This window comes from Ipomoea nil, unplaced genomic scaffold (assembly GCF_001879475.1).
Source record: "Ipomoea nil cultivar Tokyo-kokei standard unplaced genomic scaffold, Asagao_1.1 scaffold1612, whole genome shotgun sequence".
In the NCBI taxonomy this organism is placed as follows: domain Eukaryota; kingdom Viridiplantae; phylum Streptophyta; class Magnoliopsida; order Solanales; family Convolvulaceae; genus Ipomoea; species Ipomoea nil.
The window spans coordinates 220280-292368 of NW_017618040.1; the positions used below are offsets into that span (position 1 = coordinate 220280).

At 39.1% G+C, this 72089-nt stretch overlaps 2 protein-coding genes and 2 long non-coding RNA genes across 4 annotated transcripts; all 4 read left to right on the forward strand.

The window, feature by feature from the left end:
• Window positions 1-23875: 23875 nt before the first annotated feature.
• Window positions 23876-24818, forward strand: LOC109191046. Its single transcript, XR_002055857.1, has 3 exons — window positions 23876-23886; window positions 23989-24087; window positions 24725-24818. It is a non-coding gene; the product is annotated as an uncharacterized LOC109191046 (long non-coding RNA).
• Window positions 24819-29932: 5114 nt separating this feature from the next.
• On the forward strand, window positions 29933-30427 carry LOC109191021. Its single transcript, XM_019341609.1, has one exon. It carries the CDS (start codon window positions 29933-29935, stop codon window positions 30425-30427), a length of 495 nt encoding a protein of 164 aa, XP_019197154.1.
• A 2274-nt stretch (window positions 30428-32701) lies between these two features.
• Window positions 32702-45353, forward strand: LOC109191045 (phosphoacetylglucosamine mutase). Its single transcript, XM_019341626.1, has 10 exons — window positions 32702-32935; window positions 36907-37023; window positions 37115-37377; window positions 37822-37941; window positions 38441-38583; window positions 38680-38922; window positions 43496-43914; window positions 43998-44173; window positions 44624-44720; window positions 44869-45353. The coding sequence occupies exons 2-10, from the start codon at window positions 36963-36965 to the stop codon at window positions 45015-45017; spliced, it is 1671 nt and encodes a 556-aa protein (XP_019197171.1). The 5' UTR covers window positions 32702-32935; window positions 36907-36962; the 3' UTR covers window positions 45018-45353.
• Window positions 45354-49726: 4373 nt separating this feature from the next.
• On the forward strand, window positions 49727-53380 carry LOC109191039. The gene is made up of 3 exons (XR_002055852.1): window positions 49727-49737; window positions 52827-52829; window positions 53296-53380. It is a non-coding gene; the product is annotated as an uncharacterized LOC109191039 (long non-coding RNA).
• Window positions 53381-72089: the final 18709 nt, after the last annotated feature.

A 72089-nucleotide genomic window follows, 5' to 3' on the forward strand; every position in this document is an offset into this window, starting at 1 on the left:
TGGACGAGTACAGAATCATATGTATAATGGTAAGTCTAGACATGTGCGTCGTAGACATAATACCATTAGACAACTTCTCACAACTGGTGTTGTCTCGATTGACTACGTAAAGTCAATGGACAACATAGCGGATCCGCTAACCAAAGGGTTATGTAGAGTAGCTGTGGAGAAGTTGAGACGAGGAATGGGTCTAAAGCCCTTGGTATAAGTTCTATAGTGGACACCCAACCTAGCTGGCACCTAGGTTCAATGGGACAACTAAATTATGGAACGGAGCATGTCACTGTGGGGGTCTCGGATTCCCTACCACTCCTCGTTAGAAACAGTGGCTCCCGCACAAGGTTAGCATGTTAAATGCTTTAGTGATTCGAATGTCGGTTGACATATGTGAGTATGCGGGATACTCGGGAAAGAATCACCTACGTGAGAGAGAAGTGAGGGTCGCTTCAAAGGAGAATTGACGGGCACAATTCTTCACAAACTCTTGCAGAACCAGGAATGGTGACCCACAACCAAAATGGGCACAATCATGAGAACAAAGCATGGTTGGGAGGTTCCTGTGTGAGATATGTCATCGTCTACACAAACGGCAGTCGGTTCAAAGACATCGCGTTCTACCGTACAGTCAGTAGAGTAAATGTATCTTCACGAGGGAAGGTTCAAAGGGTGTGACCCTACCTATCCTATGCAGGGATCGACCGTTGAATACAGTTGTTTCCGTTTTAAAACTACCCCGAAAATCAATTTTCATTCATGTGGGGGATTGTTGGAAAAATTAGCTTAAAATGGCATATTAAGTGGCTATTTTGTGGTACAATTATCAGTGGGGTCCACTTCCGATTTGGGTCGGGTCAAAGTGGATTCGGATTCTTCGTAGTAAGACGAAGAGATTGATATATTGTACGCTCAAAACGGATAATGGGTGAATGAGATATTGATTATCAAAGTAGACCCATTTAAGTTGGGAAATGAAGGGAAAATATAGGTGTCCCACATTGGTTTGGAAACAAGATTTGCCCCCCTTATATACATGAGCTCTTTTCAAGCTTGTAGAATTGTATAGCATAGAGGCTCTCTCGCGCGAGTGGGGGGGGGGGGGGGGGGGGGGGAAGCAAATCAAAATCCAACTAGAGGACATCGAAAAGGCTTGATTCAAGCCCAAGCTCGCGTGCGCCGCACCTGCGGGCACGGATGTCGTCCGGAAATGGGCTGGCCTTGCGGGCACCGAGAGCACAACTCTCGTGCATCTGTGACCACGAGAGTAGTGCACTCTCGGGTTGCACCATAGTGCACACGAGATGTACTCTCGTGTGAACCTGCACCCCAACGGTTCGGTCTGAAACCCGAAAGTTCAGCCTGTTGTACAGATTAAACTCATCTGTTACGGAATTAATACTGTTTTAATTCCAATTTTAAATTATGAGTTTAATCCTACTTAGTGGTGACCGTTACAGGTGTTATACAATTGGTTTAATACCAATTAAAGGCCATGTTGAATGCTATCCCTTCCAACATCCCTATATAAAGAGAGGTAGAGCAGTAGCAATTTTACACAGTGAGAAACGAAGGAATTCCAGTACAGTTTTCAGCTTCAAAACTTCTGCTTCTACTCTCTTCTTTACCCAGCAGTGTTCTTGCTCTTGCTTTGTTTGCCGGGTTCCTTGTTTAGGTGCTTAAACAAGGAATCGAAGCACGTTTTATCCTGGGAAACCTAGGCTACAACGCTCCTAGCACTTGTGGGAGGTAGCAAATAAGGTTTTAAGGAAAAGAACTTCGTGTTCGAACTCGTGCTAAACCTATACCCAAACAGTCAACCTTTTCCTTCCCAATTCTTTCTGTTTTCCCATATAATATTAATCTTTTCGTAGGATTATTATTTTTGGGGATTTTACAACCATATTACCCAACAGTTGTCACATTGCCGGATAGACCGGAATGGCGCTTAACTTGCTTTTATGGCCATCCGGATAGAACAGACCGCCATCTATCGTGGGATCTTCTTCGACATCTTAAGGAGCAATCGAAACTACCGTGGAGTGCCATTGGTGACTTCAATGACATCCTTTGTCAATCGGAAAAGCGGGGCTTACATTCACATCCGACAGCCCAAATCGATGCTTTCAATGATGTTCTAGATGAATGTCGTCTTGTCGATTTGGGCATGATAGGCAGTCCTTTCACGTGGGACAAGGGTCGTGGCACGGAAACTTGGGTGGAGGAACGGCTTGATAGGGCGGTGGCGACAACGGATTGGCTAGACATGTTTGAGAACGCGATGGTATATAATATCTTTGTTTTATCCTCGGATCATTCTGCCATCCTGCTTGATATTGAGGTGCGGGATTTTCGTGTGGCCAAGAGAGCGTTCAAGTTCGAGTCAGCGTGGCTTTCAGACGAGGGGTGCGACAAGGTGGTCGACAATACTTGGCGTAGCACGATTGGGATGGATTTTCAGAAGCGGATAGAGATTTGTGGACGACATATGGGGAAATGGGGCGGTGAATTTTTCCGCCGATTTGGGAACCGTATGAAGATTCTTCGTACCAGACTGGAGGTGCTCAAGGATTCACGAATTCCGCAAGATGTGACGGAATTTATGATGATCGAAAAAGAACTACTATCTCTGCTCCGACAGGAAGAAGTGTTCTGGCAACAAAGGGCCAAGCAACTTTGGTTGAAACATGGTGATCTAAACACCAAATACTTTCACAAATCGGCGACAGCCCGTCGTCGATCAAACCTGCTACTTCGAGTGAAAACGCCAGACAATATTTGGGTGGAAGGTCCGGAGATGCATGCGGAAGTGTTGAGGTACTACAATCACATCTTCCTATCGGAGGGAACAAGAGCTGATCTTTTTGATAGGGTGCCTAATCGAGTCACTGATGAGATGAATGCATCCTTACTGCAACCTTATTCTTTGGCGGAAGTCAAGGCAGCACTTTTCTCGATGGCACTGGAGAAAGCTCTAGGCCCGGACGGTATGACACCTGCTTTTTACCAACAGTTTTGGCCAGTAATAGGCCATGATTTGTATATTTTTATCATGAACTGCATAACGAGTCGGACTGTACCACAGTGTCTTAACGACTCCAATATCGTGTTAATCCCAAAGAAAAAGGTCCCCGAAAGAGTTTCTGACCTGCGCCCAATTGCACTTTGCAATGTGGCCTACAAGGTCCTGGCAAAGATGTTAGCCAATCGACTAAAAGACGTTCTAGAATCAGTCGTCTCGGCGTCCCAAAGAGCCTTTATACCGGACAGATTACTAACTGATAATGTGATTGTAGCCGGTGAGGTGGGCCATTTTTTACGGCGCAAAACTGCCGGGATTATGGGCTGGACTGCTTTAAAGCTCAACATGGCCAAGGCCTATGATCGAATGGAGTGGGGGTTCTTGGAGGGGATGTTAACTGCTTTGGGCTTTGCTAAGGAGTGGACTGACTTGCTGATGATGTGTGTGACTTCGGTCTGATATGCCATCTATGTAAATGGCAAAGAGGTAGGGACAGTTTATCCTACGAGAGGCATCCGTCAAGGGGACCCGTTATCCCCGTACTTGTTTATCCTGTGTGCTGAAGGCCTTTCTATCCTCTTGCAACAGGCTGAAGCCCGGGGGGATATACATGGGATTAGGGTGGCCAGGGGAGCCCCACCTATTTCACACCTCTTCTTCGCGGACGACAGCCTTCTGTTTTTCAGGGCCGTAGAGTCGGAAGCAATTTATGTACAAGATTGTTTGAATACTTATAGTGTTGCGTCGGGTCAGGTAATAAATTATGATAAATCAAATGTCATGTTCAGTTCAAATACTACAGCCGATATGAAAACCGTGGTGCCCACCACTTTGGGTGTCCCTGAAACTACTGATCTGGGACGTTATTTAGGACTCCCGTCGGTTCTAGGCTGAAATAAAACAGCCACGTTCAGGTATATTGAACAACGGATTCGGGAAAGAATCGGGGGCTGGCAACAAAGGTTTTTATCTAGGGCGGGAAAGGAGGTCCTACTGAAAAGTATAGCCCAAGCTTTGCCCATTTTTACCATGTTAGTTTTTTTGTTACCAGGTCAAGTGTGTGACTCAATTGAGAAGTGTTTTAATAGGTTCTGGTGGGGGGCGGTAGTTCTGCTGGTAAAGGCATTCATTGGCTAAGTTGGAGTCGCCTTTATGTACCAAAGGATCAAGGGGGTCTAGGCTTCAAGCGTTTACACGAATTTAACATAGCTTTATTGGCTAAACAGGGATGGCGTTTGATGTTATACCCCAATTCTCTAGTGAGCCGCATTCTGAAGGCAAAATATTATCCAAAGACAGAACTCCTAGAAGCTCAGTTGGGGGGGCAGTCCGAGCTACATTTGGCGAAGCATCATGGCGGGTCAACCCTTACTTAAAATTGGCTCCGCCCGGCGTATCGGGAATGGTAAATCATCCAACATTTGGACTTGGCCTTGGTTGTCTGTTTCACAGTCGCCTGAGCTCCACACCCCTATTATTGAGGAGCTCAAAGAGGCCACAGTCAATGGTCTCATGGACTCACAAGGTTGCTGGGATGCAGAAATTATACAGGACTTATTTATTGAAAGTGACCGCAGCAGAATTATGGCGACGCCTATCTCTCTTTCGCATGAGGACTCGTGGCGTTGGCAGGGTGACATGCGAGGTATGTATACTGTTAAGCATGGTTATGATTTACTCACCAAGTCCCGTCATCATCCCAATAATGTCCAGGACTTCACAGTCTGGACTAAATTGTGGAAATTACATGTACCGCCGAAAGTGCGCAACTTATTATGGAGATGTGCTCGAGGTATTATGCCGGTGAAAGAGACGCTCAAACTCCGTCACGTATGGCTTAGGGGACGATGCCCTTTATGCGCGTTCCCGACTGAAACGTTGGATCATCTCATCTGTGATTGCAGCGTTGCGCGTAAGGTCTGGGGGGAGGATCTTGGTTTGGATGTCCATATTGTTACCTCATGCATGCAGCTGGTGTTGTTACCTCATCGATCTAATAGATCTAACGGTTTAAAATAAACAAAAAAAATGGATTATTTTCATAAATATTACAAATTTTAATTTATTTTTTATATTTATGAAATGACTTTACTCCTTTTTTATTTGATTTCCTATCTATCAAATATTGTAGATTAATGGCTTGATTTTTTCACATGTTCTTACCTGAGGAGTGATTCTAATATGAACCAAATTCTTATTATACATATTTAGTATTGAATAGGGAAAATAAACAAAAGAGGTGAGAAGAAAGAAGAAAGAAGAAAGAAAAGAGGCGATAAGAAAGAAAAGGAAGAACAAAGTGGCGAGAAGAAAAGAAGAAGAAAGAGAAAGAAAAGGAAGGGTAAAATAGTCATAATTTGTTCCTAATGTTTGCGAAAAATAATACGAATGTTTCCCAAGGGATTTTCTATTCATATTTGAGGAATTGAAATTCAGTGAAGAATATACACATAAAATTTGGATTTTCCTCAAATTTTATGACAATTCATTGAGATACCTCAATTTCATTAAGGGGCATATATGCTAAATTAATGTATTTTACCAATGGTCAAGAGAAATTAATTTATGAATTTGACACCTATATCACTTAATCAAAAAGTATTTGAAAAAAAAAATAAATTAAACCCGTATTACATATTTACCTTTTTTTTTTTTTAATATTACTAACTCTATTACATTGTAATATCTATTCAAACATACTTTCTCTATTTTCCCAAGAGTTCTACTAAGGTTTGAGCTCATAACCTCCCACATAAGAAAGGTCACTATATGCCATCTGAACACAAAGTATTTGACATGTATCTACCTATTTATTTGAAGTGTGATTCATAAATTTTAAGGTATGAATTTAAAGTGATCAATTAGAGAGATACAATTAGAATAATCGGACTGGTCCAATTTTATTGTCACTACTCTAATTAATAATTTCAATTTTTCAATCTCATCCTTTCTTGTAAACACATTTTTATTATTCTATCAATTAAATATTTTTTTTTGTATTCAAAAAAAATTATTATTATTATTATTTTTTAAAACCTATCAATTAAATTATCATTCTACTCTAATTCTATTTTTGCTTTTGGATGTATAGGACAGTCCACTCTTAATCCTTTTTTTTTTTTCAAAACATCCTCATTGGGTGCTAGTATTATTGTGTGTCGCATGACCAGCATTTTGGTCTTGGAATAAAGGTCAAATATGCCATCGAACTGCACACGATAATGCAATTAGGTCATTGAACCTAAAAAAACAACAATTGGGTCCCTAAACTAAGCAATCCCAAACAATTTTTCTAATTTGAAGGTTTCCAACAGGGCATCCTCCCAAATTATTTATTTTTTTAAAAAATAAAGTTTAAAAAATAATTATTTAAATTAAAAAAAAAATAGGACTTTGGCTAGAGATGAAGAAACCTTCTTCGTCTCCATACTCTTCGTCTCCGGCCGTGGAGACGAAGAAATCGACCGGGACACAAAGAAGGTTTCTTCGTCTCCGGCCGGAGTCCTTTTTTTCTTTTGATTTAAATTTAAATAATTAATTTTTAAAAAATAATTATTTTAGGAGGATTACATGTTGACCTGTTGGAAACCTTCAAATTGAAAGAATTGTTTGAAATTGCTTAGTTTAGGGACCCAATTGTTAGTTTTTTAGGTTCAGTGGCTTAATTGCATTATCGTTTGCAGTTAAATGTCGTTAAATAAAAAGGAATTTCGGTCTTTAATTATAATTTTTTTCAAAAAGAATAAACATAAAAAATATAACGGGTCAACGCACTTTGTATTAAAAAGATCAAAATGTCCTTGTATTTAACGGCATTTCAACAATTTTGTTGATGGAAGACTAAAAATTGTCAGGCCACAATAATACTTAGATCAAAAGGGATGTTTTGATTTAAAAAAATAACTAAAAATGAACTTTCACATATAAATCTAGGACCAAAAATGAAATTAACTCATATCTTTAGTAAATTATAAACCTAATACCTCTACAGCACGTTTGGTTCACAGAATGAATTTTGAGGTAATAGGAATGCTATTCCATAAGGAATGGAATAGGCAAGGAATAGAATATGAATTCTATTCTATTGTTTGGTTCACGGAAGGAATAGACTTTAGGAATTATATTACAGTGTTTGGTTGGTTTAAGGAATAGAATGAAATATGTTTCAAAAGACATAAATACCCTTATAAAAATATGTGGTGGTGTTAGTGTTGATGTTGGTGTTGGTGTTGGTGGTTGTGGCGACGGGGGTGGCAGGGGTGGTGGTTGCGGTGGCGGTGGCGATGGTGGCAGTGGTAGTAGTGACAGTGGTGGCTGTGGTGGCTACGGTGGTAGTGGAGGCGATGGTGGTAGCAGTGCCGGCGGTGGTTGTGGTGGTGGTGGCGGCGGTGGTGGGGTGGTGGTGGAAACGACGGCAGTGGTGGCGGTGGTTGGGTGTTTTTGGTATTATAGTACTAAAGCTATTCCCAAATACTTGGGAATAGCTAATACCAGGGGGTCCCCTAAGAATGGCTATTCCCCCTGCAAAGGGAATATATAGCTTATTCCCGGGAACGCTATTACCTTGAATAAAATGACAAAACAAACAATGGAATAGGTCTATTTTCGAGAACGGTATTCCATTTCTGACCTATTCCATAAACCAAACACGCCACTAATCTTTTCTCCCAAATATTATTTACTAAACCGCTAATACATACCTCTAATCTCGTTTGACTTTTCTGAGGTACGTATGTACTGATCTTTCTCCGATTTAATTTATGACTTTGGATTGGCATCTACTTTTGATAATCTAAAACATGCATGGTGGAGTTGTCACGTTATGCTTATCTAGAAGGACTTTCCTATTTTGGAAAGTTTGTTACCAAACAGTACCAAGAATGAAGTTGAAGGTTAGGCTATATCTTCTTTGCCCAAGGCACATGCAAGTGCCTGTCAACTTCATAATCAATTTTCATGTGGGCATGCTCCTAAGCGCCTAACATTTTTTTTTTTAATTTTTATTTGATTTTTTTCATTTTGGTATTATGCAAGTTGAGCTCTTTGCCAAATTATATTTTCGACTTACTTTCAACGAAGACCACTTGTCTATTGTGACAATTTTAAGTTTAGTCCCAGACTATTGTTTTGACATTTAACATCCTAGACTATCATTACTGGAAATTATACAATTTTCGACGACCTGAAAGTGATCTTAAATCAAGTTGAAACCAAAAAGTGGTCGGAAATATCAACAAAGGTTTTTCCGGATACCAAAAGTAGTCGAAACAAGGCTTTCGACTTGATTTAAGATCACTTTCAGGTGGTCGAAAATTACATAATTTCCAATAATGTATCTATCATATTTTGAACACTTTTGGTCATTCCGATGACTTTTCCGGTGAAGCTCTATTTTAGGCAACGGTACTTTTGTCTCTTCAATTTTTTTTTTCTCAATGAGTTAATTCCAGCGAAGGTCCCCTGTCTTTGATGGTAATTCCAAATTTAGTCCCAGACAATCGATTTGCCATTTAACAACGCAGACTATCATATTTTGAACACTTTTGGTCATTTCGATGACGTTTTCAGGTGAAATTCTATTTTAGGCAATGACATTTTCATATCTTCAAATTTTTTTTTTTTAGTTTTTTGTGCCAATATTTTTTTATTTTTTATTTTCTGATTTTCATCTCTCCAACCATGGATTGCACCATCTCCTTCAACCCAGCTTCAAATCGTCATTCGCCAATGACGATACCGAGTACGTGATGACCTCTGGGTGCAAGGGAATCATTTTGCAAAGCAGTTGGGAAGCTCAGGATGTTGCGCACCTGATCGTCTTCAGTTTGACTGCAATTGTTTTAGTCCATGATGATTATGTGAATCATCTACTATAGTTATAGAGCAAAAAAAAAAAAAAAAAAAAAAAAAAAAAAAAAAAAAAAGGAACAATAGAAAAAAGTATCTCTTTGTCATCGAAAAATACCCTTTACTAAAACATGGTTTCACTTGAAAAAGTAATCGGATGGACCAAAAGTCTCTAAAGTTATGATAGTCTAGGGTGTCAAATGACAAAAACAATTGTCAATAACGAAATTTAGAAATACCACCAAAGACAATGGACCTCCGTATCCTGGAATTAACTCATTGGGAAAATAATAACAAATTAATGAGATGAAAATACTCTTGCCTAAAATAGGGTTTCACAGGAAAAGTCATCATAATGATCAAAATTGTTCAAAATATGATAGTCTAGGGTGTTAAATACCAAAAGCGATAGTCTGGGACTAAATTTAAAATTACCAAAAAAAACAATGACTTCAACTGGAGTTAACTCTTCTATTTTGTATTTGGATTTTGCAAAACAAAATCTGGTGGACTCTCACATTACTTATTTAGGGAAACTATGATGAATTTGTAAGGAATGCATCCCAATCCTGAGATGATGTCAGTTGTAAGATGTATTTCAACTAGTCTACGATTCTAAATATTTGTACATTAATACTCACTACAAAGTGGAACTGAACTATGTACCTTGTGGCTACAAGCAATACAAAATAATGTTTTTAACTTGTTTTCGGTTGTTCAATCAGTTGAATTGTGTCTTTTAGTATCATTAAATTATGTAGTTCTAACCATTTTAATCTTTATGTTTTCATTTGTTATAGAATACAACCCTAATTTAAAAAAAAAAAAAAAAAAAAAAAAAAAAAAAGTTACAATTTTCATGCTTCAAACAATGGCCACCATAAACGATAAACCTTAGTTGCGATTTAGCTCATATTCAATTCCATGTTTAGTTAGCAAGTAATTTTGACAATAATCACATATGGATGTATTATATCTTTAAAGTGATCATACTAGACACCCATACAATTATCACTCCTTATTAACTAATTTTTGATATTTCTATCATGTTACTCAATACAAAGATTCCTTATTATCTCAAGATGATGTTAACAAATTCACGAGCAATTATATTCATGAAAAAAATAGTTTTAGTTTTTTTTTTTTTTTTTAAATGCAAGGTTAACTACTCAAGGCCTTATTAAAGAGCCATCTATTGAATACGAATTGAATTTTTTTATTGAATATGTAGATTTCTTATTAACTTTTTTATTTTGATCACTAAAACTAATTCAACAATTAACTCAAGGCCTAGGCCTTATGCATGTAAGGAGACCTTATCGTAGACTAAGGAGCAAGATTTTCTAACTATTATTCTACAGATTTGATTGTCATTTTCTTCAATGTGTGGTGGACTCTCGCATCCCTCTGATGATTATTCCTATGTTGGCCTTATAATTAAAGATTTATTGCTTTATTACAGGATACTCGTATCTACATTTCTCATGTTAGGCTCTCTGCTACTAGGGTGGCTCATGCTTTAACTCGAGCTATAGGCTCTAATAGTTAATTGTATGAAGGTGTACGTGAGTTATGACTCTCCATTCATTTATTTGTAATCTTTTGAATATCTATTAATACATTCATTATGTTTTTTTTTTTTTTTTTTTTTTTGTAACTCCGTGTTTCTATCATTGGACAGAATGAATAATCTCTTCACTAAATTTTACACTTATAAATATGGGACAACTGACTTAGAGATTTAAAGCTGATTATTTTCAAATCCAAATTTCACTTGATGTATTTATGATTTTTATCTTTCCCTTATTGATTTGCATGAAGCAAAAAATAACAAAGGAGCATGCAAACCACGTTGTGAAATATTAAACACACGTTACTTTTGTTCTCATATTTTTCAAATTAAATCACCCACACAGCCATGTGCGTATGTAGTTGGAGCTTTGTTTGTCAACATCAACTTTTTTAGACAACTTCAATTTGGTCTTCAATGAAGAATCCCACAACTCAGTATCTCAGCCGTGGAAATCTTACTTAGATTCCCTTTAGAAAGCAGGAAAATGACTTTTGGAAAATATTTTTTGAAAAATGAGTCATTTTTTTGAAAATATTTTTCTTTTCAATGTTTGGTTGCATACATGCATTCTGGAAAACTGTCTTGGTGTGTTTGGTTCATTTTCTAGAAAATGAGTAGAATTATTTAATTAAACATTATAATTATTTTATTTAGAATATAAAAATATTTATAAAAATATTAAATATAATCTATTTATTAAAATTTTAAAAATTATATATATATATATATATATATATATATATATATATATATATATATATATATATATATATATATATATATATATAGTTATTTTCCGTTAAAATGCCTTCATTTTTCCCAGTCAAAGGAAAAATGTTTTTCGTTGACTGGATTTTCCTATTGCATCCAAACACTAGTCATTTTTCGGGTTTCCAAACGGGCCCTTAATGTGCCCTACACAAGCCCATATGTTGTGGATACTGAATATTTAATTATATTTTATATAGAGTTAATTCCCGAAATGGCCCTCCGACTATAGCGTTTTTCTTAAATTGGTTCCTTGACTTTTAATTGCAACCAAAGTGGTCATCCGACTATTGAATTTTAAGCTAAAATGGTCTCCGTTAGCTTTGGCGTGAAGTAGGTGTTAAAATGAATGGTAAATGGGTAATTCAAGTTTTACACTCCTATTTAATGAATATGCGACTCACTTTCAGTAGTCTGTGCAGTTTTTCTTCAAATTAGATTTTTGTTCTCCTTAATATGCGATCAAAATTAATAATAACATTGCAAACCGTAAAATTAATAATAAAAATAAAAAATAATTTTGACTAACATTGCTTCCTCCACAAACTCAGAATCTCCGACCGGGATTTTCATTAGTCAATGATGTTTTGATGCTCCATTGTGTGCTACACTGACAAAAACGAACAGGAACATCTCCATAGTGAAATCTTTGCATTGTGAAGTTTGTAGATGAACTTGTTTGGCCTTCTAGTTGATTATCCCACATTTTGATCATAGATTGAGGAGAACAAAAATCTAATTTGAAGAAAAACGTGCGCAAACTGTTAAAAGGGAGTCACATATTCATTAAATTGGAGTGCAAAACCTAAATTATCCATTTTACCCTTCATTTTAACACCTACTTCATACCAAAACTAACGGATGACCATTTTAGCTTAAAATTCAATAGTCGGAGGACCACTTGGGGTGCTGATGAGGTACGGACCCAATGGGCCTAGGGCCCGAAGAAGAAAGAAGATAGGAAGGGGTGAAGAATGGGCCCACAGAAGATCGGCCCCAACAAAAAGGGAGGAAAGCCCAGAGATAGCCATAGACGAGTCCAGGAGGTCGGCGCGAGCAGATGGTCGGCGCGAACGGGGAGTTGGCTCGATCAAACAGGCCGCTGGGAGGCCTGTTAATGGCTGCCCAACGGTCTCTAGGCTTAATAATAAGCCACATTATGGCACTTGAATGCGTACGTTTGAATTAACAAAGGTGACCCCCTATAAAAAGGGGCCCTTGAAGAATGTAAAGGAGAAGCCAAGTTAAAACTGCTCAAAGAGTATACAAGAAATATACCAAGAAAGTCATAGTCATTTCCTTGCAAGTCCCATAGCTTTGTTTGAAAGGTGAATCCACCAACCACGGTTGTGTTGGACCTCCCTGGGTCCAAAAACCCTAAAACCAACATTGGCGCCGTCTGTGGGGACGTGACAAAAGGTCGCGTTTACCTCTTTGATCTGAGGAAATTTGAGAAGCATCCGGAGAACGGAGTGGACAGGAAAAAGAGATTGAAACTATGGCAGGAGAACAAAGTCATGCCTCGGGAAGTCGTAGCGCACGAAATGCGGGATCGGACCCGCGGGAACAAAGGAGTCAGCTGAGTTCGCGAGGGTAGGAAGACGACTCGGTGCCTCACCCACCGCTACAGCCCATGGTGCCGCTCACGCCCGCGCAAATCGACGCCATCGCACAAGCGGGCGGGGAAGGAGGACCTCGTCGAGTCCTCAGTCGCCTCAGGAGAGGCCACGCAATCAAGGCCACCCTTCAGGACACGAAGGCAGAGTCCGGGAAAATCGAGAACAGGATAGTTAACCAGTCCGGTTAGTGCATTCGAGGCTAGGCCCCGGCGTCTCGTGCTAGAACGACTGGGGGAGAAGGCAGCCAGTCAAGTTCGACCCAGCCGGCAAGTCACTCGAGAAAGAATAACCCGTTCAAGAAAGACTAAGGCCTAGAGCCGGCGAACTCAGAGGCGTGTGCCCGAAGACGGGCCGCAAGATGAGTCTTAGGAAGGCGAAAGTACCGAATCGACAGGAAATCGGACAGGGAACCCTAACGAAATGGCCTACTTGGCGCAAGAAATACGCAACCTGAAGGATCAAGTGGAAGGTAGGGTCAAGTCACATGGCCGAGCCTTGCTCACCGCACTACCGTTTTCGACAGAGATCATGTCGTTCAAAATACCCGGCGATTTCAAATTCCCAAAACAAGCTACCTTCGACGGGACAAGTGACCCTCGCGAACACCTCTTGAGCTACCAGGCGAAGATGCATGTTCTGAGCGTCAAGGATCTGGTCATGTGTCGCGCTTTTTGCCGACCCTGAAAGGGCCTGCCCAAAGGTGGCTCGTCGCCCTTCCCCCAGGATCAATCCGCAGCTTTGAGGGCTTGGCTGACCATTTTATGAGCCACTATGCGGCCAACATCAAGCCTCAGAAGGACCTCATGCACCTCGGCAATATCCACCAAGAGGAGGGGAGTCGCTCAAAACATACTTGACCCGGTGGCAAAAGGAGATTCAGTCTATAGCGGAAGTCGAGGACCAAACTGCGCTTACGTTTTTCATCGAGTCGCTTCGATCCGGGCAACTGTACCGCGACCTACACGACAATCAGCCAGCCCCGATCACGTTCCCCTTTTCCAGCCTCCTTACCGCATTCCTGGGCTACTACCAGGTTATGCCCGGGCAGATTTGCCCGAACGCGCATCGTATGATCGCCTGCTTCCCCCAGATCTGCGGTCGGCACCAACTAGCTTGCACCATGGAGCTCTTCAACTACGTCTACCAGGTGAAGGTGCTAGCGGCCGCGTACGGGGGTGGATTCTTGATGACCCAGTCCCGAGCGGATAAATGCTCGATCGAAGGGCTGCCCGGGAACAACCGGGGGTGGAAGAACCGGATCTTTTCAGTGAAATACGATCCGTGGATCCTCCCGGTCGAGAGGGTCTGGAGTCAGCATTTTCGAAGGCAAGTCGTCCCAATCGAGACTCAGGCCCTCATAGATGCTGTGACTAAGATCTCGAGCGAGATCTACGAGTATCGCATCTTCAAGTCGCCCGAGTGCTACGAGGCGGCTCAACTCCCTGCTCCGGTCTACGACCTGACCGAAAAATACAAGCCTGAGCCGGCGGGAGTAACAATTGCAAGGATGCCCGCTCGGGGCAAAAGGAAGGCCGGGCCAGTCAAAGAAGATTTGGGGAAGATGACCCCCACTCAAGTGGCCGAGCGGATTGGCCACGACCTGGCCGAGGTAAGCACTTTTCTCTCTAAACATTTTCCAAGTGCTTCTAGTCGAGCTGACTAACATCTTTCCATTGCAGATCTCCCGAGTGGCCCAACTTCTCCAAGGCCGGGCAATGCTAGCCGAGGAAGCCGGCCGACATAAGAAGATGGCTGCTCGGCGTCTTCAGGAGGTGAAGGACGTCCAGGCCGAGCTGGAGAAAGTCCAGAAGGCCTTGAAGAAGAGTGAGGAGGACCGGGTCTTGGCGGAGAAGGTCGCCCAACGGGCGATCGGTGAAAACAAGGAGCTGAAAACCCGCTTGGAGAATCCGGACGAGCTGACCCAATCAGCTTTCAAGGACGACAAGATAGGCTCGGCCTTCCTCACAGCCGCTCGGCGGACCAAGGTCGGGGAGGACCTAATTCTGTCTTTTGGTCGGTGGGCCTTCAAGGCCGGCCAAAGGAAGATGCTGGAGAAGGCCCAAAAACGATTGGGGCAGGCTCTCGAAGGAGACGACCTCCAGCTCGTATTGTCTGCGCTCCCTCCCGACCTGGCTGACCCCGGTCCTTCCCCTTTCGCCTCGAAGGAGATCACTGCGAACCCGACCACGTCAACGGGAGCCATCCCGAGCGAGGCGGGTACTTCCAAGAAGGACGAAGCACAGGGGGCGAAGAAGTAGGATAGGTTGAATTCTGCTTCTTTGTATAAGTGATGTTAATCGGGAGCCCGGTCCTGAGCTGTACCGGACACGTCCTTTTGATTAATAAATTACCTTTTGATTAATAACTTGTACCGTTCGTTTTTTATGTCTTTGTTTTCAGTCGTGCGTTCGCTTTTTATATATTTATTTTCAACGTGCACACACCGTTCGTAGGTGCTTGACCTTACAGCCTTTAAACCTGGTCATGCACCATTCCTACTCATTCGACATCTGACATCCGACCTTGCGGCCAGATTTCGACATCACATTGGCCTACCCGACCGGATTTACCCGATCCTCAGACCTTGTCGAAATTTTGAGAGTAGTAAGTAGGCCTCCACGTTCGGGATATCCCCAAAGGACAGACCTATGTCAACGTCATATTGGCCAACCCGATCAGGTTTACCCGATCTCCAGGCCTTGACGAAATCTTGAAAATGGGTAAGCCCCCACGGTCGAGTTTTCCCGAGCGATGGACCTACGGACACTTCCTTATCCCAGCCCCCACACTATTGTGCTCTCGAGGCACGAGTGAGTGCGATAGGGAAAGAAGTTGGCTAGATCGGGGAATTATGCTGTATGCTCCTGGCTTCCCCGATCAAATGGCGTGACCCGATTGTCCGCCGAAGAGGAGCGTACTTGACCGGTCGATAAACTCGCTTCGGTCGATGTAACCATCTGCATACACCAAAAGGTATAGAAAATAATCGATCGGGCCGCCGTATACAAACGGTCAAGCAATCACTGATCGTATATACATTAGACATTCCCGCTCGCATGCGGTTAAGATATATTTACAATAATACATTTAATTATAAATGACGACCGGGACTAACTCGCAGGTCGAGCCCCCACTTCGTCCAAAGATTACAAAAAATAGGCTAGTGCCTAAACATAACGAGGTGCTCGGAATTCCAAGTCCCCTCGATTACCCGACCGGTTTTCGTCTCCAGTCGGTATGTACCCGGCCGTATGATAGCGCTGATGATGTATGACCCTTCCCAATTTTGAGCTAGCTTTCCGCCTTCCAAAGGTTGACTGGCCTCCCTTCGTCGTAGAACATAATCTCCCACCTGAAAATAACGAGGGTTGACCCGAACGTCCTTTGAACTCTTGACTCGTTTCTGATACTCAGCCATACGCCGAGCAGCTAGCTCTCTTTTTTCCTCGACCCCGTCGAGATCCACGACCATCGCATGTTCGTTCTCCTCCGCATTGTAGGTTCTTTCTCGATCGGTCGGAATCCAAGCCTCGATCGGGAGTCGGGCCCCTGCTCCATAAACCAGGGCGAAAGGGGTCTCCAAAGTAGCTTCCCTCGGGGTCGTCCGATAAGTCCACAACACATATGGCAACTCATCGGCCCAACTACGACCAGCCGAGTGTAGCTTCTTTTTTAGACCTTCCAAAATCGTCCGGTTAACATTTTCCACTTGTCCGTTTCCCTGCTGGTAAGCCACCGACGACCGGACATGGGTCGTCCCGATCGTGGCCAAGAAATTTTGAAAATATTGGCTCACAAATTGGCGGCCGTTGTCGCTGATGAGATGCACGGGCACACCAAAGCGGGAAATCACATTACGCCAAAGGAACCGAGCGCACTGCTGAGAAGTGATCGTGGCTAAGGGCTCGGCTTCGATCCACTTGGAAAAGTAATCAATGGCGACGATCACAAACTTTCTCCGACCGGAGAGCTGAGGGAAGGGGCCCAAGATGTCTACCCCCCACCTAGCGAAGGGAATTGCAGTCGTGACCGGCTGATAGAAAGTTGCCGATCGTCCAGGCATCCGGGCAAACAGTTGGCACGTCTCACATTCCCGAGCTAACTTTTCACAGTCTAGCTGGAGGGACGGCCAATAGTACCCGATCAGCATGATACGACGGGCTAACGATCGGCCTCCTTGATATGAAGAACAAATTCCCGAATGCAATTCCTTCATGACCAGTTCGGCCTCAAATGCGGTCAAGCAACGCATAAGAGGTCCTCCAATATGACCGCCTGTAGAGACGACCGTCCAAGACTTGGAACCTTGGGGCTCTAAGCTTGGCCTTCCGAGCACGCTGTGGGTCGTCTGGGAGTCGACCGTGCTCGAGGTACTCCTTTAGATCGGTGATCCAGTTATCTTCTACCGGTTGGATCGGATTGACCGGTAGACGATGGTGCTATGTCTCGGGATCACCAAAATTCGTGCTATCTTCGACATATATTCCGGGGCATCTTGAGCCAATTTAGACAAGATGTCCGCGTCGGCATTATCCAATCAGGGGATGTGCCGGACGGTATACCCCCGGAACTGAGCAAGCTTCTCCATGGCTAGGTCTCGGTATAATTGTAGACGCTCTCCATTGACTTCATAGTCTCCGAGAACCTGGCCGACCACGAGCGCAGAATCTGTTTGAGCTCGGATGTATTCAGCCCCCAAGTCCCGAGCGCACTGTAAGCCGTTAACAAAGGCTTCGTACTCGACTTCATTATTGGTCGGATGGAACTGATACATGAGAGCAAAGTAAATTTTGAATCCCTCCGGGCTCGTAACCACCACTCCTCCTCCTGCGCCTTTCTTGCTACTCGACCCGTCAGTAGCCAACGACCACCACTCAGCCTCGGGATCCGCAACTTCGGAGGGTCGGGTATCCCGGGCGGTGCACTCGACCAAGAAATCAGCTAAAGCTTGACCCTTGATGGCTGGTCTTGGTCGGTATTCGATCGCGTACTGGGTCAACATCAACGCCCACTTGACTAGGCGACCGGAAGACGAAGCAGTTCGGAGGACTGGCCCGATCGGCTGATCGGTCAATACGCGAATTGCTCGACCCTGGAAGTAGGGAGCCAACTTCTTGGCGGCGATGTATAAGGCATAGACGACCTTCTCTAACCGGGAGTACCGGAGCTCGGGACCATGTAGAGCGTGGCTTACATAGTACACCGGTCGCTGGACCCCTTCCGGATCGGTTCGGCACAATACTGCGCTTACTGCACGATCGGAGACGGCGAGGTATACGTCTAGCTCTTCTCCGAGCTCGGGCTTTGAGAGCACAATTGGTGACATAAGATACTCCTTCAGCTCATCAAAAGCCACTCGGCATTCTTCGTCCCAGACGAATCCATTAACCTTTCGCAGTACCTTGAAGAAAGGTAAAGCGCGCTCGGCTAACTTGGAGAGGAATCGGCTGAGGGCCGCCAACCGACCGGTCAATTGCTGGACTTCTCGAACGGTAGAAGGTGGTTGCATGTCCAGAATCGCTTTCACTTTGACCGGGTTGGGCTCAATTCCTCTCTTAGTCATCATATAGCCGAGGAACTTGCCGGTTTGAACCGCAAATGTACACTTGGTTGGGTTCAACCGCAACTGGTACTTCCTCATAATCTGGAAGCATTCCCGGAGGTCCCGAGTGTGGTCGGATCGGTCCCGACTCTTGACCAACATATCATCAATATAAGCTTCCATCGTTCGGCCTAGCAAATCGGCAAAGAGCATATTGACCATTCTCTGATAGGTGGCTCCTGCGTTACGGAGACCGAACGGCATCACTCGGTAGCAATACAGCTCGTCCGGGGTCACGAAGGCTGTCTTGCTTTCATCTTCATGGTGCATCATGATTTGATGATAACCCTTGAATGCATCCATGAAGCTCATCAATTCGGCCCCGGCCGTCTCGTCGACCATCTGGTGGATACTCGGTAGAGGATACGGGTCGAGCGGACAGGCCTTATTGAGGTCGGTAAAATCAATGCACATCCTCCACGCTGGGGGCTTCGGAACGAGAACTATATTAGCCACCCACTTGGGATAGATCACGGGTCGGATGTGCTCGATCGCCGCCATCTTCTTGACTTCCTCTCTAACAAACTCGCGGCGATCGGAAGAAAGGTGCCGGGTTTTTTGCACCACCGGCTTTGCTGCGGGATCGACGGCTAGCTTGTGACAAATAACCGACCGGTCGATCCCGGGCATGTCCTCGGGCCCCCAAGAGAAGATATCGGCATACTCCCGGAGTATGGCCAAAATTTCTGCTCGGAGATCGGGGGTGAGGGCCCGACCAATCTTGATTTTCCTATCCGGTCGGTCCTCGGATAGGGGAACTTCTTCTATCTCCTCGGAAGGCTCTGGTTGTTCCTTCCGATCTTTAGCCTCTTCTTTGGCTATGGTGTTCACCCGGGAAGACGAACCGGAATCGCGTCTGTTAACCGCTCGGGTGTAACACTTCCTGGCGGATTGGACATCGCCACGGACTACACCGACCCCATTGGGGGTGGGGAATTTCATGCATAGGTGAGGCATTGAAATTATCCCACCGATCTTCATAATGGCGGGTCGGCCCAAGATGATGTTGTGGACGCAATGGAGGTTGACCACAACGAATTCTAACTCCGTCTTGATCGACTTCGGGGCCATGCCGATCTCGACCGGGAGCGTTATCTTTCCCTCGGGGTAAATAAGAGCCCCGGTAAATCCAGACAGTGGTACACCGACCGGAGTCAGCTCCTTCCTGTCTAGTCCAAGTTTTTCAAACACGTCCAAATAAAGGACGTTCACACTGCTGCCAGTGTCGACCATAACCCTCTGGACATCCGTCCCTTTCACATCAATTGTGACCACGAGCGCCTCCATGCCGTGGTCACCGCTGCTGGGTTGATCTTCCAAGGTGAAGGTTATGGGCTCTATCTTTTGCCTCTTCCCGGTCTCCCGGGAGTCCACTATAGCGACCGGGCAATTACTTCGCGGTCGGGAAGCGTCTTCCAATCCACCGAAAATAACGTGGATGGTCGGCTTTCCTGCTGGTCGGCTGCTAGACGGAGGGTCAGGGTCCCGTCGGTCATCGCGACGATCATCTCTTCGGTCCTGACCTGACCGATCGGAGCGGTGATGAGAGCGCCGCTGTTCTCTCCGATCGGTATTCCTCTTGGGGTCCTCTCTCCTCCCCACACACTTGTCCAACTTCCCTAGATTGAGCAAATCTTCCAATAGTTGGAGCAAGTGGGTACACTCTTCAGTGTCATGCCCAGCACATCGGTGGTAAGCGCAATGCTTACTCTTGTCAGGACCATCTCGATCGGGATGGGGAAGCTTGATGAGGTTGCAAGACTGAGCATATTGCATGGCCTCCGCTGCAGATCGGTTCAAGGCCGTAAACTCACAAGTCCTGGTGCGGGATCGGGGATGGTCATCACCCGATCGGTGTTCCGCCCGGCCGGCCGGTTTACGAGATGAAGACCCGACCTCCTGCGAGCGCTTTACGGCGTTCGCCTCTCCAGCATTGGCATAATCTGTGACCCTTCGAAGGGCCTCCTCATACGTGGCCGGGGGGTGTAAAATGAAGTCCTGATATAAATACCCCGCCCGGAGAGAGATGTGTAACATGTGGGTGGCGGTGGCATCATCCATGGGCTCTACCTCCCCGACCGCCGCCTTCCATTTGGTGAGGAAGTCGGTCAAGCTCTCGCCTTCAAGTTGCTTGGCCTTCTCCAGATACATATAAGGCTTCCTCACCACTTTGGAAGTGATAAACTTCCTCACAAACTTGACCGCCAGGGTGTCAAACATGTCGATCGAACCCGGCTGCAAAGTTCGGAACCACTCCGCCGCTCGACCGGTGAGCGTGGAATAGAAAGCCCTGCACATTACGGCGTCTGACACACCCTTCAGCGTCATATTGCTGTAGAAATCGTTGACGTGAGCCTCTGGGTCTGTCCGGCCATCATAACTCTTCTCTCCAGAGACCTTTAAATCGAGCGGGTAAGGCTGAGCCATTACCGTCGCTGTGAAAAGCGTCTGGTGCAGGGTCGGTTGTCCAACCGGGGTTGCTGCAGGGTGCGCGTTTCTGAATTGCGCAAATTCCGCCTGGAGGTTATAGAGTAATCCTCAGGTCTCGTTGAGCTCGACGGCTTGAGCAGCTTGGGCTGTATCCCGAGCGCGTCGCTGTCGGTGAGATCTCGACCCGCTATACCCAGATGAGGCCTCCTGGCTGGCCTCCTGCATCTGTACGTCTTCTTGCCGGCGGTTCGGGTCTTGGGGTCCCAAACGCTGGCGCATCTCCGGTCGAAGCCGTCCAAAAGCTGCCGCTCGGGCAGTTTCTTCGGGGTCCTCCGCTTGGATGGGAACCTCGACCGCTTGCTGGGCCTGCCCTGGTGCCTCCATCGCATCAGCACCCCCCGACCCCAACCGCGAATGAGCCGAGCGTCGAGCCCGGGAAGCGGACTGACGCTGCGGCTCTACCTGTGCGGTCGGTTGTACTGGAGGGGCGGCGGCTGGAGCTGTGTAAGCGGGCGTATATGGTGGATATCCAACCGGGGGAGTGTAGTACATCGGTTGGCCAGGCCAATACCCGTACGGCGGAGGTGGGACCGGGTATGGATATTGGCCGGAATACATCATCGGCTGCTGCTGATATGGCTGACCGGGCATTGGGTATCCCGGTTGTAAGTAGTTCACCGGTTGTTGGGCGACCGGGTATGTGTTAGACGGATGCGGTGGTGAGAGATTGAGATTCAATTCTACCGTCTGACCTTGCTGTTGGGTGGCGTGGTGCCCAGATGAACTCGCTGCATCCGCCTGGTCGTCGGCGAAGTTGTTTTGAGCCCACGGATACATGATTGGAAAGGGAGCGGGTGCTCATCAAAACGTTGCTTTCTCGCACGGTTCCCCACAGACGGCGCCAAAATGATACTGCTAATTCTACGTAAGCAATATGGAATAAACCCGAGACCAATTAAAGCAAGTAAAAGACTTTATTGATCACGGTAAAGGCCCTAAGTACAATCTACTTGGTTGCTCTGAGTGCCGACTGACTGCGGTCGGGATTCTCTAATAACAACCTATCGATCGTCCAAAAGTCCTCTACACTGTAGCTACTGTGGGTATTTATAGCCACTGTGCCGGGGACAAGGATCCGGCCGTTCAGCATGTTCTCCACGTAGCCACCACGTGTCATCCTCCCGGGTACCCTGTCTGTCGTCGTAAAGAGCCGCCACGTGTCCTTTGTCAGCTCTCTCGCCAAAAGGCTACCGCTCGGTGGTCGACACTAACGCTCGGGCAATTCCCGGTCGCTTCCCGACCGGGTTCTTCATAAAAAACCCGACCTGCTACCTGCAAAGACAAAGAGAGAAAAACAAAGGCAAATCGGTCGTGGTGAAGCTTTACGTCGGTCAGGATATTCCCTACCAAACATTTTTATTGAAACCCACATAATAACATTAGTCTATCATTTTTTGTCAAATCAAAGAAGAAAAATGAAGGGGTAAAATTTAAAGAATAAAAATGAAAGGGTAAAATTTGAAGAATAAGAATGAAGGGTAAAACTTGGGAGTAACTTATAAAGAATGCTATTTGGACAATTTTTGAATTTTTAATGGTCTAATTACACTTTTTTTTTTTGTTTGATGATTTAATTACACAATGTGTAAAATTCAATGGCCTATTTGATACTTTTTTCTTAAAATTTTTGATATATTCATTTTTATTAGGATCCACATCTTATTTATCTTTTCTTTCTTTCTATCTACTATACTAATAAGAGCCCAAGAGAGTTAGGCCTATAATGGGTAGAAAAAATGACGGTCAAATTTTTAAATCAAATGAATGGTCCAGATTGATCAGATTTTAATTTTTTCTTAAGATTTTTAAATTTATCCTTAATTATATGATTTTCTTCCCTTAAATACCCACACACACCGTTAACCTTTTCCGTTAAACATTATAATCTCCTTTAAAATTTGTATAATTCTCTGTTAATATTCTCCGTTGATATTGCCATCTTGCTGATGGCATTTAATTTAATTATTAAAATTGTTTAAGATTTCTTGTGTTGTTAGACTTCTAATAATTCCCTAACAAGAAGTCTCATAATTGTATAATTCTCCGTTGATATTGCCATCTTGCTGGTGGCATTTAATTTAATTATTGAAATTGTTTAAGATTCCTTGTTTTGTTAGACTTCTAATAATTCCCTAATAAGAAGTCTCAATATAGGCTGATTCTCTGCATGTTCATGGTGTTGTTATTCCAACTGTTGATGGTATCCGCAATGTTCTTGATCACATTAGAGCTCTGATGGATGAGAAGCAAACTCGCTTTCTTTGGATTAATCTTCGTGAAGAACCAGTGACTACATATTTTTATCGTTTTTCCAAGCCAATTTTAGGTTTCAGAAAATTTATTTGTAACGCTTTATGTCAAGAACATCTTTTATTTTCATTCCTTATTGGTTTAATATGTTAGTGGAGGAGCTCAATCAAGGAATATTGTGTAATTATTATTCACTTCCCACTACTGAAACATGCGGTGTACATTAATGGGTGGTATTCATCAAGTCTGCTAATTATGAGAATGCTTGAATTATTGTCTAGGAAGATATGTACAGTAATTTTAAGAGTGGGTTGAGACTGGTACGGTTCAATTTTCTTGTCTTGCCACTGAAGTCATCTGTCAAGCTCCAATTGCATGTTTGTTTTATCTCATCTCTGTTTGTATATATCTTGTTAAATGGAGCTCATACTTTTGTATTAAGCTAGGGCATTAACAAGGTGAGGGTGGAGCAAATGGAGGATCGGCTGAAAGAAGATGTTCTGATAGATCTAGGCTGCAAGGTTTTCCCCTATATTCTTTATCTAGCTTACTCCTTTAATTTTTTGCCCAACTTTGGTACATGTAATTTCATACCTGATTTCAAACTTATACTAAAGTCTAGACATTTAATTAACAGATACGGAAATAAGATCCGTGTAACTGATGAACTCAGCTCCCTGATGGCCAGATGACATAAGATTTGGTGAAAACACCATTGGAGGTTTGACATTATACATTTTATTCAAATTTTCAATGTAAAAAATGTTACTGGTGTCTGACTATTCATCTTGTCTCCACTTTAATAATTTTTCTCCAGTCAAAGGTGTATGAGGAGCTGCAATCACATGAGTACCTTGTTGACTATGAGCGTATTCCTATAACAGATGAAAAGTCACCCAAAGAGATGGATTTTGATATTTTGGTTTGTATCCCTATCAATCCTTTTGGTTTAATGTCCTTACACTTTTCAAGTTTATTTACCGTTTTATTTGAGGTTTATTATGTATTCTTTGTGGAATAATTTTCATATAGATGTAGCAGTATGGAAGGAGGAAACCAAGAATGACCAGGTATGAGCTTTGTTTATATATACTATCCCTACCACATATTTGTTTCATTATGGAAGCATAATATCGTTTTTAATGCTAAGGTTTTATTCATTAAAAGCCAAAATACATCAACTGAATCTTTATTATTAGTATTTTTTTTTTCTAAATAAGGTATGATAGTGTAGCATATATATATATATATATATATATATATATATATATATATATATATATATATATATATATTTGTTACCTTAACTTTTTGTATTGGTTCTTCTCAAACTTCACTCCTATGACCAACTGAGTTGCCCATGCGGGCAACTTTTTGTATTGGTATTGAAAAGAGTGGAAGCCATAAATTTACTTTTTGTTGAACTCCTTTTTACAAAACATTCCCAATTTTATTTGTGAAGCAGTCTTTTCTTTGTACCTATTTTTGTTTTGAATGGGAATATCACGCCATCAACTGAATATATTCTTCCATTTTAATACATGGCTTCAAACTTCCAGGGTCATAAAGTGTCTCAAGCTGATATAAAGATAGAAATAGTGTTTAATTGCCAAATGGGACGCGGACGGACTACAACTGGAATGGTGATTGCAACGCTGGTTTATCTTACGAGCAACCACTTCACAGTTTTTTATGAGTTAACAAGGAGAGGGAGGAAACAAAGAGAAGAAGGAAAAAAAAAAAGATTTGATTCATCTGACGGGAATTTTTAAAAAAATGACCACAAACAACGCACAAAATCTGAGCATTCTACTAGCATCTTCCTCTTATTTGGAACCTACAAAAAACTTAACATAGCAAGAGAAAAATTCAACCTAAAAACCAATGCTTACATCAACAAAAAACCATCTTTGATTTTTTAATCTGAAAAAAATCATTGAAAAACCATTTGTATGGTTGCTATAATCGTATAGGAGCCTATGGTACTTATCATTTCTATCCACAACTTCTTGACTTATTTGTCATTCTCCTTTGTGTCCATCTCATACTTTAAGCGTCACCCTTTCTATCTTTTCTATTTTTCTTGAATTTATATTATTCTACTTACTCTTGTTCAATGATTTGAGGCATATGACCTTTTTTAATCTTAATTTTTGGGACATTTTTCATGTGTTCGTTTTAGAACTTTTATTAATCTAAATGTTCTACTTTGCTACAACTTGTTTGCATAATATGTTTCTTAGCTAATTAGAAATTAGAACTTTGAAAACAAAATGTTTAAACATGAAATATATACAATCGGGTTAAGTCAATCATATTAACTACTTGGGGGGCCATTATCCTCATAATCAAGTCCGTTTAGGAAGACTTTTTTCTCTCTAGAACTCTCTCTAGAGCTCCGGTTTTTTCCTAGGGTTTACTAGGGTTTCTGGAGATTTTCCAGCTTTCTTCACGTGAGATATCACTGCTCGGCGAAGGTGACGGCGACAGAGCTTCGTGCGACAGTACGGCTGATGGCGTCGAGTAGGCAGACGGCCTCCCGGCACTCGAACGGGCGGACGAGGTGGTCGAGCGGCTCACCCAACGGTGGGCGGATATAGCTTTGGAGGAAGAGGAAGAGGTGGGGTTTGAACCGGTGGGGGAGGAGGTTGGTGTGGTTGCGGAAGAGGAGGAGCGGCGGTGGGTGTGTGTCGGCCGGTTCTTGACATCCAAGGTAGTGAAATTGGAGTATATGAGGCAGGTTATGGCCTCTGTTTGGCAACCGGTGTGGGGTATGCAGGCTACGGAGATTCAACCGGGATTTTTTACGTTTATCTTCTATGATGAGACCGATATGCAGAGAGTTCTTGATGAAGGGCCCTGGTCGTTTGATAATAGCACCCTCGTGTGCAGACATGTGGAAGCGGGTGCTCGGCCGGCAGCGGTTGAGTTAAAATATGTGGATGTGTGGGTGCAACTCTATGACTTACCGTTGGGATATACTTCGGAGGCGGTTCTTGAACAAGCTGCCAATTTTATTGGCTCGTTTGTTAAGGTCAATGATCGTTACCCAGGGGCACCGTGGAAGACGTTTCACCAGGTCCGGGTCTCAATTCCGGTAGACAAGCCGCTAAAACGAAGGATGAAGCTTATTAAGCGGGATAAAACAAGATGTTGGGTGAATTTCCGGTATGAACGATTACATAACTTTTGCTTTTATTGTGGTTTGTTGGGACATGCCTATAAGTTTTGTAAGCTTGCGAGGAAATCTGAATTAACCCGGACAAGTTCCCGTACACGGCGGACCTGAAGGCGGGGGGAGGTAGCCGGGGACCGAGGCAGGTGGGGGAGCCATGGTTAATACCACTTGAAGGGAAGGGGAAGGGGTGGCGGGATGTGAGGAGAGGGGGAGGAGTACGGGGGATGGGGGGACAGGAGGTGTGGGGTATGTGCGGCTTGGGGAGGTGAGGGCGGGTGAGGGGGTGGTAGTTGCGGCTTCTAAGAGGAGGAGGGGGGATGGGGTGGACGGCGGAGGTGGTGGTCCGAGGAGGGGTGAGGGAGATGTGATTATGGCAGAGCTATCAAAAAACGGGTTTACGGCAGGTCCTGGTGGTCAGGTCTGCCCACCATAATGAGTACGATAAGTTGGAACTGTCGTGGCTTGGGCAATCCACGGACAGTTCGAGAAGTGGTGGACATGGTATCCCGTAAGAAGCCCGATTTCGTCTACTTGATGGAAACTAAAGTAGAGCGAAGTCATGCAGAGAGATTACGTATTAAGATTGGATTTGAGGGCCTGTTTTATGTCGATAGTGAGGGGAGGGGGGTGACTTAGCATTATTGTGGAGAAAGAACAATACTGTTAGGCTGTTGGGTTATTCAAAAAATCATGTGGATGTGGAGGTAGTTATAAGGGAGAAGATATGGCGTATGACGTGCTTTTATGGATTCCCGCAAAGGCATAGGCGAAGGGAGGCCTGGCAGCTGTTGAGTGGTTTGAAGGAAAAATCTACATTACCCTAGGTGGTAGTGGGAGATTTTAATGATTTGTTATATCAGCATGAGAAGAGATGGGGGAACCCACATCCAGTAAGTCTTCTCAGGGGTTTTGGGGACACAGTACACAGCTGTGGCCTCTTCCAATTGCCAATGAGAGGACACCAGTTTACATGGGAGAAGGGGAAGGGAACTGAGAGGTGGTTGGAGGAGAGGCTGGATAAGGTGTTGGTAACAACACAATGGACTGACTTGCATGATGAGGCATGGGTTGAAAATATTCTCACTCGGAAATCTGATCACTCGGATCTCTTCCTAAACACCGACATTGCTGTGGTGCGCAGGCAGGAGGGACCGAGATGGTTTCGTTTTGAGATGGCATGGGTTCATGATGAGGGTTGTAGGGATGTGGTGGAGACTGCCTGGCAGGATGGAAGGGATAGGGGGTTGTTGATTTGTCAGCAACATTGTGGAGGGAGGCTCATGCGATGGGGTGGGGAACATTGGCATAAGTTTGGTGACCGCATAAAGCAGCTGAGAAGAGAGCAGGATGCGCTGCGCCATAGGCGGGATTCGGCTGCATTGGCTGAATTTCGCCATCTCGAGGAAAGGCTGGGCCAGTTAGAAGTAAAGGAGGATGTGTTTTGGAGGCAACGGGTTAAGTAGCACTGGCTTCATGGTGCGGATTACAATACAAAATTTTACCACAGGTATGCTTCTGCCCGTAGAAGGAAAAATTATATTTCTAGATTTAAAAATGATGTGGGTATCTGGGTAGATGGGGATAATATGAAGAAGGTTGTATTGGATTATTATGCAGCTATTTTTACATCTTCAAGTTCTTAATGTGAGGATCCCATGTTTGATGATTTTACTCCCCGTGTAAATAATGAACAAAATACTGCGTTGCTCCGCCCTTTTGAGATTGAGGAGGTCAGGTGTGCTTTGTTTGCAATGTTCCCAGAGAAAGCGCCAGGACCAGATGGTATGAATCCTGGTTTCTACCAAGAATATTGGGAAATTGTTGGTGGGGATGTGTCTGAATTTATTGTGAATTGCTTAAACACGGGTTCACTCCCTGAGGGATTGAATGACACGAATGTGATTTTGATTCCAAAGAAGAATGTGCCTGAGACAGTATCCGATATGAGACCAATAGCTCTGAGTAATGTGTTGTACAGGATTATGGCAAATGTAATAGCCAATAGGATGAAACCACTTATGGGGGACCTCATCTCGGAGGCACAGAGTGCTTTTATTCCTGGGAGGCTTATTACTGATAATATTCTTATAGCTGCAGAGGTGGGGCACTATTTAAATGGGAGGCTTATTACTGATAATATTCTTATAGCTGTAGAGGTGGGGCACTATTTAAATAGAAAGCAGTGTGGTCAGAAAGGCTGGGCAGCTTTGAAATTAGATATGGCAAAGGCATATGATAGGATGGAATGGCAGTTCTTGAGGAGGATGTTGGAGTTAATGGGTTATGATGACCGCTGGATTAATTTATTAATGCAGTGTGTCACTACTGTTCAGTATAACATCCTGATTAATGGTGTTGCTAGTGGTGGAATAACGCCGACCAGGGGGTTAAGACAGGGAGATCCTTTGTCTCCATATTTGTTTATCATTTGTGCTGAGGGACTATCTATGCTGTTACAGAGAGCTCAGATGGCTGGCTCTATACATGGATGTAGAGTGGCAAGGGGAGCGCCACAGATATCACATTTATTTTTTGCGGATGATAGCCTATTCTTCTTTAAAGCAAATGATCAGGAGGCGGGAGTAATTAAACAGTGTCTAGGGCGATATGAGGAGTTGTCAGGACAAAAGGTGAATTATCACAAGTCCAGTATCTGTTTTAGTAGGAATACCAGTGTGGAGGACAGTGCAGTGGTGACAACTTGTTTGCAGGTAGATCAGGCACCCAATTTTGGGAAATATCTGGGTTTACCATCGTTTGTAGGAAGGAATAAAAGGGCAGTGTTCTCATATATTGAAGATAAGATAAAACAGAGAATTTGCTCATGGAACAAGAAGTTTCTATCACATGCAGGGAAGGAAATTCTATTGAAAAGTGTGGCACAATCCATGCCTACCTTTTCGATGAGTGTTTTCTTGATCCCAGACACAGTGTGCGTATCAATTCAAAGAACAATGAATAAGTATTGGTGGGGTACTGGTGTAGACAAGGGAATACACTGGAAAGCCTGGGATAAGCTGAGTATCCCAAAGAAATTTGGGGGAATGGGGTTTAAAGATCTCATGGGTTTTAATGTGGCTATGTTGGGGAAACAAGCATGGCGGCTACTCACAAGTCCAGATTCCCTTGTTGCAAAGGTCTATAAGGCTCGGTACTATCCGACTACCTCTTTTATTGATGCTAAAGTAGGAGGATGCCCAAGCTACTCATGGAGGAGTATTATGGCAGCCCATGATATGGTAGTGGCACAAGTACGGAGGAGAATTGGGGATGGTAAAACGACATTAATCTGGGGACACCCATGGTTACCTGATAATCCTAGCATGCCAGTAGAGCTCAGGCATGCTAAGGTAGTAGGTTTGATAGATGAGCAGACTGCTACCTGGGATCCACATATTTTAACAGATTTATTTGATGAGGAAGATGTGGATAGGATACTGAGGATTCCTGCAAGTCCGGGATATGAGGACTCATGGTACTGGCCTGATGACCCTAATGGTGTTTATACAGTTAAGAATGCCTATAGGAACATTATGGGGATTTATAACCACTCACTAGGGGATTTTGAAAAATGGACTACAATGTGGGGATGAAGGTACCACCTCCAAAATGGAAGACTTTTTTGTGGAGAGCAATTTGTGATGTTCTTCCTACAACTAATAATTTGATTATAAAGAGAGTTGAAGTGGATCCCACATGCCAAATGTGTGGGGTGGCTCATGAAGATGTGATGCATTCATTGATTACTTGTGATTATTCTAGACATGTTTATAATATTTCAGGACTGCCTGTAACAAATATTGTTGTCAACTCTTTCCCCGAGTGGCTAACAGTTGTGCTTACAATGTTAACAGAGGATCAAAGTGGAGCCGTAGTGGCACTGCTCTACCGTCTATGGAGGTGCAGAAATTCCGCCGTGTGGGATGCCGCCCTCCCTCACCCTACGGCAGCATGGAGACAAGCCACGGCGGCGCTGCAGTCGTTCCGGCAGATTGCACGCCGCTGCCCACCTGCGACCCCGGCTGCTACGGAGGATAGCGGGGAAGACGCCATGCCACGATGCTTTGTAGATGCTGGCTACTGAGAATGCACGGGGGAGGCTACATATGGCATAGTGTTGTTATCTCCCGAAGGGTCCTTTTTGGCTGCAAAAAACGGAAGACTCCCGAGTTGCTTGTCGCCGTTTATGGCGGAGACTTTGGCATGTAATGAAGCTCTATCCTGGCTACTAGAAAAAAATACAACAGCGGTCTCCCTTCTCACAGACTGTATACAGTTAAGGAATGCTATACGACAGGAATCAACCAATATAATGTCCTATGTTGGAGTCATAGTGGACTAATGTAGGAGTTTAATTTCTTCGTTTAATTATGTCTCGTTAAATTATGTCTCTAGGCAGATTAATTCGCATGCGCATACACTAGCTTCGTTAGCTTTTATTCAGGATCAAGCTATGTACTGGGATTATATCCCCCCTGACTGCATTGCAGCTTTGATTCGTTAATACAATCATTCTTTGGTTGGCTTTAAAAAAAAAACTACTTGGGGGATTTATTGACAAAAAGAGTATTCAAATCACATAACAAATTGAAGTGGGAAACTACCTCGCAAGGTCCTTGTTTGGCAATTAACAGTTAGCTCTTCAATAATAGTATATATTTAATATTTTATGTCCTACTTTTTATTTGCTCTCCCTTATGTCCGTATTTGGTTTCAACCATACCTATACAATTATTTTATTGACAATTATAATCAATCTTGACTATATTATCTTGCATTTGTAAACTTAGAATTAGATATTTAAATACACAAATTCAACATTCAATTATCTATGCATGAACAATTCTAATATGATCTTGCCTTGATATACTTTAAAGTACTTATTTAAAAAAAAAAATATTGGGCATTATCCCAATCGCGCAATGCGCGTAAAAAACTAGTATATATTATATATATTATATATAATAAAACAGAATCTTGCCACAAAATTTTTCCACCAAAGTGTGAATGCATTTTAATAGAAACAAGATTAGCAAGTATGAATGCATTAATTGTGTGGAGATTTTCGACTAATATTGCTTGTTATTTTATTTACAAGTTTTATTTAAATACGTTAGTTATATAATTAAAGTAGTTATTTCAAATTCAAATTCCATTCAAAAAAAAAATCAAATTTAAATAATAATACAAGTAACAATAAACTTTAAAACCAACATAATAAAAACATAATTAAATTTTTTAAAATATTAAATATTACATTGTACAATTATACTTACATTTTTAATCAAATTAATTATGAGCTCAAAAACTCAAGTGCGTTTTTTCTGTTTCTACAACCATTACTTTCTTTGCTAATTAAGATGATGTCAAAAATTTAATTGGTAAATTTATTAAAGGGAAAATGGTACTTTTTGCCCCTGAGTTATATACTTATAGCACTTTTTCCCCTTCAATTATTTAGGTAAGCACATTAGCTCCCTCAATTATTCTAAAAGTGGTGCTTTTTCCCCATGATATATTAAATTGACATTTATACCCTTAAAGTAAACATTTTATTTATTTTACTACTCCAACAAATTATTGCGTATACGTAGAGATGACCACGGATCGGTTTGAATTGAACCGGATACTAAAGCAATCGAATTAATAGTTTTCGGTTATAATTCAAATCTAGAACCCAATATTTAAATGTCAATTTATTAAAATTATGTATCAAAAAAATTGAATCTTGAACCGTGAACCGGCGGTTCCGGATTCGATTCGCGATTTTGAACCGTCTTTATTTTAAAATCTTATTTTTTATTTTAAAATAGTATAAATTCAACAATAAATGTATTTTATTTTCTCAGTTTGGAACATGAACCGTCCGTTCCGGTTCACGATTTTAATAAACTCTAAATATCGAATTTCGATTCTAAATTGTAATTGAAATATTTCAGTTTGGTTGCTATAGTGTTTGTTTGGTTTGATCCAAATTATGGTCACAATTTGTTGGAGAAAAAAATAAATTAAATATTTAATTTAAGGGTAAATATGTCCATTTAACATTTCAGGGGGAAAAACAGTCACTTCAATAATTTAGGGGAAAAAAATGCTATAGGTATATAACACAGGGGAAAAAGGTGTCATTTTCCCATTTATTAAATTAATAATAGTTCGTGCATCTCACGGGACAATTACTAGTAATAAGTAATAACAATACCATATCATTTTTTGTCAAATTAAAGAAGAAAAATAAAGGGGTAAAATTTAAAGAATAAGAATGAAGGGGTAAAATTTGAAAGTAAATGTAGTAGAACTCAAATAGCATAGCCCTAAACCCTAATTCCTTATTCCCTTCCCGGGCTCGGCGACACTCTGGTCTCTGGTCAGTCGGTCGCTCCCTCACTCCCTCCGCCATCGCTCCTCAGTCCTCACATCCTCACATCCTCAGATAGACCTCACTTCATCGACTTAGCTGTCCCAGCTGCGACCGTACGGTACGGGACTCAGGCACTCAGCGGCTCTGCGGACCTCACCTCAGCCTCGCCCTTCAGCCAGTCAGCCCTCTACGGCTTTGCTTCATTGAGTCACTGTAACTCCGAGGCTCAAAGTAAATTTTTATTTTTTACATATTAAAATTAAAATGCATTTCATACATTACATGTTGCGACCCTCTCTGGATTTCATACATTAAATTTGTACATATTTCATACAAAATCGTATCTTGCTCACTGCTCACTAGGCTTTGTTGTTAATGTTTGAAAATTAATTCTGGAGTCTGGACAGTGTGTTATTGTGTTTGAAAATTTTAAGTTTTCTTTAATTGTTCATTAATATTTTATGTAAATTTTTGAGAAATAACCAATGCAGTTACTGTGTTTGAAAAAAATTAATTCTAGAGTCTCTAGTGTGTAAATTTTCAAACAGCATATTACTGTGTTTGTATCATTGTATGCTTAAGTTTTTAACCAGTATAACTGCTCGGTTTTTCCGTAACCGACATAACCGACTGAAACTGACGGTCGGTTATAGCATTTACTTTGGTCGGTTATGTAATCAACTGACCATTTGCTCACCCCTCTTGAAGGTGCTAATGTTAGCCATGAATCAAAAGGTTATATGAGGATTAGTTGACTTGTCTAAATTTGAATTCTTATTAGTAGTGAATTATGTCAATGAAGGTGTGAGCATATATCCATTAATGTGTATCCAACTATTAGCTTAAGCTTTTAGTTGAGATGGAGCACATGTTTCAATTTGGTATCAGAGCCAGACCAAAGGTCATGGGTTCGAATCTCAACGCCACTCATAAGCGACTACGGTTTACCGGTCCACGTGTTGGTTGGAATCCACCGTACACGTGAGGGGGCGTGTGAGCATATATCCATTAATGTGTATCCAACTATTAGCTTAAGCTTTTAGTTGAGATGGAGCACATGTTTCAATTGAAGGGGTGAAAGCTAATGACATTGTTGAAAGTTATAGACAAGACTAATAGTGATTCACACAAAGCTATTGAATTTTTATTGTTACTATTCACATAATCACATGTATGTGTTCTATGGCTTCTATTGAACTAATACTAAAGTCAAAGGAAAAATGTTTTATATAAAATTTCACGAAAATAGTTCCTTATAATGCAAAAGGAAAGTGGGGTTTCCTTTCAGCAAAAAGATGTCATGTGTGACACTAATTCATCGTTACTGTAGTGTGTATAGAAAATGAAACTGAAATAATAGAGCTAATGCAATAACGTATAATGTTAAATGAAATTGTACTAGAATTAAAATGATACTTTAGTGTTGCTATAATGAAACTAGTGTGTGTAGAAAATGAAACTAAAAAACAGAGCATTATTGTCAAATGAAACTGAAGTGTAATTAAAATGATACGATGTTGTTTTGCTTTATGGTCCGGTCCATGCTGCTACTTGGACCATGGTCCACAGTAAAATTTGCCGATTTAAATATGTGCCTGTGTGTTTTTCAGTGTGGTACTGTTGACTTCTTGTATTGTTTGCTGTGTGTATTGTGTTTAGATGAAATTAATGCTGTCATGCAATTTTGTTAATCTGATATATGAAATTTGTTTTTGTTGATTTATTGGCATGTGTTTTTGCGTCTCAATATCATTAGTAATTGATAAACTCAAAGGAAATTCGAGACTTTGGAATGAGAATATGTCCTCTTTAATGTAAATCACTAGTTTCACTTAAAATGAGAGGAAATGCAAAAAGATAAATTCCATTTTTGTCAAAGCCTATCATGTTTGTCTGGTGGGAGTGGTCTGTTGCTGTGATAATTGAAATTATCGGGCCAAGTTTGACATGGATGCTTCAGTTTTTTGAAATTTGCTCTATGAAAGGATATGATAGATTTTTGCCCATTCAAAAGTCATCTTATGTGTCGGCATTTATGTGAGCATCTATAAGTAGTATCTATATTATGTAACCATGGATGTTGGACACCATTTTTTCACCTTTTAGGATCAAATGAAAAATATGGTCAAGATCACTAACATCTCAAACATGCTGCATCTTCAGCACCTATTGCTCTATGTGAGCAACTCAACCAATTCCCAAATGGAACTTGTGGGTCATTCAATTGTAAGTTATTCCTTAGTCCTTACCTTTTGCTCATACCCTAACCCTATGATTAGTGCGAGTCTTATGCCTCATAGTTTTGACCATTTAATCATCACATGAATGTTGCTCAACTTCATGGAGATGTGCACCTTTCGTCTCATATATTCAGAATATCTCTAGCTTCCAGACTTGTGTTGTTACTTGTTAGATTTTTATATTTTGGGCAATGTAATTCTGGACATTGTATTGAATTTGTGTTGTTAAATTTTTGTATTTTGGACTTATTGATTTGTGGTTATCTACTAGTTTTGTATTGAAGTATTGGACTAGTTATCATGTTATGTAATATGTTCTGTTGTAGTATTAGGTTTATTTTTTATTTTTTACAAATATGTAGGCCTTTAAAAAGGCTTAAAAGCTTGTTTAAAGCCTATAATGTGTAGACCTTTAATACGCTCAAAGCCTATTAAAGCCTATCTTTGAAGTCTTTTTAAACGCCTATTTAATAAATAGGCCTTTAAAGAGGCTTCAAGCCATGCCTATTGTAGGCGCAAGCTTGGGTTTAAACAAAAGCCTACTCATAGGCTTAGGCCTAGGCCCATACTTTTGGATTTCATAACAGGTCCATGCCTAATTTGTCAAGGCTTAGCCCGGCCCGGCCTGGCTTATTTCTACCCTAGTTTTTGCGGTATTTGACCCGTTGTCTATTTCATTTTCGTTTGATTTATTCTATTTTCTTTAAATCATTTTTTTGGAATGAAACTACTAAAGGATTGCCTTGTGAAGGAATGATAACATTTGGTTTCAGCCACCTAAATTACTTATTTTAGAGGGAGGATCCGAGGCGCTGCCTGTGACTCAGCATGGGAGAAGGGGGGGCCAAAACGAATCCTATTTTGGCAATTACCTTCTCCATTACTATGTTCTCATTTCCTTACTTCTTCTTTTCTAATTCATTAACTTCAAGACTGGTTCTGAACGCCGCGTAACATCATCTTCAAAGGCTGTTCGGGAGAATTTCGGAGGATGCCCCTCAAGCCATCCCATGGTTGACTAAACGATCAAGGTATACCACGTATCATCCCCTCTTTCCATAGAGGCTGCTTGAGAATGCCCGGCTTTCAGGAAGAATTGGCCTCTCGGGCATAGCTGTTCACGAAAGGTGGCATGGGACTCTCTGGCTGAAAGGCTCTCGCAGTAGTTGTTTTGTAAGGGCGCGTGGCTTCCCATTTGTTATGGCTCGGTATCAAATTCTGATTGTCATGATCCACGAGTTGTCTTTCTGACTGAGATTGCTTAGCTTCATGTACTTATTTTGATCTTTGATGTGTTAGCAAAGCATTTCAATTGGGAAGGACTCTGATTAGTTTCTTATGATTGTTGAGAGCTAGAAAAATTTGCTCATCTTTGTTCCAATGTGCCTCAATTCTCCTTCATTTTGTCTCAGTTTTTCCAATATTGCTAATCAAAGCTGATTTTCTGACTGGGTGACACGCAACTTCTTTGTTGGAATATTTCCTTTATTGTTGTCAACTGTAATTGGATCGATAATTGTTGAAACTTTGTGAAAAATTTAAGACGTTAACAAGTAAACCTCATTATAATTGTTTTGCACATTGGGGTAACAAGAAATCAATTAAACTTTCCATGGCTTCTACAAATTTTGGAAAAGCTAACCTTCAAACATTTTTGGTTTACTGTTTGGACTTTGGAGTTTACCTTTCTGATCTTGTGTCACTGTAATGCTAATTTTTGCATTCTACATTCTCTAGGCTAATGCTATAGATCTCATACGGATCCTGATATACTTATGTTCAAATTCAGCTAGCTTTACTTCTTTTTATGATTTTGATTGCCTTATATGAAATATTAGGACGTACTGAATTACTGATAATTGTATATTTTATTACTCACTGGGCACTTTCTTGCTCAGTGCCTGTACCCTCGACTATTTTTCAAACAATTGGCATATTCTTCTTCTTTTTGGCATGAATCAGAACTTGAGAATAAAAACCAAAGAAGCTCTCTCTCCGTTTGAAGAGTCAGACTGGTAATGGATGAGCAACAGAGCTCACTTCTCCTTGAATCCGCAGCTTGTTTTCCACCTCCCAAAGGTTGAAGTTTTCTTTCCAACTTCAGTTAAATTTCTTCTTCAGTAAATTAATTATATTTTTTTTGGATGTTAATGTTAGAATCTTTGAACAGGAGTAAAACTATCATATGGAACATCAGGGTTCAGAGCTGATTCGTCAGTACTTGAATCAATGGTCTTCCGGGTGGGGATACTGGCTGCACTGAGGTCGCTCAAGACTGGGTCAGTGATTGGCCTAATGATCACTGCGTCTCACAACAAGGTCTCTGATAATGGAGTCAAAGTGGCTGACCCAAGCGGTGGAATGTTGACTCAAGAATGGGAGCCCTTTGCCAACCAGCTTGCTAATGCCCCAAATCCTAGTTCACTTCTTGAGGTTTCATAATGAAAACTCTCTATTTTCAGAAATTTCATTTAGTTTTGAATCATGTTTAGTTCTTAAGCATTGATCAATAGAAAACAGGTAGTTGGTGGTTTATATCAAAACTTGTAAATGGAGTGTTGTGTAGATAGAGTAGGAAGCTGAAGAATAGGAAAGACTAACAAAACAAAGTTGAAAAAGGAGGGGAGAGATGAGGAGTCCTTTTTCATTGTGTATGTGTGACCAAAAAAATTGAGAAAAATAATTGGTTTTCATTATTGTTTAGAAATTTTATTTTGAAAAGCAGTTCTCTCACTTTCTTAATGTTATTTCCATTTGTTTAAATTTCTATTACTATATACTGAGACAAAATGTTTCTATGATTCTGCGAAACTGTATGCTTGGTTTATGATTTTCAGTTTTGTTTTCTAAAACAAACTCTTGGTTTTTTTGACACAGTTTATAGTTGATTTTGTGAAGAAGGAAAACATTACGCTTAATGGAAAACAGGAAGCAGTGGTATTACTGGGGAGAGACACGAGGCCCAGTGGAGAGCGTCTCCTTGAGGCTGCAAAGCAAGTATGGCTTATCCTTATTATAACCTTTGACCTCTTTGTAGTGCATAAATGCAATGTAATCTAGCTGAAAGCTGTTCTACTATTGCTATGCCTTCAAAAGCCACAACAAAAATTTGCACCCGCCATCCTTTGCATGGAACCCTCAGTGGTGTAGTTGCATTTATGGTGTGCGCGTGCATTTCTTTTTCTGGATAAGACAATGTTCCTCTAGTGAAGACATATGAGCCTTCTATTTTGACTATCACAATTAAGCTTTCATGCATTATAGACCCAAGTACTCTCTCTCTCTACTTTTGGTGTCCTCTGCCTCTCAAGGGCATACTTGTACATCACAGGCATGCAAAAGCTACAACCTACATGTTTTAGAAAGCAGAAATGTATCTTGCAACATGTTAGTCAACTTCACTATGATCATTGATTGGGCTTCATATCATTTATCTTTACACCTTTACCCTTCTATAGTATAATAATAAACTATTTCTATTTCAACCTAATTTAAGGGAGTTGCATCAATTGTGGGAGCCATTGCCAAAGATGTAGGAGTGGTGACAACCCCACAACTCCATTGGATGGTCCGTGCCAAAAACAAAGGCTTGGAAGCATCTGAATGTAGTTACTTTGATCAACTTGCGAGCTCTTTCAGGTTGATTTATGCTGAGAAAGATAGAAAATTTCATTCTTCATCTGACATGTTTTAATGAAAAATATTAATTTTATGCACTTTTACCTGATTGTGTAGGTGTTTGATGGATTTGACACCCCAAAGAGATCAGAGTAATTTTGGGAATGACAAAGTGATTGTGGACGGCGCAGATGGTGTAGGTGGAGAGAAGCTTGAAGAACTGAAGAAATTGTTGTCTGAGATCTGCATTGAAGTTCGTAACCATGGTGATGGCGTTCTTAATGATGGGGTTGGCGCTGATTTTGTGCAAAAAGACAAGATTGTCCCACGCGGTTTTGATCATGAAGATGTTGGGCTTCGGTGAGTCAACTCCTATTTATTTATTTTTTGAACCGTTTTGAAGAAATTGTTGGGTAATATGATAATTTGGTTTTATGTATGTTCTGATGTGTGCTTTTTCATTGGTAGACATCACTGATGTCCTGTAAACTTATCTGAATATATTGCTACTTCAGTAAAGTATTATGGATGTGGGAGTTACATGCGGTCTTTCTTGTGAATCCATTGCTGATTGATATTTGATGTACAAGTTTTTTGGCATATATATATGTAAGAAATTCTGAATAGTTCTTCATTTCAATTGGAAAATACAAGTCCTAATTTATACAAAGAAGAAGATTGATTATAGGGAAGAGAATCCTATAATCAGGGAATGTAAATAAAAAGAATCACTAAACTAGGAAAGAATAAAATCATATCACTAATTACAAATCCTAAGAATATATGCATATCAATCAAATATTTTCACATATCAATTCTAATATTTCCACACTCCCCCTCAAGCTGAGTTGTATATATTATACAAGCCCAGCTTGGAATTGAATTCTTCAAAGTTCCTTCTAGGTAGAGCCTTCGTAAGGATGTCGGCAATCTGTTTCTTTGTAGGAATGTAGTTGAGTTCAATGATCCTCGAATTCACCTTCTCATAAATGAAGTGCCTGTCTATTTCAACGTGCTTTGTTCTATCGTGATGAACCGGGTTCTTAGCAATGCTGATGGCAGCTTGACTATCACTGTACAATTTGAAAGATGTAGGAGCTTCAATTTTCAACTCATTCAACAACCTTTTAATCCACATCCCCTCACATATACCTAATGCCAGTGCACGGTATTCTGATTCTGCACTACTCCGAGAGACAACTGACTGTTTTTTGCTGCGCCAAGTGACTAGATTTCCCCATACATAGGTACAGTAACCACTAATCGATCGTCTATCAGTCAACTCTCCCGCCCAACTAGAATCCGTGTAAACTTCTAGGTCTCGGTTGTCATGTTTTCTGAAGTGCAAACCAAGACCTGGTGTCATTTTGAGATACCTTAGAATACGATAAACAGCTTCCAAATGCTCCTCATTAGGGTTATGCATATGTTGACTTACAACACTAACAGAGAAAGCAATATCAGGTCTAGTGTGGGAGAGATAAATTAGTTTTCCCACTAATCTTTGATAACTCCCCCTCTCTACTGGAATTGGTTCCCCACTCCGATTTGTTTTTAAGTTAGGGTCCATTGGAGTATCTGCTGGCTTACTTCCAAGCATTCCAGTTTCGTTTAGAAGATCTAGGATGTACTTTCGTTGAGATATAACAATCCCTTCCTTAGATCGAGCTACCTCCATCCAAGAAAGTATTTGAGGAATCCTAGATCTTTGATCTCAAATTCTGATGCAAGAAACTTCTTGAGGTTTGAAATCTCACCTGAATCATCTCCAGTTAGGATTATGTCATCCACATAGACAATGAGAATTGCTAGCTTTCCTGTTGAAGAGATTTTAACAAACAGGGTATGATCAGCTTGACACTGAGTGTATCCAAATTTTACAATTGACTTTGCAAACCTATCAAACCATGCCCGAGGTGATTGTTTTAAGCCATAGAGAGATTTTTGTAGTTTGCATACCAGTCGTCCATTGGAGTTCTTTTTCAAACCTGGTGGAATTTCCATATAAACTTCTTCTTCCAATTCTCCATTTAAGAATGCATTTTTTACATCCAGCTGATATAAAGGCCAATCACAATTCACAGCAAGTGATAACAGAACTCTTACTGTATTGAGTTTGGCAACAGGAGCAAAGGTCTCTTGATAGTCAACACCATATGATTGAGTGAACCCCTTGGCAACCAACCGAGCCTTGAATCTGTTGATACTCCCATCTGAATTATACTTGACAGTGAAAATCCACTTACATCCAACTGCATGTTTTCCTTGAGGTAACTCAACAAGACGCCATGTACCATTCTTCTCAAGAGCATTTATTTCCTCATTGACAAGATCAAGAGAGGCAACAAAGGCTCGATACATAGGAGTTAATTTCCCATAAGCAACATACCTTTCTATTGGGTGACTAGTGCATGTTCTAACACCCTTTCGTTGAGCAATAGGCAAATCAAGATCATCAATAGTAGTAGATACCAACTCATGGGTCATAGAGTCCTTACCTTCATGATTTTCAAGGTCAAGTAAGCTCGAATGTGTGTTTGAACAGTCCTGGCTTTGCATGTTAGCCTCTATATTTTGAAGTTTTCTCCTTCTATAAACACGGAGTTCTGGTGCTTGAGGAGGTGAATTTGGTAGAGTGTTTTCTGAGGATGGATGGTTGTTTATTAGAGGCGAAGATGGGTTGATTGTAGGAAGAGAGGATGGCGGGTGATTGACCATGTTTTCTGGAGTCACATCTGATGAAAGAGGTAATAGAGAATTGGATGATGTAGGTGATAAATCAGGTTGAGTTGGAGTAGGTTGATGGTGGTATGGTAGGACATTAGGTGAGGGAAAGGTAGCCTGATTATCTTGAAGTGTTTCCCAAAGTTGATATTCGCTCAAATGCTCCCCCTGAATACCAGATTTGGGAAAGAATGATTGGTGTTCAAAAAAAGTGACATCCAAAGTATGATAAACTCTTTTTGTGACTGGAGAGTAACATTTGTACCCCTTTTGAGTATTAGAATACCCAATGAAGATGCATCTGTGTGATTTGGGGTCAAGTTTTGTTCTTTTGTGATCATAGATATGGACAAAAGCAGTACAACCAAAAATTTTGAGTGGCAATTCCGAGGAAAAAACTGAGAGGTGAGGGAATGCTTGTAATAACAAAGATCGTGGTGTCTTGAACTTTAAGACACTACTAGGCATACGGTTTATGAGGTAAGTGGCAGTAAGTACAGGCGTACAGCTTCCCCCCAAAAGTGTTTAGGCACATGATTTGAAAACATGATGGACCGAGAGACTTCAAGGAGATGCCTATTTTTTCTCTCAGCCACTCCATTTTGTTGAGGGGTGTTGACACAGGAACTAATATGGACAATTCCCTGATCTAACAAGTATGGACCAAGAATTGAGTTGTAGTATTCTGTCCCATTATCAGTTTTCAAAACTTTGACTTTTTGTTTGAACTGATTTTGAATCATGGAATGAAAAGCTTTAAAAATTGATGCAGTTTCTGATTTTTCTTTCATGAGGAAAGTCCATGTGGTCCTAGTGTGGTCATCAATGAAGGATACAAACCATCTAGAACCATTAACATTTTTCACCCTTAAAGGCCCCCAAATGTCACTATGTATCAACGAAAAAGGTTGAGAAGGTTTGTAAGGATTGCTTGAATAAATGCTTCGAGTATGTTTTGCAAGTTGACACACTTCGCAATGAAAAAACTTGGGTTTTTTATTGATAAATAAACCAGGAAACAGTTTTTCAAGATAAACAAAATTTGGATGTCCAAGGCGAAAATGCCACAACATGACTAGACTCTCATTGGAGACAGAAACAGAATTGAAACCATAATTTGACTTGGGGAAATGTTTATTTTCAGGAGTGTTTTTGAGAATATAGAGACCATCGCAAATTTCAGCACTGCCAATCACCTTCTCCGAGCCCACAACCTGAAATTCACAAAGCTTAGGATAGAATTTAGTTACACAATTCATGTCTCTAGTGAGTTTACGGATGGAAAGAAGGTTGCAACTTAATTTAGGAACAAAGAGAACAGATGAAAGAAAAAGTTCATCAGTTAATTTGACAGATCCTGTTCCTATCACGTTAGAGAGGGATCCATCAGCAATTCTGATCGTGGTGGGATTGGTACAAGGTTTGAATGTATGAAAAACCTTTAAATCACCTGACATATGGTCGGATGCCCCGGAATCCACAATCCAAGGACTTGTGTTATTTGAATTTGCAGCAAATGCGTGAGAAGTGGTACCTTGATGACTCATCATACTAACATGTGCTTCAGCGGAAGGTGGGATTGACTGTTGTGCAACAGATATCTGCCCAAAAAGCTTTTGCAGCGCCTCAAGCTTAATTTTTGAGAAAGGACTGATTTCATTGGGTGATGTTTCAGAGGTTGCAGCCACATTATCGTGAGACTTGCTGGAAAATTCACGGTAAGCAAGGACTTGAGGAAGGTTAAGATGATTTGTGAAAGTCGAGTGAGAAGGATGTGATGACCCATCTAACGGTGAGGAATCAACTGGAAGGGTTTCAATAGGTTTAGACATAGTTGCTGGAGAGATTTGGTGAGGGAGGATAGAGAAGAGCTAGGGGTTTAGAGTCAGGCTCTGATACCATGTAAGAAATTCTGAATAGTTCTTCATTTCAATTGGAAAATACAAGCCCTAATTTATACAAAGAAGAAGATTGATTATAGGGAAGAGAATCCTATAATCAGGGAATGTAAATAAAAAGAATCACTAAACTAGGAAAGAATAAAATCATATCACTAATTACAGATCCTAAGAATATATGCATATCAATCAAATATTTTCACATATCAATTCTAATATTTCCACAATATATGATTTAAAATATGTTTTTAGGATCATTTGATTCATTAAGTTTTGAAGCAGATTAATTAGTTATTATTTTAGTGTTTCAGGTGTGCTAGTCTGGATGGCGATGCTGATAGGCTTGTTTATTTTTCAGTAAAGTCAAATGACAACAAAACAATTGACCTTGTTGATGGGGACAAAATATTATCCCTGTTTGCTTTATTTATCAAGGAGCAATTAAGTATTTTGAACAAGAGAATAGATGGAGAAGGAAATGAGTCTTGTCAACCACAGCTTGGTGTTGTTCAGACAGCATATGCAAATGGGGCATCTACTGATTACCTAAAGTTGATGGGCCTAGATGTTGTGCTTACACCAACTGGGGTGAAATACTTGCATGAGAAAGCTGCAGAGTTTGATATTGGTATTTATTTTGAGGCAAATGGGCATGGAACCATCTTGTTTTCAGAAGCATTCTTACACTGGTTGGAGAGTAGAAATAGTGCATATTTATCGACATCTGAAGGTTATTTCTGAACCAGTCTTCATCAATATGTTGCTGATGTTGGCCTTTAACTGCCTTTCGTAATGAATGTTTGTTTGTTTCAGGTTCAGAAGAACAGAGGGCTGCTTTGAGACTTTTGGCTGTTAGTAAGTTGATTAATCAAGCTGTAGGGGATGCTTTAAGTGGTTTGCTTTTGGTGGAGGCTATCCTACACCATATGGGATGGTCCATCTACAAATGGAATGAGCTTTATAACGATCTGCCTAGCCGACAACTTAAGGTCAGTCTTTCTCTCTTGTGGGATTTATTCTTCTGCTCCAAATAGTTTTCAGCATTCTTTTTTTTTTTTTGGCTGGAATGTAGTCAGTGTACAGAGTAAGCCGCTATGTTAATTAATATGCAAATCACAAACTGCAACATAAACTTGAAAGCAAAAGGAAGTTGATCTTGGGAAATGTAAACTGTATAACTTAATGTTAACTTGGCCATTTGCTTTGTTTCTAATGACTGATTAAGTTGATTCATTGCCAAATCCAAACCCCCCGCCACACCCCTCTTTTTTTTTTTTTTTTTTTTTTTTTCTGCGAAAGGAACATGGTTCAATTTCTGTTATTTCTTGATATCATTTCGAGGCTAAACAACTTTCAAATAATTGCTTCATCGAAAAAAAGAGGGATTGCAGAGTGTATATACATTTCAATCATACTTAGAAATTTCCTCTTATTTTCAGGTCAAAGTAGTTGACAGAACTGCAATTGTCACTTCAAATGCTGAGACAGTGGTTGTTACACCTACCGGTATTCAGGAAGCAATAAATATTGAAACTGGTAAGTTCATTTAAGAGCTTTTATATACAAATCCAGTCCATGTCTATTGATTTCTGTTATTGATAGTCAGATGAATTTATCCTGATATTGAATTAATCCTGGTTTTTATCTTAATGATAAAACATAATTTGGGGTTGTTGTGATACAGAAAAATACCCTCGAGGAAGATGTTTTGTTAGGCCATCTGGAACAGAAGACGTCGTGAGAGTATATGCTGAAGCAACCACTCAGGAAGGAGCAGACGCCCTGGCCAATTCGGTGGCCAGACTTGTGGAACACCATCTTGGATCCAAATGAATTTGTCTTGCACTCTTGGTTTTAGGTAATTTGGATTTCATAAACTTATATTATATTATGGCAGTAACATTGGTACTGAAGTGAATACAACATCTTTGATAACAAATTGTTGCCTCAATCAGAAGAGATGTGTCAAGCTTGATAGTGTTTAAGCTTGATTCTTGTTTATTCAAATAATAGACTTAGTTGATCACATGTTGTCATTTGTCATTATCATTTTAAAAGAATGAATAAATGTTATGCATTGTAAGGGTTTATAAAGCTGGGAGTGTGCTTAGCTTTTGCCTTTAAGGGCAGAAAAAGAGCAGATTTCTACAAAAATTCAATTTTAGAGTCCCTTCCAGGGGTGTTTGGTAAATAGCCGATAGCTGTTAGTTGATTGGGTTAGTGGGTTTGACTAGTTGATAGCATTAGTTGATTGTCGAAAGATGTTTGGTAAATTAGCTGTTAGTTGATAGATAATTATATGCAAAATGACATTCTCAAAAGATTGATCAAAAAAGTTGTTTTGAACAGCTTTTGAATTTTAGCGCTTTGGAGCAATAAACTATTACAAAAAGCTAATTAGTCAAACACTCAAGTCAAATAGCTAATAGTAGTCAAATAAGTCAAAATTAACAAATAAGCTAATTATGTTACCAAACTAGTCCTAATGAATTTGTCAAAAAAAATTTGTTGTAAATATTAATATGGACATTATTATATATATGGTAGAAGTTGTAATTGATAGGTGACTACCTTTTATATGTATTGTTATTACCTTATATTGGGTGATACCTTTGTATAAGAATTCTAACGATGAATGAGAAATCCCTCTGGCCTTTTGTCCTGATCTCTCTATTCTCATATTCTTACAACAATTTATCAGCGCTTTGCTCTACATCTTAAGCGTTGGCCTGAGTTAGATTCATCCCGTGTTCCGACGAACGAAGAAATACATGATGGATCGGAAATCACAGATTTTGTTTGTTTTTGGCCGATCTATTGTTGCTTGTCGCGATGGTATCGCCGCTGTCTTGATCGGCATCTAACTGTCGTAGATTGGCTTCATTTTTTTTCTCTGGGCTTTGGATGTGAGCGACTCCGCCCACCGCTCGCGACTCCAAGTCGCGCTGTAGATGGCAATCGGAGGAGAAGGTAGCAGTGTCATCGCCAGGAACCAGTTCCGCCGCCGCAACCATTGATCCGGATCATCGCCGCAGTCTGATTTCCGGTCGCTTCAACCTTCGAAAACAATTCCGTCGAGCGAACCACCGCCGCGGCGAATCCCCTGGAATCCAATTCTGTAGCCCCTGCCTCTCTTCCTCGAATGATCAGATGGTAGATCGGTGGTCACCTGCGATTTCCGATTCTCGGATCGCATCTTCGTCTTTGGAGACTATTCCGGCGACTCGGTCGCTGCATGGAGGATCGGAGGGCTTAGATGGCGTTGGGGATGTGCTGCGAACATCCATCGCTGGTCTGGCCGATGATCGGATGCCTGCGCAAATTCCGGGAGACAGTGCGCAAAACGACGGTGACGCTGTTCTCCCTCCCGGTGAGTCTTTGCGGAACCTGGAGCGAAGTTCCTTCGGTCCAGTGGCATCAACGTTTGGTCGAGAACCTGGAGCGGAAGCTATAACCAGGACTGCTGCGGTCTCAGCTTTGTCTCGGCCTACTGGTTCGGCTATGCGGCGAAGGAACAATAAATATCGGCGGCTTACGTCCGTTTTGATCGGTACAAGGACCTTGGTGGTCTTCTTTATGCCAATCAACCTGTTGCAGCAATGCTCGAGGTATGGTTCATGCTTCGAATAATGCTTCAGTTCCAACTATGCATGACACTAATCAATTTGTTAATACTCATACTGTGCATGGTTCGATTGTTTTGGCTCCTAATTTAGATATAATAATTTGTTAAGTGTGCAAACTGATTTTAGGGGAGCTGATAATGATAATTTCATGGTCCATAATCTTGGTGTTAATGGGTCTAATAATTTGAATCATGTTTGTATCTCGCATGCTGCTTTGCTCTGTAATAATGGTCTTATTCCTGTGATTACTCTTAATGTTAGAGATGCGAGTACTCTGCCTAATTTAAATCTGTCAAATCTTTCTATGCTAAATATTGGTGCAAAACTGCAAATGGTGTTAATGGTACGGCTAATGCATCATTTGTGCCAAATAACTGTTTCTTGTGAGCATCATTGTTCGTGTAGCTGTTATAGATCAGTTTTGGAGCTAGAGGGCACCAGTTTTTTTTGGGATAGTGCCTAATGGACACTGCATTATGACAAAGCTAAGTACTCATATTTAATCTTTAATACATTCATGAAATATATTAATATTTAATGAATGATTTTTGGAATATGCATAATATATGCCGTAGCTTAAATTGACAAGTTTTCAATGGCTTCCATGTCTATTTAATGTATTGAGCTACATGCCTACCAAAGTCTTTACAATGCACCTCTTGAGTGTTAAATGTAATTGCATAAAATTTGAGGCGTGTCTGAAAATTTCTGATCGGCGCAGTTTGAAAATTAAATTCGTGAAAAATACCTGTTGAACTTCTTTTGGCCTGAAATTTTTTCTGGAGAATCTAGACTTGTGATATTTGATGTCTATAAAAGTTTTTCTTAAAAAATATGCTTTGGTTGTTCTAGTAAATTCTGTAAAATTTTGGCAGTGTGCTGCTAGTTATGTTTCTGCCTGACGCAGTGTTGAAAATATTTTTGGAAAAAATACTTCTAGAACTTGGATTGGCATGAAAATTTTCATATACGTTCTAGACTTGCTGAATGTGAATTTATTGCACTAATTATATGACATAAATATTGAATATAGTTTTGCCCCGAAGGTGAATTTATTGCACTAATTATATGATAATAGCACTAGGACAAATTCCCCAAATATAAAATTGACTTGGTATTGATTTAAAAGTCAATTGTTATTTGTCCAAAATTCAAGTTTATTGGCTGCGCTAATTTATTATAGCATTGTTTCATACGAGTCTTTGACATTGAAATAAATCTCAAATTTGAGTATTTAAACAAAAGGATAGTTAGTACCTATTTTTTTAATATAGTTTTGCCCAGAAGGTAAACTTAGAACGTTAATTTATCTGTCTCTCGTTATCTTGCATGTCATTTATGATAGTCACATTGTACTCCAGTAATAGTTCTTTGAGTGACCAATGACTCATGACTCGTGAATGAAGTCTGCAATTTCTATTTTTAATGCTATGCTACTATGCAAGAATGCTATGTGCTTAACCGCCAAAAGTGAGTAACATCATGTTGGTTTTCCTGAAGCAAACAAATTGTTAATATTTGATTATTTTTTCAACATCTATACTTCTTTTGGCGTTTAATCTCCCTAAGATTGTCGAATGTTTCACTCATTTTGTTCAATGTGTATGCTTGCCCTATATGATTTTATATGCCACTTGTGGTAAATTTCATATACATTTGAGAACTTATTGTGTTGCGATAATCTTTATATTTTAGAGATCCAATTTTTAATTATGGCATAACCAATTGGGTCACTAAGGGCAAACATAATGAGTTAGATATTACAATTTCTTATCCACATTAATATTTTATAGAGCATGAGTGAATGAGAAGTTACCAAATTATCTATTTTTGAGGATATTTGTATTAATTCAAATCTGACTCACTGCATATTGTAATTATTCCTCCATACACAGTACGTGGTAGAATTAAACATTTTCTGATCTGCGTTTCTAGTCTTAGTATGTAGTCCATTTTATTGTATAACCACCTCAAGCGTATCTCTATGGGCTATCAACCTCCGTCTGCTGTTTAAATACCTAGAGCCCATTATAGGGGATCAACAGATACGCTGACTACATACTTAATGAAGATTGTTTCTTGGCATTAGGGGGAGATAATAGATTAACTTTTAATGGAATGCCAATAAATTTCATAGAATGAAAACATCTTCATTATTAAAAATCCATGTACTAGTTAGACTGAACTGGAAGTTCATAAGATAATCTCTATTTGCGATATTAGCAAATAATCTGGCAAATACATCTACTGATCATACCGATCATAAAAGAGTGACTAGGTCCCATATACTTTGCCCAACTTGGACCAAATATATCTACCGATACTCCTTGGCGCCAGAGGTGTAGGAAATCTATCGGTGTAAAAGTTAAGAATCATAATACTAGATCTAGTAAATAAACATTGTCACTCTTGAAATAGTTTGAATAATTATGTCCTGCAGACGTTCGTCCAGATGACGAAAAACCCTAGTAAAATTATAGGTGCACCAAACAAATGTAATATTAGGGATGCGGAATGACCAGATCAAAATATCTTTGGGAAATGTCTAGAATCTGGTTGACTTAAATATTGCCATGAACAATCATAAATATAGGAGAAATTCTTGAAAAATGTTATAAGTTGTCGACAACACAATTGCCTTCAAATTGCTCAAATTATATGACAATCTGGATCCAGAACTAGGTGCCAGAAGTGCCTAGATTGATTAACGTATAAAGAGAGCAATTAAAGGCATATACAGCTCAACTCGCTAATATATTCTTTTCGTACACCATTGAGGTATTAACCCTGTAGGTTACAAATGGTGTGGAAGGAAAACAAGAATAACGAGGTGATAAGATATGAAGCGAGTTTGTAGCCTATGGGTTCACGCAGAGACCCTTAATTGATTTTAATCAAATATACTCTCCCACGATGAATGGCAATAAGTTCCGCTACATAATATTATTGGCAGAATAATAATAAATTTAGATATGCAGTTAATATTTATTTTGAGAAATTCCTGATGGATTTATAATCCCAGAAATGAGAATTTAAGTGTCATTATATTTACTCTTTAAAGGGTTGCGAATGGAGTTAATATCCTCATTGAAGGAATAATATGTACCATTGTGTGCTCGATAAAGAGTTGATAATGAACTTATTTATTATTTATTATCTAAGTCAATATTGATGGTGGAAAAAATCAATGAAATATATAAAGGGCTTGATGATGTCAGCTCATATCTAAAGACAGAGATTTTGAAACAAAAGCTTTGGAAAGTTAAGAATTATCTCGACTTGAAGATCGAGTTTTTCTTTAAAGAAATTTTTATACACCAGTTAGCCAATATATGATTTTGAGTGGATACTTAGACAAACCAATATACAATGGGCTACTTGGGTACTGGCTATTATTTTTGTATCCCATAATGCCAAGTCCCAAAACTGGCTGTACTATATTTACCCCCATTGTCCCATAAAGGGTCAATGAAGATTGTATTGCACAAATAATAAAAAGGATATATAATGAAATCTTTTTGACTAGATATTATGATATCAATATTATACCACGTGAACTCCAGAAGAGTCACGAGATTATTATAGAGTATATTTATTCAATTGACAGTTATATATATTTATTTACAAAATTCCTCTATACTGTTTAGAAATTTAATGTATGGGAATTAAAGATTGTTATCTTGAGGGGGAGTATCATTTTACATGAATCAATCCTGAAGATTGGGTCTTAGATGACTAACAGTTGTACTCTTTTCCTTAGTTAAGTTTTTCCCCACGGGGTTTTTCCTTAAATCTAAGGTTTTTAATGAGGCAGTTAATCTAAAACAAGAATACACATACATCATGCACTCTTTTCCTCAACTAATTTTTCCCACTGGGTTTTCTATTGAGGTTTTAACGAGACATGAGTATGATATAGTCATGTAAATGACAAAAAGTTGCAAAATAATTGCTTAAGTAGACACACCCCAAAATCCTAAAGATTATGTCGATTGTGCCCTGAAGGTTTTGGTTGTACTATTTTTCCCTTAACTAAGTTTTTCCCACAGAGTTTTCTTAAGTTAAGGTTTTTAATGAGGTAATCAATACAATATATGTTCTTATAAATATCATGTACTCTTTTCTTCAACTAGGTTTTTCCCACGAGGTTTTCCTAGTGAAGTTTTTAACGAGACATGAATATATATACATTTATACTATTTTGTCTAGGTTTTTCTCACAGGGTTTTCCTAGCAAATTTTTACAAGGCAGGATCATGTCAAATAATGTCCAAGGGGGAGTGTTGTAAATATTAATATGGACATTATTATATATATGGTAGAAGTTGTAATTGATAGGTGACTACCTTTTATATGTATTATTATTACCTTATATTGGGTGATACCTTTGTATAAGAATTCTAACGATGAATGAGAAATCCCTCTGGCCTTCTGTCCTGATCTCTCTATTCTCATATTCTTACAACACTTGTCTCTAATGTTTTACTTTTAAAACATTATGAAAAATAAAATTGAAACAAGGCAAAATGTTAGACCTCAATTGCCATTCTTTACACAATAAAATTAATAGTATCAAGAACACAAGAATTGGAACAGACTCCCCACACAGTACACCCCTGCATAATACCACATTACAAGATGAAGTATTTTCTTTAATTTTTGCCTCAAAGAAACTTCACATTGTTCAAAAACACAGCACTTTATTAGAGAGCTAATTATGGCCTACCAAAAAACATTTACACGTGATTAGAAAGTAGAAACTACATAATGAGCACACAAGTAGACTGATTAACAAAGATACTTGCACATAAGGCAAAAATTCAACAAAACAGAAATATTTTAGAAGGGGAAAATTAACGGAGACTGATTATAACTATACCTGAATGATAATCATTAGTCTAGGGATGACAATTCTACCCGCACCCAACGGGTTAACCGCATCCCCGTCCCAATGGGTAATAAAATATCCGCATAATTTGGATAATGGGTGCGGGTACGGGGGAAAAGTTTTAAACCTGCGCGGGTATATATATATATATATATATATATATATATATATATATATATATATATATATATATATATATATATATATATTGTGTTATGCATTGTGTTATTAAATTTAAATCAATATCAAAGTATTATGTTATTTACTTAATCTGTTAGATTTTTGGGTAGTAAGGGAATGTCTTTAACTCACTAATATTATAGCTTGTAATTATTTTTTGGTGCTAGTGGTTAAGATTTTATACACTAATGTTGAAGTTGGAAGCAAATGTAATATTCAAGTTGGTAGTTATTTGGTGAAGACTTTGATGCATTAATATTATAAATTGTAGTAATAAAATTTTATTAGATGTAAGTTTCATATTATTAAGGTTAAATGCAAAATCCCCACGGGTATTTCCCGCACCGAAAAAATCCCCATGGGGGCGGGTATGGAAAGGAATTTCAATACCCGCACGGGGGCCATCCCTACATTAGTCTCTTGCAGCCATTCAAGATTTTTAGGAGCCAACTTTTTTTATTTTTATTTATTTTTTTTTTTAAAACAACAAATGGAATTAGAAGGATTATTTGCTATTAGTCATTGGCTATATATTCTTTAATAAGTAGTTAAGATTTTGAAGTAATATTTTTATCAAATTTATTGTAAGGCTTGGCTATGAGAAGTGTTGGAATACTAACACCAACTCTCTCATTAGTCATAAAAGGAGTTAATTCCAGCAAGGGTCTTCCAATTATGTTGATTTTTCATAATCGGTCCCCAACTTTTAATTTGGACAATTTAGACACTTGATTTTCGAATTCTTTCCAATGTTAGTCATTCCGTCAGCCATTAGATGAAGGTTAAGTGGTCATTAAATTAAGGGGTAAAGTAGTCTTTTAGTTTATAATTCCTTGTCTCTATAGATGCAGATCACCTTCGAATGCAATAGTAGATGAGAGCTAACAGAGACATTAAAATAGCTCCTGTTTGTAAACATATGCCAAAGTCATTTCGAAAGAGCTCTCAGTGGGTTAGAGTGGTTTCTCTATCTAGAAATGGGTTCTCTCTCTTCTCTCTAGATTTTCCACCACTTTTTTCGCTACAGTTTGGTTCTGCCATCTACCTCTGCTTGTAGCAGTAGGTTCTCTTGGTTTTTTCTCCAGTGTAAGCTCAAGGCAGCTTGAGAAATCTGCCCGGCAGTCCACTTCGCTGGCCACGGTTCGAAGGTGCAACAGTTCTGTCGGGTCTGTGTGGTTTTCGTGAATGTAGCCAAGCTACCGGCAACCAATGAGCTAGCATTTATCTGGGTCACGCTGGTTAGCTTTGGCCCCCACTACTTCCGGCCAGCTTCTTACCCGGAGGGTGGTTGTGTTTTTCTCCAACAAGCCAAAGTCATTTCTATCTGAAACCACGATAGACATGGTACATATGCTTCCTTCCTGTTACATATATGGTATTGAAGTATGTATTTCATCTCGTCTAAAAACTTTTATTAGTGGGAAAGAGGCAAGAAGTTGGTTAGCAAAGAGAACAAAACAAAACGATGAAAAAATAGCAAATAAAACAGAATTATGATACTCTCTGGTTCTCCAGAATTAGGATACTCTAATAGAGTATATCTTCCACATATGTTTTGTAAAACCATATGCAAGAAGTAGTAGATAATTAAAGAGCCCAGAAAGTCCCAAACTCGGGAAATTTTGTGGATGGATGCCCATTTAATTCTACATTATTAGCATTTTATATCAGAAGGTCTAATACGACTCACAATGTCACATACTTGTGATAGTTTTGCTAGGAAGAATAATGTTGTGACTGTCGAGTTTTACAGGTTAGTCTCTGTACAACAATTTGAGCCCTCAGAGGTACGAGAATTGGTGGCGTACCACATCTGATTGATGGGCAAGAAATCTCATTTTGTGTTCTACGATGCCGGCGGAGTACACCCTGCCGTGATGGAGGTGCTCCGGCCGTGGATAGAGAAAGATACGTGACATTACAGGACGTGAAGGAGCAAGAGAAGATGAGTTCTTTGATGTGGGAAAAAAGCATCAGAATGTTCCTGTAACACCCACTTTTCTTAAACTTAATTAACAGACTAAACCTTTAAAGATAAACTAAAACAGCGAAATAAACTTACTAAACAACTTAGTAAAGGTGTCACCGCCATAATCACCCTTCACAGTGATTGCACAGGCTAAGGATAACAACTAATTCATAAAAAGTCTTACTAAACATCAAACAAACTAGGGGATAAATCCCGGTGTCCAGCACCATCAAAAGCATATGGTAGTCATCTACAAGTCTCAAAAGAGTAAATCAACATCAAGAGTTTTAGACTACACAAGCTAACTAATGCTAGTTTAGTCTAACTCGTACTCTCTCTCACGAACTAGGCCCACCTGAAAGGGTTAACAAACAACAAGTAGAAAACAAATCCGTTAGCACGAAGCTAAGTATAACTCTACTCAACCCTGTAAAGTACTACAGTATATACTTTTGGAAAACATTTGTTTCACATACTTAGATCAAGCATTCTCAATCACTTAGGCAACACTTTATCATACTTAACAGGATTTCTATATGCTTGCAACCTAATTAACGAATAGGTATGCTTTCACAATTATCTAGCTTATCATCAAGCTCATACTTTCTCATACTTAGCTTATCCATAATCTCAAGTCTATCTAACATCTCAGTAGTAATCTCATGCTAACATATAACTCAAATCAAGCTCATGCTATCATATACTCATCATGCAATCTCGTGCAATCATATACTCAATATACAATCAATCATATACTCATTATGCAACCTAGTGCAATCATACTCATTAAACAATCTAGTGCAATCATACTCATTATGCAATCTAGTGCAATCATACTCATTAAGCAATCTAGTGCAATCATACTCATTATGCAATCTAGTGCAATCATACTCATATAAGCAATCTCGTGCAATCATATACTCAATATGAAATCTCGTGCAATCATATACTCAATATGCAATCTCGTGCAATCATACTCATTATGCAATCTAGTGCAATCATACTCATTATGCAATCTAGTGCAATCATACTCATTATGCAATCTAGTGCAATTATACTCATTAAGCAATCTCGTGCAATCATACTCATTATGCAATCTAGTGCAATCATACTCATTATGCAATCTATCTAGTGCAATCATAATCATTATGCAATCTCGTGCAATCATACTTGATCATGCAATAAAAATGAACATGATGCTTTTAGTATAAATATAGATAGATATACATATACACTCTTTTGTAAAAGAATATTATTTCTTGTGGAGGTTTCTTAGAGTCACAATGACTCGATTTCTTTCTCTTGACTCGATTGCTTTCTCTTGAGTCTCTTGACTCGTTTGTTTTTTCTTGAGTCTCTTAACTCGTTTGCTTTCTCTTGAGTCTTTTGACTCTATTGCTTTCTTTTATCATGGGCGAGGTAGGACTTCACCATAAGGTGGATAGACCTATCTGGGCTCGACATCTAGCTGACCTATACTCATCTCGGCCATAGAACCACTCTCTTGGTTCTTTTCTCAAACTCTGTGGAATCAGGTATCGAACTATTAGTGTGCACACCCCCTAACTAGGATTCCAAGCCTGGCGGGCAGTTTCCAACCTCGTAACGTGGGAATACGCCGCGTTACATGATATCGGATCGCAATGTCCGTTTCTTGCTTTACTTTCTTTCTTTCACTGTTGCCGATTCTAACCGATCTTGCTCTTTTCTTCCAAAAGGACATAATCCTAACGGGCCTCCAAAATACTATTTGCCTCACAATAAATAGCATATAAATCTCATGCAACTTCTTTACTTATGCAAGCTTATGCACATAACTTCTCAACAATTTATCAATGCAACAAGGAAATGACTTTCTAAAATAGATATGAGTCTTTGGAAATAATACTTAGGCTCACTTTAGCCATTTATACATTTTAAAACATGATATGCTCAAATATGCACTTTACTGTAGAATAAACTTCAATTATCTTCTCACTGTGAATTCTTAACAATTCTATAAACATGCTCATAAATCATAATTTAGCAAATCTTCATTGGCAAACACATAGCAAGTATTCGACATGCTCTTGAACTCAAAATACTCAACATATTCTTAATACATCACTTTACTGGGCAATTAGATTCATGCTCTGTACAATCAAACAATTTCACATTCTTGGCAAAACTTCTCAAATACTTACAATGAATACTTAGGCGTGCTAATCAAGAAAACTTGACAAATATTGATCATATTTCACTATCTAACATTCATATAATTCTCATGCTTCTCAAACAAATAGCCAAGACCAAAACTCAGCATTTTCCTTTACTGTAAACATTCACATACAAACTCTGTAATATTCTTCTTCACAATTTCTATCTCATAATGCTCAATTCTACTCAAAATTCAGTGAAATCAAATTCTAAAAATGCGTCGTGACAGCCCCGAGTGTCCGAGCCTCAAGGGCCCGCGAGCCCCGATTCGAAAAGACACGTAGCTAAGCCACAAGGGCCCGCCCACTGCACAACTTCTGCTTAGCGGGGCTTGAGGAGCCCCGTCGCCTGGAGTCGCCAAGCGCGGCAGCCTAGGGCCACGATTCTTGCCTAGAGCCGTGCCCTAGGGCCTCTGCTCCACGGCCCTAGCCAACAGCTCCTCCCAAGGGTCGTTGGCTAGATCCGTGTCTCATCTAGTGCACACTGTGTTGTGCACCAGTGAGCTTCTTCTTCACATGTAATCCAATATCAGGCAAATAAACACTCCCAAATCATCAACAACACATCATAGATCATCAATAGATCATTTACTAGCTCAAACACACATTATTCTAGCATTTCTTCTCATTTCAAGCATAGAAACAAGACTTCACAGAGTCTAAAATAACTTTGGGAGTCCATGGGGTTATACCTTTGTAGATTCCCCCTCTTGGCTGGGATTCCACCTTCTTCCCAAGCTAGCTACACCCTCCTTCACCGCCTAAAAGTCTCAAACAAACCACACAACATTCTTACTACTAATGTTCTTAGAGATAAAGAGAATAGAAGGAAAGCTTGGAAGGAAATGGAGGCTATAACTTGAAGAAACTTACGTGCCTTTTTCTTGTGATTACAGAGCTCAAAGGTGTGAGAAGCAAAGGGTGGAATCAGGAGAAAACATTGACTTACTATTCCTTTTATATGGGTGCAAAACCCTAGGAAGATACTCAATAATTGGTGGAGGGCAAAAGTGTAAAGGGTTGGCTAGAAAGGTGCATCAGACAAGCTCTTGGAGTGGTGTGGTTCACCATGCTTCATGGACCATGGTCCAAAATCAGGATTTTAAAAGTAGTTTGGGGTTACAATTGAATTTCTCAAAAATTATTTCTAGATAGACACTTGATTTAGGCTTCTCAGATTTCTCCCAGTTTCACTCAGATTGAATTTTCAGTTCAAAACTTGGCACGCAATGTATCCGAGAATTTAGGATTTTTGTTTCCAACTCATGTTCCGGTGTTGAATTTATTTAAAAGTGGCTCAAAATATTTTATCCTAACACCGATTTCATTATAAAAATTTTTATGGAGTGAAAAATGATTATTTTGGAATTTCTTAAAACCGAATTTATAAAATTAAATTTTGCGTTGTCACAGTTCCATACAGTGGATTTAGTTATTATTGGTGTCTAAGTTGGTGTGGCTGTTAGAATTCTTCTATTGGTGTCTAAGTTGGTGTGGCTGTTAGAATTCTTGTAGCATCACTTGCGTTCTTTTGTGTCTGTTGGTTTAAAAAACGAGCTCATCTTCGTCATTGCGCAAATGAGCCATCTCTAGCAACTCTTCCAATTTGTACAAATGGCTTTGGTGTGAGCATTGACTTAAGTGCGTCTCTAAGAGCTAAGGGACCATAAAATGTTGCCAAAAGTTCTCAGCAAAGCTGGTGGAGTCACCCTAGCAAAGATTGCTTTTGCTTCAGCATCTGGCATACTTAGATATGGTTACATGAGGAAGAAGAAAGCAATTAGCTAAGGAAATTACCAAATTAGCCCCTCCACTAACGCCTAACAAACAGAAGGATAACGGAAGGACCAATGCTGGAACAAATTTTAAAGTCAAGTGTCTTATTCGTCCAAATTAATGATACTCTCTGGGTGGTGTTTGGTTGGATATTTGATTTCGATTTTGATACTCCAACCAAACACCACCTAAATTCGACTATTTAAAAAAGGTTTTTTAAAAAACTAAATTTATACAAATTAATAGTTAATAACTAAAAGTGGTATTAATTAACTCTACTCTTATTCAAAGATTACAATTTGGAATTCTATTGAAAACAATCATGTTTGGATATTTAGTTAGAATCATTGTAATAGTTGCAATTAACAAAAAAAAAAAAAAAAAAAAAAAAAAGGAATAGTTGCAGATTAACGTGTCCAGCAGGCACTTGGAGTGCACATGTCTCCATGCATTCGGTTGGGCGCATTCTGGTACTTTTCACGTGACAAGGAGTGAGTTATTTTTAGGTGGGTTCTACTTTAGAGACAAAAAAAACCTGGTTCTTGCACAATGATCAATCTTCTTTCCCTCCTTTTTCTCCTCCACATCAAAAACCTTTCTAAAAACCACTATTGTGATTGCCCTAAAGAATTCTTTTTTTTTTTTTTTTAATAATGAATTTTCAACTCACTATTCTAACATTTTGTAGTTCACTAATCTCAAATATATAATACATTTTAATAAAAAAAGATAATATTTTTTATGTATCAATAAATATTATATTTTTAATATAAAAATTATTGTATCTTTACTAATACTCCGTACTTCTTGTTAAAAAAAAAAAAAAAAAAAAGAGATAATACCACAAATATGGCTCTGTTTGGCAAACCTAGCTGAAAAGCTATAAGTTAGGAGCTGAAAACTGAAAAGGAGCTGAAAACTGAAAAGGAGCTGAAAGCTGAAAAGGTATAAGCTCGGAGCTGAAAACTGAAGAGCTGTTAAGCTAGCTGTTATGATTGAAAGTGTTTGGTAAAATTAGTTTTTTTAATAAGCTGATAAATGTAAAAAGACTAAAAAGGACATATTCATAAAATTTAAATTAGTTTGTATACATATTAAAATTTAACATTTTGTCTTTGAAAAACATTAACATTTTGAAATAAAACTATTAGCATAATACTGATCTAGCATCTCATAATGAAGTATCAATATTGTTTCAAATCTAATAATAATAATAATAATAATAATAATAATAATAATAATAATAATAATAATAATAATAATAATATTTGCGGGGAAAGTTGGGTTTTAATTGGGAAGGGTGAATTATGTTATTTCTTTAAAATAATAAGGATAAAATGGAAAAAAAATTAGGAAGTTAGGAGCTTATTTTGAAACGCTACCTAATAATGGTCTTTGACTATTGGATTAGTACTCCTTTTAGTTATCGACTTTCAATTTGATTAAAACAGAGTTTTTTGTACTTTTGGTCCCATGACTATTGTGTCACTATCATAATTGATCCACAACTTTCAAATCTTGCAATTTTAGTCCACGACTATTATTTTTTTGGCAAAAATGGTCCTTCCGGCTATTTTTCCGTCAAAATTTCACCGCAGTAAAATTTCTTCATTTTTAAGAGGGTTAAATTTGACATTTGATTTTATTTGCGGCAAATTAAAATCCAATGTATCAAATTAAAATCCAAAATATTTTTGTTGGCCTTTCACTTAAATAGCAGAATATATCAGATTAGGCAGCAAACCGTTTCATTCAATAGCAAAATATATTCCATTACACATAATTGAAAAACAGACCTACACCATAACATTTTTGCTTCCAAATCCTCACATCAATTCATTCAAATGTTTGTCAAAAAGAAGATATAATAATTAAGAAAAAGTAATGGTCATTTCTACTTGAAGAAGGTGAAGACTGAAGATGCAGTCAGAAAATCATATTTCAAACATCAAGATCACCAACTCTGAACATGTATGTAAACCTGCTGCAATTCAATAGTACAAGGAATTCTTCATATCATCTTAAACCCCAGTAAACTGTAAAAGTGCAGATCTTTCATGCTATATGTTATCTACTCCATGGAGAAGCAGCAGGGTCAAGATCCCAGCATCCTTCTGGTGTGTTGGTGCCATCCCCTTTCAGTAAACAAGATGGAACCATATGTGAAAATCGCAACATCTCTCTTCTTTGAATCCAACGAATCGCTTTCTTAGCTTGTTACTGTTCCTTTTATAAACAGTCTTATATCCATCCACTTTGACCAAAGGAACAACACAGACACCAAGTTCTTCAGAAAACGAAATTGACAGAATGAATCAAATGGAGAGAGCTCTACAGTATCTGCAAGAGATTAACAATGGTTTCAACAGTAGTAGTTTTGTTAATCTCAACCTATCGCACTGCAAATCAGTGTTTTTCTCTACTTCACAGGTAGGGTTCGTGACTGGTGAATAAGAGGAGCGGTAAGTCTCGCAAGAGTCAAATGTCATTTTTTTTTGAGATAAGTCAAATGTCAAATTTAGCCCTCTGAAGAAATTTTACTCCGGTGAAATTTTGACGGAAAAGTGGTCGGAAGGACCATTTTTGCTAAAAAAACAATAGTCGTGGACTAAAATTGCAAAGTTTAAAAATTGTGTATAAATTATGATAGTGCCACTATAGTCGTGTGACAAAAAATGCAAAAAACTCATTAAAACATATACCTTAACTTTCATTTTCGATAAAAAATTAATCATCTGTTAAAAATTCTGTCAAATAATGAGTATTAAATATAAGAATATCATTGTCAAATCAAAGCATATGGCGTCAAAATCGTCCAAAAATTCATTTATTAATACATTTGCAGCACAATGGCACCAAGAAAGTTTTCATACTCATCTATAAATAGTTGGTGGTGAAAAACAAACACAAAAATAAAAAATCCTTCAAATAAACTTATCAATTAATGAACTAGAAAAAGTTGAAGACACTATATATGAACTTGTACTGAATGAATTTTTTTCTACCACTAACTATTTATAGATGAATATCGAAACCTTCTTGGCGCCATTGTGCAACAAATTTATTAATAGATGAATTTTTAGACAATTTTGTCGTCATATGCTTTGATTTGATAATAATAATACCCTCACACTTAATACCATTTTACAGAATTTTTACCCGATGATTACTTGTGGTCAAATATGAAAGTTAAAGTATGTGTTTTGGTCAAATTAAAAGTTGATGACTAAAAATAGTACTACCCCAATAGTCAGAGAAAAATGATAGTTCGATGTGTTAAATGACAAAAATAATAGTTTGAGACTAAACATGAAATTACTACAAAAGACAAAGAACCTCTGCTAAAATTAACTCTAGTTTCTAGTAAATATATAATAATTATTAACACGTGTTAATTCCACTAGAGGTCTCTTGTTTTTTGTGACAATTCCAATTTTAGTCCCAGACTTTTTTTTTTTTTTTTTTTCATTTAACATCCCAGACTATTATTTTTTAGACACTTTTAGTCATTCTCATGACTGTTCTTATTTTTAGTAAGGACATTTTTGTCTCTTCATATTTTTCTTTTGTTATTTTTCTGGTTTCAACCTGTTCAATTGGTTTAGGACTTTACTAAAAACCAGCTGAAAAATATGATTACTAAAAATCAGAGGTTACCTAAAGTTCTAAACCAATTAAATCGGTTGAAACCGGAAAGATAACAAAAGAAAAATATGAAAAGATATAGATGCCCTTACTAAAAATAGGTAAAGTCCTAAGAATGACTAAAAGCGTCTAAAAATAATAGTCTGAGATGTTAAATGACAAAAACGATAGTCTAAGACTAAATTTGAAATTTACACCAAAAACAAAGAAACTTTGATTAAATTAAACCTTTTTTTTTTTATTATTACAAAGGAATGGGGATACCCACATATACTATCTACGCCTACACCGAGGCTCGAACCTAAGACATCCCACACGATGCCGCACCCAACACGGTTGGCGCGCGTCTGGGCGCGACATCGCGCCCCTCGCGCGGGGGGGGGGGGGGGGGGGGGGGGGGGGGGGGGGCGGGGCTGAGGCCGTGTAACACCCCACTTTTATTAATCTAAATTCTCGAATATTTATCTTAATAAGATAAGCTAAGCAAGAAAATAAAAGAAAGATTTAACAACTTAATTCTATTTAAAACATCCAACGGCTGTTACTGCCACAGTCACCACTCGAGGTGACTGCACAGGCTAAAAAGGTAAATAACTAAACAGTCAACTTCATTGAAACTTTAAAGCTGGGGGTACAAACCCCGGTGTTCAACACCGACAAAAGAGTAACTACGATCCAACAGTTAGTCAAAATCTAACATCAATAACAGTACTAGTCAAAATATCAAAACATAAACAATCTAGGCTCTGAAGCTCATCCACGCACTTACTACTCTCGTGCGCGCTCAACAACTGGGCCACCTGAAAAGGGTTACAAAAACAGTTCGGAAATAAACTTGTTAGCACGAAGCTAAGTATAAAACCACTCAACCTTGTAAAGTACTATAGAATATAAATTTTGAAAATCAATTGGCAAGCACACATAACTCAAGTACTTTCAACACTTAGACAATAACTCGACAACTCAAGATCAAATCTATATGCTTGCAACCTAGTCAACATATAAATCAACACAATAGTCATGCTTAACAAATACGAGTAAACACAACGCAATATATACTCATGCTTTCAAGCCCATCAATAAGTAATAACAAGGTATATAACTCAACGTGATCTAGATGCAACACATGTAAAATAGGTGAGAGGTAAAGTAAAAAAGAAATAAGTATAAGTATATACTCTCACTCTCAAAAAGTAAATAATTTCTTTGGGGGTTCCTGTTGAATCACAAAAATTCACTTTTCTCTTCTTTCTCTTGAGCCACACAAACTCACTTTATCAACTTTCACCTTGAGTCACACAGACTAACTTTCTCATCTATCACTTTGAGTCGCACAGACTCGCTTTCTCATCAATAAGCATGGGCGAGGCTGGAACTTCACCATTCGTGAATGGACCTGATCTGGGCTCGGCATCTAGCCGGCCTAATTAACTATCTCGACCACCGAACCTCTCTCCCGGGTTCTAAACTCAAAATCGGTGGAATTAGGTATCGTACTTGTCAGTGTGCACACCCCCTAATTGGGATTCCAAGCCCGGCGGGTAGTATCCAACCTAGTAACCCAAGAATATCGACCAAGTTACTCACAACGGACCGCGATGTCCAAAACTTTCTCAAACTTTCATTCTTTCACTTTTCCTTCCGGAAGGACATAGTCCTAACGGGCCTCCAAAACCAATTTACTTCACAATAGATAAATATATAGATATGCCTCATGCAACAACCTTCTCATGCCATAAACTCTCAATATGTAAATCATGCACAAATAAACTCAATCAACGGTTCTTTCCCACAACTTTGGAAAAACAAATATCATGCAACTCTCAATATAATATGATAATGATTTTCCAAAATAGATATAGATTTTTGAAATAAAACTTATGCTTACTTAGAGCCAATGATGCACTTTAAGTCAATGAAATGCACTAACACAAATTCTTTACTGTAAACCAAATTCTCATCTCATTCACTGTAATTCTCAAAACAAGTATTTCTTCTGCAACAATTCTCAAAGTTTAGCAAAACTTCTCAATAAATGCTAGCAAGTAATTTGGCATGCTTCTTAATCAAATAACAAGTATATAACATGGTTCTCAATTCATAAAATGTAACCAGATGCTTATACCACTTCACTGGAATGCTTCACAGGCCAAAATTATCAACACAACAAACATATTCTTCACAAGAACATCTATAAATCATGTTTTACAACTCCAAAATCAACGAAACGAATTTCTATGAGTGCGTTATAACGAGCCTGAGTATCCGAGCCTCTAGGGCCCATGAGTCCCTATCCGAACAACGCGTAGCTGAGCCTCAAATGGCCCGGCCAATACTGAGTATAACCTGGCAGAGCTTGGTGGTGGAGCTTAGGAAGCCCCACCAAGTAACGGTGCCTGGCAACGGACCATACTTTGGTTGTTGCCAAGGGCCGCCCCTCAATGGGGCTAGGCAACGGACCATGGTGTGATCCGTTGCCTGGCTCCGTTGAGTCTACTGGTGCACCATCTGTGTGCACCTGTTGTCTCCTTCTTCTTTGTAAAAGCAAACTAGTGCAAAAACAACTCATATAAACCATCACAAATTATCCACAAATCATTTACAATACACCACTAGCTCAAACATAACAACTATATAGCATTTCTACACAATATCACACAAGAAGGCAGTTAACAGGGATGAAAAATAGGTTTGGGAGTCCATGGTTTATACCTCTTCTTGTTCCTCCTTCTAGCTTGGATCCCAGTCTCCTCTCCACTCAACTTTCTACACTTCCTTCACCACCTGAACACCCCAAACAACAACACAACTAAGCCTATGAAAACTCAGAGTGATACGAATCTGGTTGGCCCGATCTTCACATTCCAATCAAAATTAATATTTTAGAAAGGTTTATTAGGCTAGGTGAAATCTGATTTGAAGGTTTAATTTAGGTTGGGTAAGGGTTATTTTTGTGGTTTTTGAATTGATTCTCGCCACATGCCCGGTTATAGAGCGATAAGAGAATGATTTGACGCCACACGTGGGGTTTCACACTTGATATGTCAGGAATGCCATGAATCACTCATGACCGAACTCATCCTGAGTTCTAGAAAACATCTCAGTTTTCATTCTAAAAAATTCATCACGAATCTATTTTATTCATAACTTGTCTCCCTATTTATAGTTGTAGAGTTTTTGTAATTTAGGACTATAATCCCCAAAATAATTAAATCCCAACAAACTACAAACAGATAAATACAAAAGTAATCTTAAGATAAATACAAATAATAAAATAAGCATAACAAACTAAGATCACAAGGCAAGTCTTGAATCTTGGCATGTTTAGGGTTTGCATCTAGAGTGTAATTGCGTTATTTCTTGGCTTATCCTTGGTATTCAAGTCCGTGTTATTGTAGGTATGTGTTGGGAGGTGTTTGGACTTGGTTTTGGACTCAATTGATGAATTCCCGGGATGGGAACCGTGGCCAAGGAAGTCGTTCCAATGGGTAGTCGGTGGGGGGACGAACCCCCACTTGACCACCCGCCGGAACAGTACCATGTTCTAGCGGGGATTTGACCTCCCGCTGGAACATGGCGGCCCGCTGGCGGGCAGTCCGGCAGGAGTTCGTTCTCCCGCCGTACCGCCTGCTGGTACGGGCGGTGGGTCGTGTTGTTTTTTCCCGTGTCCTGTTATGCCCCGTTTGATGTTTATGAGTCCAGTTTGATGCCGCGGATACCGAATGAGGATTTGTGAGTCTTGGGTATTACATGTGGTCGAGATGGTATCCCGTTGGCCTAGGATAAGGTTTGTATGTTCCCTTGTGAGCCTTGTGGTTGCTTTGAGATCTTGGAAGTAGAGTCTAGGTTACTCCCCGTGGGTCGTGTGCTTGTATCGATGACAATTGTTTATAAGAGTCTACGTGCTTGTTGTGCCTTTCCCTTGACCATCCCTTGTTGTGATATTGCGAGTGTTGGACATTGGTGTTGAGTATTGGTCACTATTGATTATTGCTATTGAATGCTGATTGCTGTGTTGTTGCCCATGATGAGAAAAGAGCTATGATTACCTTGCTATAGGCCGGATTATAGTATTGTTGGCACTGCGAGTGCTTGATCATTGTGCTATAGGCACAGATCGCATGATTACCGTGCTATAGGCCGGATCATGTTCTGTTTGGCACTGCGAGTGCTTGATCATTGTGCTATAGGTACAGATCGCATGTTTACCGTGCTATAGGCTGGATCATGTTATGTTTAGCACTGCGAGTGCTTGATCATTGTGCTATAGGCACAGATCGTATGATTACCGCACTACAAGAAAAATGCACATAGACAACGGTTATTAACCGTTGTCGTAGGGGTATAATTTCTGTTGTTGAAGCCGGTGTTGTTGTAAGTCCCGCGCATAGACAACGGTTTTTTAACCGTTGTCTTTTCTAGAAACAACAACGGTTTTTTAACCGTTGTCTATTAAGTGTTGTTGAAGCCGGTGTTGTTGTAAGTCACGCACATAGACAACGGTTAATAACCGTTGTCTTTTCTACCAACGACAACGGTTTTTTAACCGTTGTCTATTAAGTGTTGTTGAAACCGGTGTTGTTAAAAGTCACGCACAAAGACAACGGTTATTAACCGTTGTCTTTTCTAGAAACAACAACGGTTTTTTAACCGTTGTCTATTAAGTGTTGTTGAAGCCGGTGTTGTTGTAAGTCACGCACATAGACAACGGTTAATAACCGTTGTCTTTTCTACCAACGACAACGGTTTTTTAACCGTTGTCTATTAAGTGTTGTTAAAACCGGTGTTGTTAAAAGTCACGCACAAAGACAACGGTTATTAACTGTTGTCTTTTCTACCAACAACAACGATTTTTTAACCGTTGTCTATTAAGTGTTGTTGAAACCGGTGTTGTTAAAAGTCACGCACATAGACAACGGTTATTAACCGTTGTCTTTTCTACCAACGACAACAGTTTTTTAACCGTTGTCTATTAAGTGTTGTTGAAACCGGTGTTGTTAAAAGTCACGCACATAGACAACGGTTATTAATCGTTGTCTTTTCTACCAACGACAACGGTTTTTTAACCGTTGTCTATTAAGTGTTGTTGAAACCGGTGTTGTTAAATATCACGCACATAGACAACGGTTATTAATCGTTGTCTTTTCTATCAACGACAACAGTTTTTTAACCGTTGTCTATTAAGTGTTGTTGAAACCAGTGTTGTTAAAGGTCACGTACATAGACAACGGTTTTTAACTGTTGTCTTTTCTTTAAAAGACAACAGTTATAAACTATTGTCTATTGTGTGTTGTTGAAATCGCTTTTGTCACACCCATAAACTGTTGTCTTTTGTAGAAAAGTCAACGGTTTCTAACCGTTGTCTATTGTAAAATAGACAACGGTTTTTAACCGTTTTTCACCTGCTTAAATTATAATTGTATAAAAAAAAAACAATTTATTCATTCACCATATATTGCAAAGTGTAGTTACATAATTGTGCACAAGCTAATAAGGTTCAAAATAACAAGCCAAAAGACTTCCATGACCAATTCTAATTATCATCCAAGTCATAATACTACTACACAAAAAACAATTCCACGAACCAATTCAAGTCCAAATGATCACAACGTTCTAATGACCAAATCATACCTACTCTATATGACTTGATAGAATATCGGCCCATTCAGATCGCACCAGATCAATAACCGCTTTGTCATAATCAACTTGTTGGAACTACATGTAAAAAGTGAGTAAATAAATTAGTATAGGTATAATAAATTTGCAATGAAATTCGAAATAAGTTAGGAATAATTTGCAAGAACCACTAACCTTGAACTATGAAGTTTCTTTAGTTCATTCTCCATGAAACTTTTTAATTTTGAAAACTTCTAGAAACTCAATAACTTAAGTACAAAATTTTCAAAGAAATGCTGCCTCTGAACTATGAAGTTACTTCAATAGGTAGAGGAAAATATGTTGAACTTGTATTGTAAGAAATGACTCTGTTACTCTGTTAGTGAATCAGCAGGAGCAAAGTATAACCAATGATAAAAGGATTACAAAAAATCCATTATTTATGAAAGAAGGGTTTTGAAGGCATAAGGTTCACCAATAGCTCTATAATTCCAAGAGTTATAAGAGTAGTACTGTCAGTACTCAAACAATGTGTTAAACACAACCTGTGAATTTGAACTCAAACTAGTTGGCAGTCCAAAATTATATTTGTCAATGGGTTACCTATTCAGTGTAGCAGAAACAGTTTCTTGCACAGCAACCCTCCAGTTGTATCCCTTATTTGATGTAAGATATATAGCACCTTCATCAGTTACCATTTCTGCACTGTTTTCACCTGTAGCTTGTATATATACCTGCAAATAAAAGATAAATGATTTCTTTGAGATGAATGGAATTCAGAAAAAGATAATAGAACTCACAAAAGTAAAGAGTCCATTCATAGTCCTTACTTCTTAGCTTCCCAGGTTAAGTTTCCAGAAATTTCAATTGACAAATCTTAAGGTGCTACTTTCAAGAAACCAAAGATATAATAATAACAACAGCAACAAGCAATAGTGATAACAATACAAATTCAGGAAATTCTCAGTTTTCAGTTAGTGCAAATCAAGCAATGATGTGATCATTGTATGTCATAGTGTGTAAAGATCTCATAAGATAACAAATTATGGACTTCACATCTATTCTAACTCTCTATCTCAATAATCTTTCAACTTGTGTTTTAGATCATTCACAAAGGTAACTTTATTGAGAGTTGCAAGAACAATGTGGCTCTTAGACTTGTCAATAGTTGCAACACTGAAACTGGTTTTCTGACCAAATAACATCCCCATAAACAGACATCTCAATTTTTTCAAGTTCTTTCTCATTGAAATCAGTCACAAGAATAGCCTTTCAATTGCATAGCTTCAACCTCAACCTTGTTTGCAGAACTTGACAATTTCCTGCCATACACTCACCAACTTTTGAGAAGGGAAGGATGTGATTGTATGCAATGGAGTAAAAGTACAGCCTACTACTTTCATATAAATTTCAGCAGGGTGTTATAGATATGAGAGATCTCCACACTGAACAACTGAATTGATGTACACAGAAGTTGGAGGTTATATGTAAACATGTATATCAAACCAGACATAAATTTAAGGAAGACGATGAAAAATATTTCTTCAAATCAAAGCAATTCACATGCTTAGAGCTATGTGTCTTTTGTAGTAAGAGTTACAACCAGCTACCTACCAAGATTTTGCAGTACAACAATGATGAAGCAGACAACTGCTCAAACATGGAAGGAGTTGTGGAAGAATTGTATACCAAACTAAGTTGGAAAAAAGGAAGAAAATACCAAAAAAGTTAGGACAGATTAGCCATTCAAAGAATAGGACTATATTTAATTTTTTTTTTTTGACCAACACAATCAATAAAATGAATAAGCATAGCTATTTTGTTTTTCCGCAAGCATAGCTCAAGAACATAACTATACCAGTTCAGGAAACAAATCAAAATAAAAAGAGACAGCTAAAAGATCAAAAACCTATAGATATACCTTTTCTTTTCCTCTTCCTGTTTTCTTAGCATTTCACTATCATCCTTCCGCTCTCTTGATCCCGTACTTGATATCAAAGATTTACCAATAGGAGACAATGATATACTCTTACTTCTTTGTCTCCTATGACACCTTGAAGTTGGAGAGCGGCTTCGATGTCGCCTTAGAGTTAAAGAACGACACAAACAAAATCCAAAGATGCAATTTTCTTCCGCAACCATAACAAAATTACTTCAAAAAACAATTAGCAACGACTATGTGAGAATTTGAGAAATCAAAACATTTAAATAGAAAATTACCTGACACAATAAGGACTATATTTAAAATTGCAAATATATATATATATATATATATATATATATATATATATATATATATATATATATATATATATATATATATATATATATTATTTGGCCAGCTAAAAATTGGGAAGACTGGCAGGAACTCACAGAAGTTCCCAACATAAAAGTTACCTTAATCCCTAAAGAATTGCAAATTTTGAATTTAGTGTGCGCAACTTCATGAGAGAGATAGTACAAGTCATATGCTATAAGTCTATAATGTTATTTTTGGACACTATTGTCTTCAAGAACAGAAATAGCAGTATTTATCCATTTAATTTGCTTAAAAGAACTAAACAGTCTGCTTTATGGTATGCTAACTAACAGTATGCTTCATCAAACATAGTTTGAGCCATGCTTTACGATATGTTAACTAACAGTCTGCTTTGATTAGCTTGCGTAAACGAAAGAATCGAAGGATTACTTCAATATTTTGAAAGGAATTCATCGAATTATAACAGTCTCTGCAAGTCCAATTTCAGAGTCTTCTAGAAGGAGAGGGGCTAGGAATTACCTGATGGAGGATGGGGAAGTCGGGGCGGGTGATGTGTCCGAGAGAACCGAGTCCGAGATTCTGTTTGTCCACCACCGTAGAAGGAGGAGAAGCGGCGACTCTGTCGACGGTGTAGAAGCGGAACCGTATAGGGCACTCTGTGGACTGAAGAAAGTAGGGTTAAGACGCAGTTTTGAGGGAAAGAATTGGGACGACGGTCGAATTGAATTGCAAAGTTAAAATTTCGCGCTAAGTTAAAATTTGCAAAGAGCGAAAAAATTAAAATTTGCAAAGAGCGAAAAAATTGAACCAATTATATTTATTTTGCAAAGAGGAAATAACATAACATATACTATATATTATATACTATATACTATATATACTATATGTTATGTATTAATATACTCCGTAATAAGGAAAATAACTAAATTTTATTTTAATTTTATAATAAGCTTTTATTTTTTCTAAATTAAATAAGTATATTCATGGTTTTATAGAGATGGGGTCCACCATAAACCGAGTATATAGGTACAGAACGGAGGTAAGAAAATATTAGCTTTATTACCCGGGTCGCTAAACTCAAAATAGTATCGGGTATATAGGTACAAAATGCGAGATTCATAGATTTCTATACTGTAGATTCATAATTTCTATACTGTAAATTCATAATTTCTATACAGTAGATTCATAATTTCTATACTGTAGATTCATAATTTATATACTGCAGATTCATAATTTCTGTATTGTTGATTCATAATTTCTAAACTGTATAGTTATCAAATTATATATGAACATATAGTTCTGTGATTTGTGAATACAGAGTTCAACAATTGGGAATATGAACATCGAAAATTATGAACATAGAGTTCTGTAATTGTGAATATAGAGTTCAATCATTATTAATATGAATTTCAAAAATTATGAATATATAGTTCGGTAATTATGAATACAGAGTTCAACAATTGGGAATATGAACATCGAAAATTATGAACATAGAGTTCTGTAATTGTGAATATAGAGTCCAATCATTATTAATATGAATTTCAAAAATTATGAATATATAGTTCAATAATTGTTAGTCATGCACTAGCTGGAAGGGTCGATTACCAACCCCGGCCCCTATCATACCACCCTTACCCCTCAACACCATACCGCACCATTTTGAACACCACACCGCAACGCGCAACCGCGTCGCACCCCCTTAGGACCAGAGGCGCGGTTGAAGTGCTCGGGGGCGCACCACCCTGCCCGCCCACGTCATGGACTTAGGTGGTCGACCGGTCATGATGGTGGTCAAAGCTGCTAGCCTGAAATTATAGGTAAAAGATAAGGTGTAACACTTTAGTAAACAAGAATTGGTTTGGCTTTGTGGGTTTAGCTTTGTTTGTTATATTAAAGGTCTTGGGTTTTATCTTTTCTGGTGGCATTCTTAACCTATTTTATACAATCATTGTCTTGGTTCTCAGAGACAATACAGAAGCAAACTGGTTATATACTAGATGTTGCGCTTTAAATACATAAGTATTGGTGTGGCTTGGTGGGTTTAGCCTAGTTTGATATGTTAGAGGTTTTGGGTTTTATCCTTCCCAATTGCATCTTTAACCTATTTTATAAAATTGTTGTCTTGGTTTTCACAAACAACACAGATGCAATACGGTTATATACTAGATGTTGCGCTTTTGTACATAATAGTTTGTGTTGCTTAGTTGTTTAAGCTTTACTTGCTATGTTTAAGGTCACGAGTTTGACTCTTGTTGGTAACATTTTTGTTTTTATTTTATACAATTGTTGTCTTTTATAAAATAATGATGCGCAAAGACAACAGTTTACGCTTAAAGACAACATACCAAAGACAACGGTTAAATAAAACCGTTGTCTTAAACAAATAAAGAACGCGCAACGACAACGGTTATACAAAACCGTTGTCGTTGTAGTGTTGTGTATTCAAGTGCTATTAAAGACAACACACAAATGACAACGGTTAAATCAAACCGTTGTCTTTTAAAAAATAAAAATGCGCAAAGACAACGGTTTTAAAAAATCGTTGTCTTTGTAGTGTTGTTTATTCAAGTACACTTAAAGACAACATATCAAAGACAACGGTTAAATAAAACCGTTGTCTTAAAAAAGAAAAGCGCACATAGACAACGGTTTTTGGAAACCGTTGTCGTTGAAGTGTTGTCTTTTATCAAGTTGCACAAAGACAACACACTTATAACAACGGTTAAGTAAAAACCGTTGTCTTTGACAAAA

What these genes read in the sequence shown, in the direction of transcription:
- LOC109191045 (XM_019341626.1), top strand. Translation starts at nt 36,963, where the DNA reads ATGGATGAGCAACAGAGCTCACTTCTCCTTGAATCCGCAGCTTGTTTT. An exon ending in TTGTTTTCCACCTCCCAAAG is followed by an intron (nt 37,024 to 37,114) that starts GTTGAAGTTTTC and finishes ATCTTTGAACAG; the next exon opens with GAGTAAAACTATCATATGGA. An exon ending in ATATTTATCGACATCTGAAG is followed by an intron (nt 43,915 to 43,997) that starts GTTATTTCTGAA and finishes TGTTTGTTTCAG; the next exon opens with GTTCAGAAGAACAGAGGGCT.
- LOC109191021 (XM_019341609.1), top strand. Translation starts at nt 29,933, where the DNA reads ATGAAGGTACCACCTCCAAAATGGAAGACTTTTTTGTGGAGAGCAATT.